At 35.9% G+C, this 72,089-nt stretch overlaps 3 protein-coding genes across 3 annotated transcripts; 1 reads left to right on the top strand and 2 right to left on the bottom strand.

Annotated features, from left to right (window-relative positions):
• Positions 1 to 33,054: 33,054 nt before the first annotated feature.
• LOC115696984 (polygalacturonase QRT3) lies at positions 33,055 to 46,386 on the bottom strand. Its single transcript, XM_030623880.2, has 4 exons — positions 45,797 to 46,386; positions 45,417 to 45,644; positions 40,080 to 41,288; positions 33,055 to 33,088 (listed from the first exon to the last, which is right to left on the bottom strand). Exons 1-3 carry the CDS (start codon positions 45,983 to 45,985, stop codon positions 40,257 to 40,259), a joined length of 1,449 nt encoding a protein of 482 aa, XP_030479740.1. The 5' UTR covers positions 45,986 to 46,386; the 3' UTR covers positions 33,055 to 33,088; positions 40,080 to 40,256.
• Positions 35,913 to 36,833, top strand: LOC115696515 (uncharacterized). Its single transcript, XM_030623415.1, has one exon. The coding sequence runs from the start codon at positions 35,913 to 35,915 to the stop codon at positions 36,831 to 36,833; it is 921 nt and encodes a 306-aa protein (XP_030479275.1).
• A 4,023-nt stretch (positions 46,387 to 50,409) lies between the features above and the next one.
• Positions 50,410 to 51,393, bottom strand: LOC133039846 (uncharacterized). The gene is made up of 2 exons (XM_061118849.1): positions 51,121 to 51,393; positions 50,410 to 51,034 (listed from the first exon to the last, which is right to left on the bottom strand). Exons 1-2 carry the CDS (start codon positions 51,319 to 51,321, stop codon positions 50,807 to 50,809), a joined length of 429 nt encoding a protein of 142 aa, XP_060974832.1. The 5' UTR covers positions 51,322 to 51,393; the 3' UTR covers positions 50,410 to 50,806.
• Between the last annotated feature and the right edge of the window lie 20,696 nt (positions 51,394 to 72,089).

Raw genomic sequence — 72,089 nt, 5'->3', positions numbered from 1 at the left:
ACGTATATTTCGAGAACATGATAGTATAATTGAGTGGGAGTGCCGAACATAAATATGGAATCTATAGCTTCTACTGGTGTATAGAAGTCAAGTGATGATTCCCTTCGAGCTTAGCAAATAGAAGTAAATGGATGAGCTCTTGTTTAACTGACTAATTATTAGATCACTAAACACCATTTACAGGTAGCTAAGTGTTTTAAGGGGCAAAATACATTGAGGGGTGAGAACGGTAAAGAAATCCCATCTCGATGTAGATCATCTATATAGAGGATCTTTAAATCACAATAAGATTATAACAATGGTTAAATGAGATAGTATATTGATATCGTGAAACATACAATATGCTCTATATAAGTCTGAGAGTGCAATTCTAAGTTCTAAGAGTGGATTCAACGAAGAATTAATAAGTAGGAATTTACTTGGTAAATTTGGTTCACTTATTGGAAGCTCAACATATAGATCCATGGTCCCCATTCTAGTTGAGAACATTCTGCTTGTAAGACTCGTTAATTGATTCGTGATTGATCAATTATAATTCTAAAGTTAGACTATGTCTAATTTTATGAATTTTCACTAAGCAGGGGTGAAATTGTAAGGAAAAGAGTTTTCTAGGTTTATTTATTTATTAATGGACTTTATATGTCTAATTAATAATTAAATTAAATGACAATATTATTTAATAATCTATTTTATTATTAAATAATTAGTTTTGGCATTTAAAAGGTTAGAATTGGAAAATTGACGTTTTTGAGAAAATAGAGATAAAATTTGATAAAATTGGAAAATTAAGTGAGGCCCATTACAACACCTAGGCCGGCCACTTAATGTTGATTTTTCAAATTAATATTTTCATTATTTTAATGCCAAATAATTCTAAACCTAGACCTAGTAGTTGCCTATAAATAGAAAGTGATGGCTCAGTCAAATCACAAGTTTTCAGATCATCTTTCTGACAGAAATTTCTCTCTTCAGAAAACTGAGCCTTCCCCACTTTCTATACCTTGGCCGAAATACCTCTCTCTCTTTTCCCTTCATCTTTTTCGTGACCCTAGTGAAAGAGTAAGTGCCCACACACAGCAAGCAGTAACTCAATCATAGATTGGAAGACTGTGAAGGATCAAACTTGAAGAAGAAGGACATTCGGGCTCAGATCTTGATTATACTCTGCTACAGAAAGGAATCAAGGGTTAGAGATCTGAGTGGAAGGAGACATTAATTTCGCTGCATCAATGTAAGGTTTTCTTAACTTTATATGTGTGTAATTTATCGTTTTAGAAAGTTCATATTTAGGATGTTTAAACAACATACTTGTGAGTAGATCTAAGATCCTAGTAAAATAATTTCCAACAATTCACTACACCTGGGAACCACAAAAATGTATCAGTATTTGAAACCCTACTTCTGGTGGTATGGGATAAAAAGAAATGTGGTGGACTACGTGTCTAAATGTTTAACCTGCCAGCAAATCAAAGCTGAACATCAAAGGTCAGCAGGGTTATTGCAACCTTTAGTCCTTCCTGAATGGAAGTGGGAGGACATTGCAATGGACTTTGTAACTGGATTGCCTAGAACCACTGGAATGTATGATTCGGTATGGGTCATAGTGGATAGATTCACAAAATCAGCTCACTTTCTGCCAGTGAAAGTTACATATTCAGTGGATCAGTACGCTGAACTATATGTAAAGGAGGTAGTTCATCTCCATGGAGCCCCTAAATCTATTGTGTCAGACAAGGATCCAAAGTTTACATCGAAGTTTTGGATGACTCTTCAGAAGGCTATGGGTACCAAGTTAAAGTTTAGCACAGCCTTTCACGCTAAGACTGATGGTCAGTCAGAAAGAACAATTCAGATACTGGAAGATTTACTGCGAGCCAGTGTCATGGACTTTGAGGGTTCATGGAGTAAGTACTTGCCTTTGATTGAGTTCTCCTACAACAGTAGCTACCAGAGTACCATAGGGATGGCTCCCTATGAGATGTTATATGGTAGGAAATGTCGCTCCCCTATCCATTGGGACAAAACTGGAGAAAGGAAGTACCTGGGTCCAGAGTTAGTTCAGAGGACCAATGAAGCTATTGACAAGATTAAGTCTCGGATGATTACTTCTCAAAGCAGGCAGAAAGTTATGCTTATCCAAAGCGCAGAGATGTCACACATCAAGTAGGGGGACATGTTTTCCTGCGGGTTTCACCAATGAAAATTATTAGGCACTTCGGGAAGAAGGGTAAGTTGAGCCCTAGGTTCATTGGGCCATTTCAGATACTTGAGAAGGTCGTGCAGGTAGCGTATCAGCTAGCCTTACCACCAGCGTTGTCGGTTGTTCATGACGTATTTCATATCTCTATGTTGAGGAAATACGTGTCAGACCCGGCTCATATCTTGAGTTATGAAGCCCTTGAACTGCAATCTGACTTATCCTATGAAGAGCAACTTGTACAGATTCTTGATAGAAAAGAAAACATTCTTCGGAACAAGACTATTGCTCTAGTTAAGGTGCTCTGGAGGAACAGTAAGGTGGAAGAAGCCACCTGGGAGTTGGAGTCTGATATGAGGACTCAACATCCAGAGTTATTTGTTGGAATTTATTTTACCAGGATCTTAGATCTACTCACAAGTATGTTTATTAACATCCTAAATATGAACTTTCTAAAACGATGAAATAAACACATATAAAGTTTAGGAAACCTTACATTGGGTGCAGCGGAATAATATGACTCCTTCCGTTAAGATATCTAGCCCTTGATTCCTTTCTGTAGCAGAGCATTATCAATATCTGAACCTGGATCTCTTTCTCTGAATCTTTGATGCTGAAACTCCTTTGCTGATGATCTTTCTTCACGATCTTCCTCACTATGATTGAGTTATTGCTTGATGTGTGTGGGCACTACTCTCACACTAAGATTTTCGAAATTGAAGAGGGAAGAGAAAGAAGAAGTGGCAGCTAAAGATAGGGAGAGAGAAAGGCTCAGGTTTTTCTCTGAAGGAAAAATAGAAAATTTAAGTGTAAATTTCCTGAAGCCTTCACTATCTATTTATAGCATTCCACTAGGGTTAGGTTTGAATTATTTGGCATTAAAATAATGAAAAAATCAGTTTAAATTTCCTACAAAAGTGGCTGGCCCTATACAAGTGGATTTGGGCCTCACTTTTTGCAATTTTGCAGTTTTACCTTTTCTGCATCTGATTTTCTCAAAAATGCCAATTTTATAATTCAACCATTTAAATGTTAATTCTAACTATTTAATAACTATGAATAATTATTAAATAATATTGTCATTTATCATATTTATTAATTGAACCATACAAAGTATCATAATTAACAAATATGCCCCTAAAACTCTTTCTTTACAATTTCGCCCTTACTTAGTGAAAAATTCACAAATAGACATAGTCTAATTTGAGAATTATAATTGATTAATCAAAACCAATTACATGAGTCTTACAAGCAATATTATCTCAACTAGTGGGGGGACCATGGGTCTATATAACCGAGCTTCCAATAAGTAGATCAAGAATTTAGCACTAAAATTCACTAACTTATTAATTCTTTGTTGAATCCACGCATAGAACTTAGAATTGCACTCTCAGTATATAGAATGCTCTATATGTTCCACCATATAGACACATCATTAGTTATCCATTGTTATAATCCTAATGTGATCAATGATCCTCTATATGAATGATCTACACTGTAAAAGGGATTAAATTACCGTTACACCCTACAATGTATTTATTCCTTAAAACACTTGACCCCGTATAAATGATATTTCAGCTTATGTGAAATGAGTACTCCACCATTTATGTTCGTTTGGTCAAGCTCGAAGGAGATCATCCTTTGCTTACTATTCGCCAGATAGAAGCTATAGATTCCATGTTTATGTTAGCGCTCCCACTCAATTGCACTACCGTGTTCCCAAAATGTACGTATCACCCTGACCTAAAAGTAGGCTTCACTAACAATTCAAGGAACACGAATAGCCTTTCAAGATTGAGCCTAATCATAACAGGATTAAGATCATTTGATCTAGGATCAACTTGGCGATATTGACTTGAATAGATTTTACGGTAAGTTTAATTAAATCTAAGTCAAAGTTCAATATCGGTCCCTTCCGATGCATATTCCATGCATCCAACCTGAGCTTTACTTTAACCAATGCTCTGGAAAGAACATATCACTTCTCCAAATGCAAGTAAACTCTGTTGTAGATTATCATATCAGTAAAACCCTATGTCTGATAAATCTAGGAAACTTTATTCACATAGTCATGTTTACTTTCCAATGTGTTGACGGCACAATAAACAGGATCAAGTATGTGAAAAGGGTTTCAGATGAATCTATACATTATGTACATATAATCATGAAATAAATCATGTGAACCATGCAACATTAAATGTTATTTCTGATCTATATTAATAAGTAAATCTGATTATATTGAAATGAGTTTTATTTAGGGCATAAAACCCAACATTATTCAGGTTAGATTTCGAGGACGAAATCCTTTTAACGGGGGGATAATTGTAATGACCGTTTTTGTAATTTGGATTAGTAAAGACAATTAGCACTAATTTCTGTTATTTTTATGATTATTTATGAAATTAATTATTTGTGGACCCCAATATTTAGAAATGAGTATTAGAGTTATAATTTCTCAATTTCGGAGATTTTATTAAGCTCTAGGGGTATTATTTGACTTATATGTGAAATATATTATTTTTGTAATTTTTGCTTGGCGACAACGGAAAATGCGATGGATGGCCAGTTTGATCATATGGGTAAGTTTAGAACCTTATTTCTTAGTGGGAAATATTTTAGAGAAAATAAAATATCGGGATTAAGCGGGGTATGGAATTTGACCATTTTACCCCTAGCTTTTGAAATACCCTAGTTTTGGGTTAAAGGGCAATTTGGTCTTTTGGTTAGATGGTGTATTGGGTGGTTGCCTATTAGAGTGACACCTAGCACTAATTTACTCTGCCAAAGGTTAAGTGAATTAACCCTTAATCATTTAGAAAGAAAGAGGAAAAATTAAAGAAAATACCAAAAAAATCAAGAGGAAGCTCTCTTTCCTTTCTCTCTCTCTTTGAAACTAGCAAGAACAAGGAGAATTACTGCTGATTTGTGGTGATTTCAGCAAGGAAATCTTGGGAGAATCAAGCTAAGGTAACCCCAAGAAGAACCCTTCTATAGTTTTTGAGTTTTGCTTGGTTTGAGTTTATGATTTTGAGAATTAGTGGCTGTTAGGGTTTGGGATCTTTAGCATTCAAATTTTAGGGTTCACTTATGTTGATTTTAACTTCTACTAGATGATTTAGTGGTGTTTTCTTGGATTTATGCAAGTTGGAGCTTTGAACTTAAAGCTTTGGTCTTTAATGGCAAGTTTAGTTTCGTTTGATTTTTCTGTGAAATATTGACTATAACATATTGTATATACCCTAATTAGGTACTCTGGAAGGTTTGTTGACGTTTGGTGGAGTTTTGAGCAAGAAATGAAATTTCTTGGGTGGACTGATGCAAACAAGGTAACCGGTTTTACACGTACGTGTAAAACCGGCTAGCCCGTTTTTGTTGTGTTCCCCGGGCCTTTCATTTCCTCAATTCTCATTCTTTCCGTGTCGTGGTTGGGTGTTTCCGTATTTCCAGAGTTAGATTAACCCCTAGAAAGTATAACAGAACCTAGGGTTACGGGTTCGGGTTTCCTGGGATTAGGGTTTTAAGCATGTAACTTACCCGGTTTCATTATGTGATTAAGGCATCCATCTAGCACGAGACTTTTCGTTCAGGTCGGCCAGCACACTTGAATTCGAAAAGAAGGTAAGGACTGAATATAATGTGTGATATGACACTATTGGCTGCAAATCACGCCCACCAGACCCTGCGGGCGCCGAGAAATCTTAGCCAAGGCACCCTGCATCCGACACTACGCGTGTGCATCCCAGGCTGCTGGCAGTTGGGTGATTTGCACCAAAAGTCTATGTTTTTGGTGATTTTTCACTAAATTTCAAATTTTTTGAATTTCAAACCCTAAATATATAAATAAAATATTATTTTTTTTAATATCTAAAACTAAATATCAAATTTTCAAATTAATAATATTTAATTTTAATAGATTATTATTAATTTTTTATATTTCGAAGTTTAAATTTAAAACTTAGTTATTTTATATTTCAGGTTAGATTTTAAAAATTTGTTAATTTGTTTAACTTTACAGATTATTTAATTATAGGGTTAGATATTTTAATATTTGGTATATTCTAAATTAAAAAATAGTATTATTCTTTTAATTTAAAATATTATATTAAAATTATCTTATATGACAAATTAAATAATAATAAATTTGAAATTAACCTACATATTTTTATCATAACCATAATATGTTCAAAGTCATAAAGTGGTTATTTTGTGAAATATTTAATTGTTTACAAATTATAAGTTAGAAAAATGATATTTATGGCTATTTCATATTATCTTACTTATGAGAGATTTATAAATAGTATTTTAAATATTCAAATAACCTAGATATTTTTGTAGAAATTTAAAAAGGCTTAATTTAAGATATTTTGACATATAATTTAGATGATTATATTTTTATCATTTTATTCTTAAAATAATAAATGCCTAACCATATCTATTTTAAAATTTATTTATTTTATTATTTTAATTTTATTAAAATATAAGATTAGAAAATGATATTGAAAATATCTAATTGGTTATTTTCAAATCATTTATCTTATTAGAAATTTAATTTAATTTGATAAAATAATTCAAATAAACTTAGATATTTTAAAATTAGTTTGAATTTTGAATTTTGAAAAGATATTTTAGGTTGTTTCAACAACCCTAAATTTTCGAAATTAGTTGGTTATTCAAATGATAAGTTAATTATGTAACTAATAAATATCTCAATTTCACAAAGTGTTACATGGGTATTGTTTATTTTATTAAATTGTTTATTCAAAAATTTTTTAGCAAACCTATTATTATTTTATCTAAATTGCTATTATTAACTTATTCACCGAGCCAATGATCTAATTTTAGGCATAGTCTAATTGTCAATAGATCATATAAATAATTTGTAAAAGATAAATTTTGTAATTTCTTTCATCTATGATAAACCTAGAAACATGATAGGGCCCATCCAAATCAGTTTGACCTGTATGAACCTATATGTTTGCTTTTGAGCTTAGATGCATATAAGAAACCCATTTATTTTTAGATATTTAAATAGACTAGGTTGCTAAAATAAAATATCACCTATGATAGTTTTATTTTATGCTTATTCAATTAATAAAAATTATTTAATGAAAAACCAAATTCCTCTTTTTTGGGCCTTATGTGAGAGTTAGGGGGCCAATAGTAGTGGGTACGACATACTGAACTCAGTCCTCCCTCATATGAACTACCTCAATTGTTAAGTCCCATTTCCTTTATTTAAATAATTGTATTAGGCTAACTATACTAGTTTAACTTAATTAAAATTAAATTAGCAACGTAATTAATTTTGAAATAAATGAAATTATTTTTCATTGGATTATTTTTAAATTAATTTAGAAAAATACACTTAGTTTAAAGAAAAGATTCTGGATAGTGATTTTTAGTAACTAGTTTATGTTTTTTAATGTTTAATTAAGTAGAAAAATATATTTAAGTTTAAAATTAATTACTTTTAGACCAACTTAATTTAGAATATTTTTCTTCGAACATAAAAATAGAATTAATAACTAAGTTGATTTTACTCAAGATACTTAATTATTGATTTCTATTTCAAGAAATTTAATTAATTAGAAAATATATTTAAATTGAAAATTTTCTTTTAATTAATTTTAGATCAATTTAAATTAGAATATTTTTCTTAGATATTGAATGAGAATTAATAATTAAGCTAATTTTTTTCAAGATACTTAATTTTTTGTTTTTATTTTAATCAATTTAATTAAATAAAAAATTATATTCAAGTTAGAATTTTTAATTTCAGATGAACTTAAATTAGAATAATTTTTAGAGTACATTTTATTTTATTTTGATAATCTTTTTTTTCATATAAATTTCAAAATACATTTATTTTAAATGTAGATATTTTGAAATTTTCAACTTTGAAAATTAGATTAAGTTGAAAATTAATTTATTAATTAATTTTAGACCAACTTAAATTTAGTTATAATTTTCGTTAATGATTTAATTAAAATAAATAGACTAAAATATATTATATTTTAATTAGAAAATAAGTAATTAGTTTATGAAATATCTAGATATTTATTTTCTAAGTAGACTCTATAGTATTTTTCTAGATATATTTAATTAAATAGAAAATTAATATTTAAGTTGATTTAATTCAAGACACTTAAATATTTGAGATTTTTCTTAAGAGTTTTAATTAAATAGGAAAATTTTATTTATGTTGAAAATTAATTTATTTATTAATTTTAGATCAACAGAAATTAGAATAATTATTGAAGTTTATTTTATTTTATTTTAATAATTTCAAAAATGTACTATTTTAAATACATTGGATTTCGAATTTAGTTGTTTATATTAATAGAAAATTAAATTTGACTCGAAAATTAATTTTAATTAATTTTGGACCAACTTAAATAAAGTAATTTTCATAATATTTGTTGGAAAATTAATACTAAGGATGGAAAATAAATTTTTATTTTTCAAATCTTCCTAGGGTGTAATTTTATAAATATTAAATTAAAATTTATATTTAGAGCTATCTAAATTAATAATGTTAATTGAATAAATATATCATTATTAAAAAAAAAATAGATTAAAATGTATATCAAATGGAAATACAACCATTAAAAATAATGAGTTTTAGTTATAAGGATATTCGATCTCTATTGTTGGTCTTACATGATAACTATTTCAATGGGACCTCGAGACGCTAGACTTCGTCCCCCATATAGATGCTCTTACATTGAACATTAAACACCGTAAAGATCTAGAAAGATAAGTATTTTGTAAGTTTTCGTCTCTATTAGACTCTCCGCTACATTGACTACCTAGAGATAAATTTACAAAGTATGAAATAATAGTGGAAGCTCATAAGATAGAATAGCCTTGACTCACGCCTAAACCGGACAACAACTGGATTTTTATCTTGATCGAACAAAAGGTTGCTAGAATAGTATCCATTTTAGATGATCTGACTACTCTATTTAATGAATGATATCTTTGACTCTCGTCTAAACTGGACACTATATTAGTTTGTTGGAAATCTTGGAAATTATTTAAGATGTGTTTGTTTTGTATTTTTACATGTCTTTATTACGTGCTAAATGTTTAATAATTTCTGAATGTGTATGAATTTATATTGAATCATGTTGTTTTCTGTTATTAATTGTTGTAGTTATAAATTTTGAGTCTTCATTGTTGGTCAAACTTAATTTGTTGTTTTTAATGGGACACATTCCAAAAGATTGTCATCCACTAGACAAATATAATAGTGTTAGATCTCGAAAGATAAGTATTTGTAAATGCAATATTTGGTTGTACATCCAAAGATGACAACTTAAACTAGTGTTTACAATATGAAACAATGAAAAAATTTATAAAATGAGAATAACTTTGACTCTCACCTAAATGGAACATCATTGGGTTTTTATTTTAATTGAAATTATCCTTTATTTTTCCTTTTAGCTTTTTCATTTAGAAATTGCTTAGATAGTATATCATTAGATAAGAAGAATTATAGATCATATGCTTATGATGTCTATTTTTTCTTATTAAACTGAATGGCGGAGATGACTATATTCCAAACATTCTATCTCAAAATGATATAAATCCTCGATCTAATAGAATCTCCTACTTGTATATGCTTACTATAGGCAACCTTTGACTTAGAGTTAGATTAGTAGTGGTGGTCTAAGCTAGAATAAAACTCAAGAAATATTTGGTATAAATTTAAGTCTTTGACTTTAAATTTTAGATTCGAAATAGAAATTTTAAATTTTAGTTTCCAGATACTTTGAATATTATAGTACAACTTTCACAAGTTTAATATCCATTTTCTTTAATGGATCCAAACTGTATGTTAATGTATGGATTATGAGTTTTGTATTCTGTGAGCATAACCAACTTGGACTATTCTAAGAGCTCTTTGTTGCAAGTAGACCTAAGTCATCAAAAGACCACAACCACCGTTTAATATATCTATGGCACTTGCATCTTGTTCATAATAGTTTTGATAAGATCATTCTCTGCAAAGAGTCAATATTCCAATATTCACTTGAAAGTAGGATCAATTGTATTTGATCTTATGGATGTACACTCAGGGGTGGATATCAGTTATCGTTAAATTCTTAAGATAATCACTCTAGATTTTGCCTTATGCAAAGAAATTTGAAATGTTTGAGAAATTTCATGAATTTCTAGAAATGTTGATAAATATTAAGGTAAGTGGTTAAAGATCATACGAATTGATAGGGATGGAGAAATATTTGGTTATGCAGTTCAAAGATCATTAAGTTGAACTTTTAATTATATCCAAACTTACCTCCCAGAAATACAATTCGCATATTGATGAAAGTATAAGGTCTATGCTTAGTTACTAGCAATTGCCTAAGTCGTTCTAGGGAAACACCCTAGTGATAGAAAAATTTTAAAATGATGGAATGATTATGTACTTAGTGTATACCATTACTAGATTCGTGAATGTCCTGATCATGAACTTAAGAAAGGCTAGAACTGTTAACCTTAGTTTGCATGTTTGATAGCTATTCTAAAGGGATAAGGGGTGGACCATCCTATGGTCATTGAGATAAGAAAGTGTTTGTTTCAAAAAATACTACTTTTCTAAGAATATGACTAAATCTGAAAATAAAGAAGTAAAGTAGATGAGATATTTTCAATTCCAAAATGTTCTATCATCTTACTCTATATTAGATGGTCCCACTGCCTCTATTATATTGACACAAGCGATGAGGACAATACCACTTTTGTTCTTAGAAAGAGAGTCACGGTACCTCGTCGTAGTGGGAGAGTTTTAAGGAACCCACCCTGCTATGACTTGGAAGACACTTGTGATTAAATTCCATTATTAATTTAAATAAGTAATGGATAGTAAGAATAAGCAACTAAGAAGCAAAGCCAAGAGAGCTATGGTTAAAACCATTCATATAGAGTAACCAAAAGTTTTCTATTACAAGGTTAAGAAGAGAAATTTTGAAGATAAGTCTATTCAATGGACTTATCAAAACTTCCTTATCCTAATATTATAGGTTTGAGATTGTCTAAACCTAGGGCTTGTGGTATGCCTAGAAATTTACTTACTCAAATGCAAGCAACTTACTTTAGTAAGATGCTAGAGCATCTTTCTAATGGCTAACTCTATGGAAAGTCTTTTGATTCCTAGACATAGATTTTAATTATCAAAGGAATAAATTCAACTATTCCAGAGAAGATAAAAGTCATGAAAACAATTCCTTAAGGATCAACAATGAGAGGTCTCAGGTATTCTTTGCAATGCATTAGGCCAGACACCTACTGTTGAGTGGGAGTTTTGAGTAAGTATCAATTTAATCTAGGAAAGGAACATTGGAAAACAAACAAATGAATCTTAAGATCAAAAAGAGGAACTATATGTTAGTCGACTAAAATCAGTTTTGTAGACTACACCAAATAAGTTTTCTAACTTGCGTTAATGCTAGAAAGTCTACTGATGAGATGGTGATTACTCTAGGGGTGAGGCTGTGATTTTGGAGAAGTGTAAAAAACTATCTGAATTCTCTAACTCTACCAGTGAGACTAAATGTTAAAGTTGCAGGAAAGATACTTATTCAACCTATAAAAAGGTCTATACAGTTTTTAGTGTTGTACCAATAATGAATTAACTACTAGTGTTACTTCCTGACTAACACATATGTAGTTGCCAAAAAATAAAGAATCCAGTATCCCTAGATGAGTAGACATATAGAGAGGAATTTTACAATATCAAGGATTCTTTGACTAAGGAGATGCAATGGTGGAGAGAAGTTTGTATTGAATACAACCTGTGAGATCCTATTACAGAGAGAATACTATATACTACACTTGATCTGGTTATCAATGTGTTGAAATTAATTGAAATACTCTTTTAGTTTTATGTTAGTGCAAGTGGGAGATTGTTGGGTTTTGTGCCCTAAATAAAACCCATTTAAATATAATCAGATATTCTAATTAATAAAAGATCAGAAATCATTTTATATTGCATAGTTCACATGATTATATGCTTAATGTATAAATTCTATTAAGTCCAGAACATATATTTATTCATGATTATAATGTTATTAACACAGTGGAATATAATCATGATTATGTTGGGCTTTGTGCCCTAAATAAAACTCTATTTCAGTGTAATCTTTTCTATTCAATTATCAATAAAGAAACAGATTTAATTTCATTACCTGTTTAATGTGTTATTTGGTTCATGTGATCATCTATTTACTTATTTGTTAATAAATTTATCCAAACCCTTATCACACTGATATTCTTATTTATTGTGTTATCAACACAGTGGAAAGTAAACAAGATTGTGTGCATTCCTAGATTTATCAGTACACAGGGTTTAACTGATATGATAATCTATAACATAGTTTACTTGCACCTTGGATAGATGCTATGTCCTTTCCAGGACATTAGTTAAAGTAAGTTTGGGTTGGATGTATGGAGTATACATTGGAAGGGACCGATATTGAACTTGCATTAGATATGATAATCTTACTGTAATATCTATTCAATTCAATATCACCTAGTTGATGCTAGATCAAATGATCGCAATCCTGAGTTGGTTAGGTTCGATCTCGAGAGTGTTATTTGTGTTCTTTGATTTGTTAGTTAAGCCTACCTTTTGGTCTGGGTGATGCGTACATTTTGGGAACACGGTAGTACAATTGAGTGGGAGCGCTAATCATAGATATGGAATCTATAGTTTCTATCTGGACATAGAAGTGAAACGATGATTTCCTTCGAGCTTGGCTAAATAGAGATAAATGATAGAGCGCTCATTTTAGTGATAATATTAGTTCCCTAAAATATTATTTATAGGTGGCTAAGTATTTTAAAGATAAAATACATTGAAAGGATGTAACAGTAATTTTATCCCTATGCAATGTAAATCATCTATAGAGGATCATTGATTATTGGGATTATAACAATGGATAATTAATAGTGTATCTATCTCGTGGAAGACTCAGTTAATTGATTTAAATTAATAAATTTTAATTCTAAAATTAGACTATGTCTAGTTTATGAATTTTCACTATGTTATGGCTTAATTGTGAAGAAATGGTATTTTAGGGTTAATTTATTAATTAAGAGACTTTGTGGAGTCTAATTAATAAATATTATAAATGACAATTTTATTTGATAATTATTTTAATTATTAAATAAATAGTTTTGGCATTTATAGGGTTGAAATTGCAAAAAGTGGTATTTGTGAAAAATAGATAAAATAGTTGAGAAAAATGGCAAAGACCAAATTTGTATGGGGCCCATTAAGTGGTCGGCCATATGTGCTTATTTTGCTCCATTTTTTATCAATTTTTTATTCTAAAAAAATCAACCCTAACCCTATGGAATTTGGTATAAAAGGAAGGCTATGGTCTCATTAACCAACTAATGCCTCCAAAGCTAAAAACCTAGTTTCCTATCTAGGTTTATGAGACCTCTTCCTTCTTCTTCTTCTATTCAAAAATACCATACCCTATTCTTCACAAACCAAAATTCAGCCATTAGTGATTGAGTACATGCCCACACATAACAAGTTGGTCCTCAATCATAGTATGTAAGACTGTGAAGAATCCAAACAACAAGAAGGAGAATCGGGCTCAGATCTTGGTGATACTCTGCTACAGAAAGGATACAAGGGTTAGATGTAATACCCAGAATTAAGGAAAGGATTAGCAAAACCCTAATTAGATAATTGTGAGTTAATTGAGGAATTATATTATTATATAGTTCAATATATGTGAAATTATATGAAATTTAACATGTTAAAGACCCCGTTGGTGAGCCAGGGGCATTTTGGTAATTATGACCCGAGAAGGGTAAATTGTTGAGATTAATTTAATCACGTGCTTAATAGAACTATATTATTATATAGTATGCCTGTGTTGTCTTTTCAGGGGTGTTCTGACAGGTTGGCGCGGTATAGTCACACCCGGGAATTTCGGGCCGAACCGGGTTCGGGCCCGAAATGTAAATTGAATTGATTATTTGGCATTTTATTTGATAATATGATAATCTGAAATTTATTTGGCAATATTTGAGTGTGAAATGGCATTTATGCCCTTAAAAAGGAATATGTATGTTATATAAGCCCTAGGGGCAAAATGGTCATTTGACCATATTTGGATTTACTTTCATTTAATTGATTTTTTGAGAGAAAAGGGAATGAATTTTCTGGTTTTACCTCTCTCTCACCCGAACTCTCTCCCTCTCTAACCCCCTTTGAGTTTTCCAAATCTTTTTGGTGGAAATTGTGTGTTTGAGCTTGGATTTGAAGCTTTGTGGTTGTGGAAACTTAAGCTTGCTTTTGGATTAATATTGAGGTAGTTTTACAGCTTTGATTTACTAGTTTTGTTGCTGAATTTTATGGATTAAAAGCATGGAATAGGTTGATGGTGTTGTGATGTTGCATGTGAGTGTTCTTGTGTGAATTTAAGCATGTGTATACTTGAATCTTGTGATTTATTGTGTGGGTTTGTGTTTGGGTGAGCTTTGGATGGAATCTAGGGTGTTCTTCATGTTTGAATTCCAGTTATTTATGCTATTTGATCGCTGAGAATTGTGGTTGGAGCTAAAATTGTGAACTCTAGCTTTTGAGCTTGAAATGGGAGTTTATGTGATTTTTAGGTAATCTGATTTTTGAAGCCTATTACTAGAATTGATGTATGAAATGTGTTTATTTGATCATCTAATAATTGCTAGCAACCTTACTTGTTGATTTGAAAGTTTGGTTGAGAAATTGGAGTGAAAAGATTGAGTTTTGGGCTGAAAATTCGAGTTGAGCTTGCTGGTTTTCTGGGTTCTGCACCCAGATGCCGCGGCATGGTCTGGAGCATGCCACGGCCCGCCCTCGTGTTTTTGGGCAGTTTGTGTTGAATTTTCAAAAATGCATAACTTTGTGATCCGAACTCCGATTCGGGAGTTCTTTATATCGTTGGAAAGCTCGTTCCGAGCTCTGTATGATTATCTGAGTTATAAATGCCATGTTTGAATTTTCATGAGTTGAAAATCAGGGGTTAACCCTAAGTGTGAATTATCCCAGATTTGTGTGACTAGGATTACCGGCACCTGATCAGGAGCACCCGGGGATTCGGAATCTCCTTTTTATAGCTGGACAACAGGTAAGACAGTAGTTTTCACGTAGAGTATGCGCAGTGGCGCTTATGTGAATATGATATGCATGAATGTTTAGTAACCGGGATTAGGGTTATTACCCTAATAGGATCGGTCTGTTAGCCTAGGGTTATTACTCTAGTTGAATATGTGTATAATGCCATGCCATGTTAAATGAAATGAAATTTAAGGATTATGCGCTCAAGGCATAATCAGGTTGGACTCGGTACTCATAACCGAGATGAACCACTTCTAAGGCCTTAATGTAATTAGACGTGTGAGAGCAACACGTGGATCTACGTCACGTAGATTTAATTAGATGTGTGAGCGCAACACATAGGTCTACGCCACGTAGACATAAATGGGCATGTTGATATAGTGATCAGGTCTGTGCTATACAGACATATATGTGAATAAGCTTAATATATGTGTTATGATTTATACTGTCTTGCTGGGCTTGGCTCACGGGTGCTCTACTGTGCAGGAAAGGGTAAAGCAATAGCTGATCAGCCATGAGTTTCTGGAGCAGACGAAGAATGTACATGTTCACGCCACTTCAGACCAAGCGGGTTATGGGTCTAGCAGTGTTGACTTATGTATTCTGTTTTACCGCTTAGGTCGGCTAGTAAGAAAGCTTGTAATAATTTTGTAAATATTTTTGGGATCCCAACTATGTTTGAAAAGTTTAAATATATTACAAGTTTATTTTCAGTCTGTTTAATATAAAAGTTTAAATTCTGCGCTATTTTTAATTAGTAATCCCGGTTAGGGGATTAGGGTTTCATAATCATTTTGGGTAGCGTGCCTAATTATTTAGGGCGTTACAATTTGGTATCAGAGCGCCAAGGTTTTTAAACTTCCTGTAGTCCGGCCGAACATGTACATTCGTCGTCAGAGATAAGCTCGACTCATGGTGCAGTAAGTATTGAGAGTAAATACTTGACTGTATGTGTGATCATCTGTTTACCGCTTTCCATTTTAGGCAGTATGCAAGCATCTAGAATATGTATGTGTTATGTGATGCCTTGGTATAAATGTTAATTATTATGTGTATATGAATGAGGTAAATAGATGAGTTAGGGTTTAAGGCAATAAGTGCGTAAGTGTGGTATCGGTGCTTAACTCGCTGGGGTTGTTGATTTCAGGGGTACTAGTAATGGACCCTCCGCAATCATCCAGACCACAGGGCGAGCAAGTAGAGCCCGGGGCTACCCGAACCGATCCACCCGCACCGCCTCCACCTCCGCAAAATCCGGGGGATAATGCGGAGGCTGTTAATGCTAATCCTCCTGCTGATTGGCAGCAGATGTTTCATGAAATGCGGAGTGTTATACTCCGTCAAGAAGAAGAGTTGCAGCGTTTGAGGCAACAAGCTGTTCCAGCTAATCAAGGGTTACCACCAGCTCCTGTGCCAGTGGTGGGTAACCAAGGGTTTGTTATGCCGCAACGGGACTCTGTGTTCGAGCGGTTTGTGAAGCTCCAACCTCCAGCTTTTCTGGGAGGTATCGACATTATTAAGGCCGATCAGTGGATGAGCACTGTTACCCGAATCCTCGATAATATGGGGGTGACGGGAACTGAGAGGGTAAATTGTGCGGCCTTTATGTTTCAAGATCATGCCCGCGTCTGGTGGGACATAGTGAATCAAACCCGAGATGTCAGTGTGATGACATGGGATGAGTTTAAGAAACTTTTTGAAGAAAAGTTTTATAATGTGGCTGTACGGACTTCACACCAGGAAGACTTTGTGAAGTTGACTCAAGGGAAGATGTCGGTGGCTGAATATACTCTGGAATTTGATCGATTATCCAAATTTGCTGGTGATTTGTTGCCTACCGATTTTACCAGAAAACAAAAGTATGTTCGAGGACTGAATGCTACAATCAGTCGAGACTTGAAAATTACCACATCCCATGACACCCTGTATAAGAGGGTGGTAGATTTGGCCTTAATTGCTGAAGAGGCTGAGCAGCAAGTGATGAAAGAGCAGGCTGTAAAGGATGCCGCCATGGCATCAAACCCTCCTGCTGGTGGTAATTTCAGTAAGGGGATCGACAGTAGCAACCCTGAGCACAAGCGGAAGGCTGAAGCTTCCGGAGCTTCAGGAGGTAATAGAAAGTTTCGGGGAAACAGAGGTGGCCGTCAAGGCCGCAGGTCCTCATTCCGGTCATACCCTGAATGCCCTAAATGTAAGAAGCATCATCCTGGTGAGTGCCGAGCCAAGGCATGTTTCCAGTGCGGCGTGGTGGGCCACTTTATCAGGGATTGTCCCCAAGCTAAGAAAGAAGAGCCTAAGAAGAATGTTGCTCAGAACCCGGGGCGACTTTTCACTGTAACTCAGGCAGATGCTGATGCTAGTCAGTCAGTTGTGACAGGTCAGTTATCTATTAATGGTTGTGCTTATACTGTGTTATTTGATTCTGGAGCTACTCATTCATATGTATCGAGTAGAGTGATAGAAAGTTTGCATAAGCCATGTGATATTTATGCTTCGGGGTTTGGAACCCTGTTACCCTCGGGAGACCTGATAGTATCCACAAGGTGGATTCGGTCCTTGTCTTTTTGGATTGACGGTTGCGAATTGACCGCCAATCTAATTGAACTGCAATTATCTGATTTTGACATAATCCTGGGAATGGATTTTCTGTCTAAGTATGGAGCAATGATCGACTGTAAACGGAAGATGGTAGTGTTTGAACCCGAGAGTGCTAACCCAGCGGTGTTTGTGGGTAAAGTTCAGGGGGCACGCATACTGAGAATATCGTTGTTGAAAGCTAAAGACCTGATGGGTAGAGGTTGTCTAGGGTTCATAGTCACTGCAGTGGACACTGGCCAACCTGTGACATCAGGACCTGAGGATATGAAATTGGTATGTGAGTTCCTTGATGTCTTTCCAGAAGATTTGTCGGGATTGCCACCTGTTCGGGAAATTGAATTTGTTATTGAACTGGCTCCGGGAGTGGATCCAGTGTCTAAGGCACCGTACCGAATGGCTCCAGCTGAGTTGAAGGAATTGAAGATACAGTTGCAAGAATTATTGAATCTGGGATTCATTAGACCGAGCTACTCACCTTGGGGTGCTCCGGTTTTATTTGTGAAGAAGAAAGACGGAACCCTGCGAATGTGTATTGACTACCGAGAGTTGAACAAGCTTACCATTAAGAACAAATATCCTTTACCTCGAATTGATGATCTGTTTGATCAACTGAAGGGGAAGACGGTCTTTTCTAAGATCGATCTTCGCTCAGGCTATCATCAGCTGAGAATTCGAGAGGAAGATATCCCGAAAACTGCGTTCCGTACTCAGTATGGACATTATGAATTTCTTGTGATGTCTTTTGGACTCACTAATGCCCCGGCGGCATTCATGGATTTGATGAATCGGGTGTTTAAGGATTATCTGGATAGGTTCGTGATTGTGTTTATTGACGACATTTTAGTGTACTGTGAGACGGAAGAAGAGCATGAATTGCATCTCAGAGCGGTTTTACAAAGGTTACGGGATCACAAACTTTATGCTAAATTTAAAAAGTGTGAGTTCTGGTTATCTCGTGTCTCATTCCTGGGGCACATAGTGGATAAAGATGGGATCATGGTGGATCCGGCCAAGATTGAAGCTGTTCGGGATTGGCCAGCACCGAAATCAGCTACAGAGGTTAGAAGTTTTCTGGGTTTGGCTGGTTATTACCGTCGGTTCGTTGAGGGTTTTTCTAAAATTGCTGTACCCTTAACGGAGCTGACTCGAAAGAATCAGAAATTTCTTTGGACTGATCGGTGTGAGAAAAGTTTCCTGGAGTTAAAGCAACGCTTGATTACCGCTCCTGTACTAACTCTTCCTTCAGATAAGGAGAGATTTGTGGTATATTGTGATGCCTCGAGACAGGGTCTCGGCTGTGTGCTTATGCGGGCGGGGAGGGTAATAGCTTATGCTTCTCGGCAGTTAAAGGAGTACGAGCAGAGGTACCCTACTCACGATTTAGAACTCGCAGCAGTGGTATTTGCGCTAAAGATTTGGCGGCATTACCTTTATGGCGAGAAATGTGAGATATACACTGATCACAAAAGTCTGAAGTATTTCTTTACCCAGAAAGACTTGAATATGAGACAGAGGCGTTGGCTAGAACTGGTGAAAGATTATGATTGTGAGATTCTTTATCATCCTGGTAAAGCCAATGTAGTTGCTGATGCCCTGAGTAGAAAAGGTCAGAGTCAGCTGAGTTCTATGAAGCAAATCTCTCAACAACTGGCAAATGAAATGACTCGAGCTCAAATTGAGTTGGTTGTGGGGCAATTGGCTAATATTACCCTGCAATCCACTCTTCTTGAGAGAATTAAAGAAGTGCAAAAGCAGGATTCAGAATTGATAAAAACCCGAGCTAGGGTTTCGGCCGGGAAGGCTAGTGATTTTTCAGTGGATGAAACGGGAATGTTGAGATTTGGGAATCGAATTTGTGTGCCGATGGATGAGAACATCAAGAAAGAGATCATGGATGAGTCTCACACGACTCCTTATTCAGTTCATCCAGGGTCGACAAAGATGTACCAAGACCTAAAAGCCATGTTTTGGTGGCCAAGTATGAAGAATGACATCGCTGAGTATGTTGCAAAGTGCCTTACGTGTCAGCAAGTGAAGGCTGAACACCAGCGACCTGCAGGGTTACTGCAACCGCTGAAAATACCAGAATGGAAATTGGAAGATATAGCTATGGATTTCGTGGTAGGTATGCCTAGAACCACGGGACAGTTTGACTCTGTGTGGGTCATAGTAGACAGATTTACAAAGTCTGCCCACTTTTTACCTGTTCGGACGAACTTCTCCATTGATCAGTATGCTGAGTTATATGTTAGAGAAATTGTTCGTCTGCATGGTGTCCCAAAGTCCATTGTGTCGGATAGAGATCCGAAGTTTACATCAAGATTCTGGGAAAGTCTGCATCGAGCTATGGGAACTCAGTTAAAGTTCAGCACAGCTTTTCATCCTCAGACGGATGGACAATCCGAGAGGACCATTCAGATTCTAGAAGACATGCTACGGGCATGCGTGCTTGACTTTGAAGGATCATGGGTAAAGTACCTTCCCCTGATCGAGTTTTCTTATAATAACAGCTATCAGGCAACAATCGGGATGGCTCCTTATGAACTTTTGTATGGAAGGAAATGTAGATCGCCCATTCACTGGGATGAAGTGGGTGAAAGAAAGTTCTTGGGTCCCGAAGCTGTTCAGAAAACAAGTGAGGCAGTTGACAAAATTAGAGCGCGAATGCTCGCGGCTCAGAGTAGGCAAAAGAGTTATGCCGATCCAAAGCGTCGAGACATTGATTTTCAGGTCGGAGACATGGTATTTCTCAGAATATCTCCAATAAAAGGCATAAAACGCTTTGGGAAGAAAGGAAAACTTAGCCCGAGGTTCATTGGACCTTTTGAAATCCTTGAGAGGATAGGGCAAGTGGCGTACAGATTGGCTATGCCCCCAGCGCTGGCAGTTGTACTTAATGTGTTTCATGTTTCAATGCTTCGAAAGTATGTCTCAGACTCGTCCCATGTTCTGAGTTATGAAGCGTTGGAATTACAACCGGACTTATCATACGAGGAACAACCAGTGCAGATACTTGATAAAAGAGAGAAAGTCTTGAGAAGCAAGACTGTGGCACTGGTGAAAGTACTGTGGAAGAATAGTAAAATAGAAGAGGCGACCTGGGAGCTCGAGACGGATATGCAGCAGAAATATCCGGAGTTGTTCAGGTAAATTTCGGGACGAAATTTCTATAAGGAGGGGGTAATTGTAATACCCAAAATTAAGGAAAGGATTAGCAAAACCCTAATTAGATAATTGTGAGTTAATTGAGGAATTATATTATTATATAGTTCAATATATGTGAAATTATATGAAATTTAACATGTTAAAGACCCCGTTGGTGAGCCAGGGGCATTTTGGTAATTATGACCCGAGAAGGGTAAATTGTTGAGATTAATTTAATCACGTGCTTAATAGAACTATATTATTATATAGTATGCCTGTGTTGTCTTTTCAGGTGTGTTCTGACAGGTTGGCGCGGTATAGTCACACCCGGGAATTTCGGGAGGCAGGGTTCGGGCCCGAAATGTAAATTGAATTGATTATTTGACATTTTATTTGATAATATGATAATCTGAAATTTATTTGGCAATATTTGAGTGTGAAATGGCATTTATGCCCTTAAAAAGGAATATGTATGTTATATAAGCCCTAGGGGCAAAATGGTCATTTGACCATATTTGGATTTACTTTGATTTAATTGATTTTTTGAGAGAAAAGGGAATGAATTTTCTGGTTTTACCTCTCTCTCACCCGAACTCTCTCCCTCTCTAACCCCCTTTGAGTTTTCCAAATCTTTTTGGTGGAAATTGTGTGTTTGAGCTTGGATTTGAAGCTTTGTGGTTGTGGAAACTTAAGCTTGCTTTTGGATTAATATTGAGGTAGTTTTACAGGTTTGAATTATTAGTTTTGTTGCTGAATTTTATGGATTAAAAGCATGGAATAGGTTGATGGTGTTGTGATGTTGCATGTGAGTGTTCTTGTGTGAATTTAAGCATGTGTATACTTGAATCTTGTGATTTATTGTGTGGGTTTGTGTTTGGGTGAGCTTTGGATGGAATCTAGGGTGTTCTTCATGTTTGAATTCCAGTTATTTATGCTATTTGATTGCTGAGAATTGTGGTTGGAGCTAAAATTGTGAACTCTAGCTTTTGAGCTTGAAATGGGAGTTTATGTGATTTTTAGGTAATCTGATTTTTGAAGCCTATTACTAGAATTGATGTATGAAATGTGTTTATTTGATCATTTAATAATTGCTAGCAACCTTACTTGTTGATTTGAAAGTTTGGTTGAGAAATTGGAGTGAAAAGATTGAGTTTTGGGCTGAAAATTCGAGTTGAGCTTGCTGGTTTTCTGGGTTCTGCACCCAGATGCTGCGGCATGCTCTGGAGCATGCCGCGGCCCGCTCCTTTGAGTGAACCTGGGAATTTTTCCCAGGTGTCGCGGCATGGTCTGGAGCATGCCACGGCCCGCCCTCGTGTTTTTGGGCAGTTTGTGTTGAATTTTCAAAAATGCATAACTTTGTGATCCGAACTCCGATTCGGGAGTTCTTTATATCGTTGGAAAGCTCGTTCCGAGCTCTGTATGATTATCTGAGTTATTAATGCCATGTTTGAATTTTCATGAGTTGAAAATCAGGGGTTAACCCTAAGTGTGAATTATCCCGGATTTGTGTGACTAGGATTACCGGCACCTGATCAGGAGCACCCGGGGATTCGGAATCTCCTTTTTATAGCTGGACAACAGGTAAGACAGTAGTTTGCACGTAGAGTATGCGCAGTGGCGCTTATGTGAATATGATATGCATGAATGTTTAGTAACCGGGATTAGGGTTATTACCCTAATAGGATCGGTCTGTTAGCCTAGGGTTATTACTCTAGTGGAATATGTGTATAATGCCATGCCATGTTAAATGAAATGAAATTTAAGGATTATGCGCTCAAGGCATAATCAGGTTGGACTCGGTACTCATAACCGAGATGAACCACTTCTAAGGCCTTAATGTAATTAGACGTGTGAGAGCAACACGTGGATCTACGTCACGTAGATTTAATTAGATGTGTGAGCGCAACACATAGGTCTACGCCACGTAGACATAAATGGGCATGTTGATATAGTGATCAGGTCTGTGCTATACAGACATATATGTGAATAAGCTTAATATATGTGTTATGATTTATACTGTCTTGCTGGGCTTGGCTCACGGGTGCTCTACTGTGCAGGAAAGGGTAAAGCAATAGCTGATCAGCCATGAGTTTCTGGAGCAGATGAAGAATGTACATGTTCACGCCACTTCAGACCAAGCGGGTTATGGGTCTAGCAGTGTTGACTTATGTATTCTGTTTTGCCGCTTAGGTCGGCTAGTAAGAAAGCTTGTAATAATTTTGTAAATATTTTTGGGATCCCAACTATGTTTGAAAAGTTTAAATATATTACAAGTTTATTTTCAGTCTGTTTAATATAAAAGTTTAAATTCTGCGCTATTTTTAATTAGTAATCCCGGTTAGGGGATTAGGGTTTCATAATCATTTTGGGTAGCGTGCCTAATTATTTAGGGCGTTACATTAGAGATCTGAGCGGAAGGAGTCATTTAATTCCGCTGCAACCACTGTAAGGTTTCTCATACCTTTTATGTGTTTATTTTCATCGTTATAGAAATTCATATTAGGATGTTAAAAACATACTTGTTAGTAATTCTAGATCCTGGTAAAATATATTCCAACAGATTATATGTTTAAAAGTTTAAGTCCCATGATTTGTTTATACACTAGATTTAGACTGACATGATAATCAGCAATAAGGTATACTTACACCTTAGATAAGTGTTATGTCCTTTCCAGGTCATTGACAAAGTATTCCAGTATCGGATGTATGGAGTATACATCGGATTGGACCAATATTGAACTTACATAAGATATCATAAACATATTGTTATATCTTTCTAAGTCATATCACTCGTTGATCTTAGGTCTATAGATCTTAATCTTGAAATGGTTAGGTTCAATCTCAATTGTATTATTTATGTTCTTAGAGTTATTCATTCAAGCTCGTATGGTTGAACACATACATCTTGGGAACATGGTAGTTCAATTGAGTGGGAGGGCTAATTATAGATATGGAATCTATAACTTCTATAAGTATTTAGAAGTGAAACGATGATTTCCTTTGAGCTTGGCTTAAAAGAGATAAATGATTGTGGCCTCATTTCAGTAATTATATTAGTTTACTAAAATATTATTTATAGGTAGCTAAGTGTTTTGAGGATAAATACATTGAACAGTAGAATAATAAATTTGTTCCTATTAGATGTAGATCATCTAAGAGGATCTTTTATTATTTAGATTATAACAATGGATAATTTCATAATGTATCTATATCTTGGTACATATCGAGAGTTCTACATAATTAAGAGTGCAATAACAAATCTACAATGACGCAAGGACGAATTAATAAGTTATAGAAGTTACTTGGTAAATTCTAGATCTGTTTCTTGGAAGCTTCATTATATAGGTCCATGGTCCCCACACTAGTTGAGATAATACTGCTTGCAGACTCAGTTAATTGGTTTTAATTAGTCAATTATAATTCTAAAATTAGACTGTGTCTTATTTATGAATTTTCACTAACCAAGGACTTAATTGTGAAGAAAAGAGATTTTAGGGTTTATTTGTTAATTAAGAGACTTTGTTAAGTCCAATTAATAAATAATGTAAATGGCAATTTTATTAAATAGTTTCGATATTTATAGGATTGAAATTAGAAAATACAGTATTCTTGAAAGAAGAATAAGTTGTTGAAATAAAGTGGCAACATTGTAACTAGTGAGGCCCATATAATGGTCGGCCACTAATTTTTGCCCATTATTTTATTCTTTTTTAATCCATATATTAAATCCTAAATATTAGTTGAATTACTATATAAGAAACATGATGCTCTCATCTCATCCAACCTAATTCAACAAAACTAAACCTAGTTTTCATTCCCTGTCAACTAGTAGATGAGAGGCTCTTTCTATAGTGATTTTCAACCTTATTCATTATTCTTCACCAATTCGAGCCATAGTAATAGAGTACCATGCCTAGGGGTGTGCAAAAAGTCATCCGATCCAATCCCAACCGATCCAATAGAATCGGATATCCAATCATAATTGGATCGGATCGGATGTACGTAATAAATTTTAAAAATCCAATGGATCAGATCGGATGTTGGATGAGACATTCGATCCAATGGATAACCGAACCGATCCAATCCAATATCATCCAATGTCCATCCAATCATATTTAATATTTATAATTTTATATATTTAGTTATTTTGTTATAAAAAAAATATATTAATTATTAATATGTTTTACTTTGCACCTGCACACATTGATTTAATATTTTATATAATATTTGCATTTGATGTATTTGACTTGTTTATTAAGACTCTTGCTTATTAAGTTAGATTTGTGTTATACTTTTATTATGGGATCATGAAAATTAGGTTGGATTTGGATTAAACTATGATTTATTATTGGATTATTAAGTTTTAAATTATATTTTTTTCATATATTTTTTCTTTTTAATGAAATTAGCCTAAATAGTGGTTAAAATGGATTGGATTCATCCATTGGATCCATTGGATGGATCCAATCCAATCCAATAAAAAATCAGTTAAAGCATCCAATGGATGAAACCGATCCAATCCAATACATCCATTGGATTGGATCGGATCGGATGACTCAATTCAATTGGATTGGATTGGATGGAAAAATCCAATATCCAATAAATAATTGGATTGGATCGGATGGGTCCAAATCAAATGGATGTGATCCAATGAGCACCCCATGCCCACACATAGCAAGTCAAGTACTCAGTCATAGTGTGGAAGACAGTGGTAACCAAACCTAAAGGAGAGAAAGAGATCCAGGCTCAGATATTATTATTACTCTGTGACAGATTGGATCAAGGGTTAGAGATCTAAGCGGAAGGAGTCATATTATTTCACTACAATCAATGTAAGATTTTCTAATCTCTTATGTGTTTAATTTTATCGTATTTGAGAATTCATATTTAGGGTGTTAATGAAACATACATGTTAGTAAAGCTAGATGTCGGTAAGATAAATCCCAATAGGCCTATCTAAGCAAGATCCAGCTCGCACAATTCAAGGGTTACACCCTCAAGCAAATTCCAAGGGAGGAAAGCACAATTGTTGATGCCTTGGCACGGCTTGCGAGCAGCACAGTGACAGATATGATCAACTTAGTCCCAATCCAATTCTTGGAAGAACCCAATATCAACTGTGCAAAAGTTGATAGATACGGTGCCAAACTAGATGACACCAATAGCAGCTTACCTCAACACTGGAAAACGCCCAAACAATAAAAATGAGGCTCTGAAGATGCTGAGAAAAGTTGCACAATACATCATACTAGAATGATGTGTAATGTATAGAAGAGACTTCTCCATGCCACTGCTAAGCTTCTGTAACAAACAAAGAAGCTGCACATCTCTTGTCCAAAGTACACGAAGGATTTTTGGTAATCAAGCTGCAGGGCAAAGTTTATCAAAAAAAATAGTAAGGCAATCATATTTTTGGCCGACCATTATGGAAGATTCAAAGGCCCATGTAAAGAAGTGTGACAAGTGCCAGAGATTTTCAAAATCCCTTGTGCACCACCTAATGAATTAATTAAGATGCAAAGCCCGTGGCCCTTCGCCATATGGGGAATAGACCTAATCGGACAGTTGCCCAAAGGCAAGGGTGGGGTACAATATGTAGTAGTTGCAGTGGATTACTTCACAAAGTGTTTAGAAATTGAGTCCCTCGCAACCATAACATCTAAGAAAGTACTAGATTTTGTTGTAAAAAATATCATATGTCGGTATGGACTTCTGAACAAGATTGTCTCGGATAACGGCAAACAATTTGATAGCCAGATGTTCACAGATTTCTGTACGGCACATGGAATCATTAAGAGTTTCTTCGCAGTAGCACACCCTCAAACAAATTGGCAAATCGACACAGTCAACAAGATACTCAAAGACACCATTAAAATGTGGCTTGAAGAAGCTAAAGGGAACTAGCCAGAGGAACTACCAGAAGTATTGTGGTCGTACTGAATAATAGAAAGAATAGCAACCGGACAAACACCATTTGCCATGGCTCATGGTTATGAAGCAATGTTGCCCGTTGGGTTAGAGCCTCCATCCCATAGGAGACTAACTTATGCTCAAGAAACTAATGACACCCTTCTGGAAGAATCACTTGACGAAATTGAAGAAAAAAGAGCTTTGACAAACCTAAAGCTAGTGGCTTATCAGCAAAAGGTAGCTCGATAATTCAACAAGAAAGTGAGGCCAAGGAAATTCTACGTAGGAGATATGGTCCTTTGAAGAGTGTTTTTAAACACAAAATAGAGCACAGCTGGAGTGCTTGGACCTAAATGGGAAGGACCATATCAAGTAACAAAAGTCACATATTCTAGAGGATATAAACTTTGTCGATACAATGAAAACATGGAACTGGTTCTGGTACCAAGGTATTGGAACGAGGAACATTTAAAAAAAATACTACCAATAAGTGCATGTACAAGATCTGATGACCCCTACAAAGTACACAATGCTCGAACATCTACTCTTAAGTAGGTGGCCTTCTGAGCGGACTTTGCTCAAAGGTTTGGAAAAAAAACGACTAGCACTCAGGTCGGATGACCATCTTTAATGTATAGTCTGTCTAGAAAAATAACTGTTTTATGTTTTAATAATCTAAATATCAGTTAGATCATGTAATTGCTTTTATTATTCAATAAATGTATGTTACTACGTTAATAACACATCCAGACCAATAAATGAATAAAGATATTTATTATCATTCTAATTGTGTCTATTATTTTCTTTTCTATAGCAAGTTATGTAATTACCATTAAAAATTTGTACAAAGGGTCTGCCCGAACCTGGTAGCCAAACAGAAAAAATTAAACTTGTACGATGCAAGTGAACAAGAGTCCTAAGTCTGCTCGATCACTTGGGGGGTAACTATACTTGTATAAAGGATAGGTTAATAGCAAGCTCGAAAAACAAAACATTTGCATGTATAATTATTTAAACTTAAGAGAAAATATTTATTTTGAAAAATAACAAAGCATCATAACTCTGGAATTACAAGCTGCCCGGCCAGCTAGTTATCTTGAAATAAAATGAAATATTATCCAAGTTCAAAAGCCACTTGGCTGGCCATATTGTACTAAAAAAATGCCCCTAGGCCAAACTGAAATAAAAAATAAAAAAAAACTTAACAGTTGGAGTCCTCACTTCTTTGTACAGGTCAGAAGTATCATCAGCGGCTGGGTTCTCATTGCTTTGGTTGGCCAGAGCATCGATGTTGGCTTGCCTTGGATTCTTCTTTTTTTTTTTTTGAGTCTTAAAAATTATTCACTTATTTATGAAAAATTTTATGCATTTAAAAGTTCATATACTGTAGTGATTATGCATTTTTTTTGTTATCAATATTGTATGAGAATTCTGAAATACTATGATGATTTATGAAATATATATTTAAGTAATTTTGTTATCTTAAATTAGATTTTTGACATTTCAAATACAAAAAAAATAAGTTTACTAAACTTTAGAGTCCCATGTAGACCAATTGTATTGTGCCATGTAGGCCGATCAGAATGGGTCACGTGGACAAACCGGTGTATACCACATGGACTCATTCTTAGATGTCATGTTTCATTTGCCAATGACATGTGGACAAATCTTCAAATGCTAAGTGGCTCTATTATTGTATGTCATGTGTGCCACTATGGTAGTCATGTCAGCTATAATATGATAGAACATGTCATGCCACCTAAGATGACATGTCATCATCCACATCACATGAAGACTTGTCATCTGTTTCACAATTTAGTGGGGTCCACAACTTATTTTACCTACAAATATTAATGTGTAGATGGTGACTCTTTCCCCATAAATATTTACCTACCAAGATTTACCAATTAGTTATTCGTAAGTAAACATCATTTCCTACCAATAATGATTGTTTACCTACAAATCTTATTGGTAGGTGAATACCCTTTTTTTCTTGAAGTAAAGCCCTTCTACTGAACTATAAAGGATAGAAAGGCAGTCTGAAAAAAATGAGGTAAGCAGAAGGAATTAAAGAATAAGGGATACAAAAAATTTTAAAAAGTTGATAATAACCAGCTGTAGGAGATCAACACTTCTTATCATAAGGCTTTAGAAATTGCCCTTGTTGATCAGATCTCACTCTTCTTGCTGAAAGGTTTTGAAATAGCACCAATTTTGTGTAGCGTACTGCGAGCAGGGCTGCGAGCCTTCAACACCTGTGAAAGGTGGCAGGGGGCAAGAAGGCTCTAGGAAGACCATCTCAGGTTGAGACCCTGAGAATTTGACTTAATGGATAGACCCCCAAGGCATATCCACTGGAACTCACAGCTACTAGCACTGAAGAATTGGCAGTAATTTTTTCTGGCTCGATCGAATGCTTGGTTAAAGCAAGTTTTTTACCAGTAGTCTTTTTAATCCTCTTTGAAACTAAGGTTTGACCTAAAAGTAGCTTCCACTGAGGTGGTCGTCTTCTTACAACTCTTGGTAGGACCAGTCGGACTGCAAGGAAGCACTTTAAAGTCCTAGTTTGCGAGACAAAAAAGACCACATCAAAACTTCTATAAATAAAAATATAAAGGTGGCGAGGCTAAATTACCCACTTAAAATATCACCATAATCATCGGATGAGGAGGAACTGCTATAATAATTACTAAATTCCCTAGATCCAGTAATCATGTAAATATCAAAAGGATTAAGGGGAGACATATCCCAATTTGATTAGCTGGCCCTATCAAAGTTAGTTCCATACTGCCTAGCGATCCCAAAGTAAGAATTATTACAACTTAATTGGACGTGATGTTCAGGGTACCCACTATCGAATCTATGGGCGATTAGGTTAATGCAGTTCTAAATGAAGAATTTATATTGACTATCCTTAAACTGAACTAAGTTTGTTCGATTAACCCTGAGAATAGTAGGAGACCATCCACATTGACTGAAATTATTACCTCAGGAGGCCTCGTCTTTAGGTTCCCGAGTGGTTACATTCCTAAGGTAATGAATGTGAGCCACATAGTCCTCATCTTCTTCTTCTTCAGGCATAAGAACTTGCTGCTAATTTGAAAACTTGAGGGTTTTGCAATCATTAGTGCACTGATCTCTGTTGAGAAGGGCACATGCTTTTAAATTATTGTCGTGCAACAAGAAGTTTGCCGCTCGTAGGCCATAGGGAAGATTAAGAAGAATCTCATGTCTTTCCTTCATTTTTGGGGTGGGGATAGGCCTCTTGGTGATCATTGGAAAAATGGCAAAAAGAAAGAATTAGTTTAAGTACAAAAAATAATAACTCAAAACAATGAATTTGAGAGAAATTAATACTTACATACAATTTTGAATCTGGTGGTGTTGATTGGATATAAACCAGTGGTCCAAAACAATTCATCCTTGAACTCATTTTTTTTGGGCAGCCTCACAATGATCTTGCAATCACTAGTATGGATCCCAAGATAATAGGAGCCCCCTGCTCCATTCTTTCTTGCAAAACAGGCTTTGACAGAATAGAAATAGAGAATTTCTAAGGGTATTGGACACTCCCATTTTCAAATATGAGAGGGATTTTAAACAGGCTAAAATCCTATATGAATTTGGGGCAAGTTGAAATGGTGCGATTCCAAGGTAGTTGCAGAACTCTTTAAAGTAATCCCTGAGGGGAAGAACTTCTCCAACCCTTATATGCTCTACACTCCAAGCACCTATTTTGGAAGACTCGCTAGCGCTTCAACCTTCGTCTAATATAGGTGTTGAGGTGGGTAACAACTAAATTCCCCCTAAGGAATTGAGTGGATGTGACATTCTTTCTCATTCCTTATACAACATGATCTTAAAATGTCTCCAACATAAAGGCCAATGCATCTAACCCTGGATTCGATCAATTGTGCCTCAAAAGTAACAGAATGATTCCGTGGAGTCTTTGATTTGCGAGCCTTGTGAGCCATAAGTTCAAATTCTAGTCATCTGGTGGGAAAGTAACAATGATTGGTAGGAAAAATATTGGCCTCGCTAAAGGGATAATAAGTAAACTAGGCCATTCTAGCCAAGTAGCCTTTTTCAAACAACAGCATTTACCCTTAATGATTTCTTGCGAAAATCGTCTATAGTGGTTAGAAGCTTCTTCCTAATTAGACCTAATGAGGTGGTTCCTAATTTTCACATTGTTAATTTCAAGTATGGTTTGAGGCTGAAAAACTTATGGTAAGAAATTAAGGACAATCTCATTCTAAGGGTCTGGGATTGTAAATTCTGGGTTAAATTGGGACATGATTACAGAGAATAATACCCCTATTCCTAGAAAAACAAATCACAAAGAAAACCCAAAACCTGGGAATCACATAATCTTAAATTTCTAGCCCTAAATTACTCAAACATTCATATATAGTTCACCCAAACCACAAAACAATACAAATCAAAAAATACATACTAAGAAATTAAGATCAAAAGCACAAAAGAAAGTCAACAAAAGGGAATGTCACTACAGGTTTGATGGGAGATTTTGGGTATTGAAAAATTTCGTGATGGAAACTCCGATTCCAAAGAAACTAGGTCTTGACGATTCTGAAGTCGAGGGATGCAATCGGGTGAAACTTGAAGAAAAAAGGTCAAAGACAAAGAGGACATTCAAGTTCAGGGAAGATGTTGGTTGAGAAATTTTTGAAGCTTGAAGGTTTAGTAGGCAGATATGGCAAAAATGGGGGAAATTTGAAATTTATACCCAAACATTGGTAAAGTTAGATTAAGAGAAGGATAAATCTAAAAGATGGGAACTAACCAAGAAAGGAACAGTCACAACATTAAATGCTGAAATGATTTGCCTCGAAGTCTTGAACTGCCGAAATAAAACCATCCAAAATTTAAATAGAAAATACGATTGTACAATTGAAGGCATTTAAAAAAAAATCATTTTCTTTTAAAACGTACCCTTTAAAGGGCAATTATGATACCTAAATTTTGGCTAGCAATAAGAAGCGAACATGTGTATCAGAGCTGGAATATGAACCATCCCAAGCCATGCATTATTAAATGCACATTAAATGATTCACCTCAGAAGGTACATTAAATAGAAATATTCAAAACTCGCTGCCACATAGGCAATAACGAGATGTTAACTATAAAATGATTAGACCAGTGAGACAAATAAGTCCATCTCAGGATAAACAGAAAACACAATGAAGGTTATTCAGAATGAGTAAATAATGAACTTGCAGTTCATTGATCCACATAATCGTATGTAAGAGCTTGTAACTCATTGATCCACATACTCGTGGGTAAGAGCTTACAGCTCATTGATCCACATACTTGTGAGTAAGAGCTTGTAGCTAATTGACCCACATACTCTTAAGTATGCTTAAGAAAGGAAAATAACTTCAATATTTATTCACCTCACTTTTGACATATGGAAGTAGCCACCTTGCTAATATTTTTCAAAAGGCAAGGGAGAATCGCAAGATCACAACAATTAGAATTGAATTTTTCTACTAAAGATGATTAAGAAAGATAACATGTAATCGACGAGAACTATCCTATACAATTAGCATAACCGTCAATGGATAAAAGAAAGTAGTTAAATTGTTATTTAATATTATCCCATGTACATAAAGAATGAAACGTGAGGAATGTCCACGTTTTATGAACGACTATGAATGAGTAGATCCCAAAGAAATAACTGTCACCTCGTACATTTATAAATAGGGACTGAACCCAGGGTAAAGGGAACGACCAATTTTAGATAAAAAAAAGAGATATTATTGCTAAATTGTATCATTGTATTATGTATTCAAACATATTTATCCTTAAAAAGATATAGACTTGTGGACTATGAAAATTTAACTTCAAAACTACGTTAAAATTTTTATGTTATTTATTATTTATTTAGTACTTAATTTGTATATAAAAAATTCTATATTTTTTTATAAAAAAATTAATATTTTAGTTAATAAAAATCTGTGTTAACGTTAACTTTCAAATTGTTACTTTGCTTATATTTTTGATTACATAAAACAATGAGTACACAAAAAAATCAAAATTTATAAAAATTACAAAAATTGAGTAATATCACGCGAAGCACACTTTAATTGCCTAGTCTATAACCTCAATAAAAATGAGAATAATTTTGGGCTTTCTACTAAGTAAATTACACAATTAACCTTTATTAGATATTAAATTACAAGAAAAAAAATTCATTATTTTGATAACCACAAAATAAATAAATAAATAAATTTGCTAATAACAACTAAATATACGATGTAAACAGAAGACTTTCTTCCAGACTCTTCTTCTTCTCTCGACATGCAAAGTCTGAACAGGCCTCCTCCTTCCTCTACAATGAGTTCACACCTATCCCCTACGCGTTCCCACTCAGTGGAACGTTTGCCAAGCCCCAGATCCCTCGATCTAGGTGGCTCCAATCCATCTTCCCTCGACACTCAGAGCAGCTCGACTCGTCCAAGCCGCCTCAGCTGCATCAAAACGATCCGTTCCAACCACTCCAGTCGCATCCGCCATAACTCCGGCCAGTTTCCCAGACGATCGAACCGTACACGCATTAATCACTCTCTTACAGGTATTAACTCTTTTGATCATCTTTTCCTATTCACTGTCAAATCTCATCAGAGAAATGGGTTTTTCTTAGGGTATTTTAGACACAAATTTGGACTTCCCATTAAATTACCTCAGGACAACCGATATCAGAAAGGGATTTTGGGTAAAGAAAACGATTTTATATTAATTTCCAGAAAAGGTTTAATTCCTTTTGCCCAAATTTTTCAAAATATAGCATTAATGTTAATCTGCAATTGTGATCTGCCTGGTACAATTAGAAATCCTCTTGTGCAGCAACTCTGTTCGAAAGTAAATGCTACAGATGTGATAGTTACCAAATCTGTTCATAGCTATTTCAAAATGTTTTCCCTATATAAGGGCAGAACATCCCGTTGGTTTCGCATCTACATTCCTATCATATCTAAGCTTTATTCTCTGCAAAAGCTTTCCAATATTAACTACTTCTGTTTATATATATATATACTTTATTCACTGTAATAGCCAATTAGTTCCCCCCAGGTCTCTCTTTCACTGCACACAACCGAGACTAGTTCTGCATATTGTCTCCAGTATTTCTCTCTCTGATCTCTCAAGTTTTCTGTTATGGTATTGTACTGGTCTTAAGTTCACTCAGTCGTTGCAATATTCGGGTCAATATTTTTCCACAGTTCGTTGGTTATTAGCTCATAGTCCCCCTGTTTTTAATTTTTCGAATATTATTGTTCAAATACACTCTTGTTCGCCCCTGTCTTTGGCTCACCATATTCTACTCAGGGTCATTTTTCAGACTTTCTATAGTCGTCATTTTACCTTATTCACACGGTCTTATTACATTCATATTATTTCATTCGAACTCAGTCACTATTGATTCACTTGCATCATGGATGAGCTAACCAAATCACTATCTGTTGCTCTCAACCTCACTCAGACTGAATGCACCATTCAAACCCTCCATGAGCCTGCCCCCACCAACACTCCTGACTCTGAGATCCAACCCATCCCTTTATTCCTTGTTGTCAAAGTTCACATGGTTAAATCTTTTAACCGCAAGAACTTCATAGAAAAAATGACCAAAGATTGGAATAATATCTCTTGGAACCCCGTGACCATCACTGACCGATCCAATGGTCTCTTCCTTGTTGAGTTTGGCTGCGACGGGGATAGGCGTCGGGTTTTGCTGCAACAACCTTGGACTTATCTCAACCAAGCAATCCTTATGGACATCCCGAATTCTTTGGATGTTCTCAATGGGGATAGCTTACTGAAAATTCCTCTCTGGGTTCAAGTTTTCAATACACCTTTCCTTAAACGCTCCGAAGAATTGGCAGTTCTTGTCTCATCCTCTCTTGGCCACCTCTTGGAAATTTACCGGCCTTCACTTCGAGAAACTTCGGGACCCTACTTTCAGCTTAGGGTCATGTTTGATGTGGCCCATCCTTTACCACGTGGATTACCTATCCACTTCTCCGGCATAAACAAAGTTGTCTGGCTTGAACTGAAATACGAAAATCTCCCGGACATATGCTTCTTCTGTGGCCAAATGGGTCATAGCTACAACAAAGGGTGCATGGATTACATGAAAGCTTGTGATGAAGCCCCGTTTCCTCCGGAACTAAGGTATGATATCAAAACTATCATGGGTAAAGTTAAGGTTACAACTAACGCTTTGTTATGCAATGAACAACTTAACTTTACAAACCCCCCCGTGGCATCATTCATGACCTCAAACCCGGCTAGTGCAGTTTGTGTAGCTCCCCCGGAGAACTCCCCTCCATTTCCCACCTACGGCTCTCTTGAGCAAGGCCCCTCCCACGGTCAATCCCAACAAGTGGGCCTATACAAATTCGGCCCCACACCCTACATTCAAGACCCTCCTCCCATGGTCCAACATGATGTCTATGCAAACACAAACACCGTTATCCAAACCGTCACCACCCAACCCGAGACCATTAACCCCTCGTACACTGCTCTCCTCAATGCCACAATGAGTAACTCCAGTGTCCAAAAAGCCTCTCCTATCTCCAACCCGAGTCACACTATCACACCCCAAAACTCTAGCAGCTCCAACTCCACCAGTTCCAAATACTGTCATGTTCCTCTGCCAGACAACCTCCCCCTCTTGGATACTAGCAAAAAACTCAAAGCCATGAATCTCACCTACCAACCAGGAGTGGCCACCCCCTCGGGCTCGAAAGCTTCAAGGAAAAGGAACAAGCCCGACTCCAAAGACAAGTTCAAAAGACAGACCGAGATGGTCAACGGTGAGCTTAGGCATTAAATCAAGCGCTCCCGCTCCGACAACCCACAAGCCAACGAAGTCTCTACTAGTATGGCAGGCTGTGCCCCTGAGCAGGCCTGCCCGCCCCCATGAAGATTGTGAGCTGGAATGCACGTGGAATTGGGAGTGATCGTGCATTCCGGAATCTCTCCCGTTTAGTGTCTACTAGTAGTCCTACTATTTTGTTTATTATGGAATCTCGGCTTGTAAAGAATGCTATTAATTTTGTGAAAACCAAGCTCCATTTTGATTCGGGCTTAGAAATGCTTAGGGTTGGTAGAAGCGGGGGCTTACTTTTGTTATGGACTAATGATGTAAAAGTCACTCTATGTTCTCAATCTATAAGTCATTTTGATTGTTATGTGTTGTGTGCCATTACTAATGTCTCGTTTCACCTCACTTGCTTTTACGGCTCTCCCGTCGACTCTCTTAAACCTCACACTTGGCCAATTCTGAAAAGGATCGGCCGGGATAATCCCCGTGACCCTTGGCTTCTCATTGGTGATTTTAATGCTTTCCTCTTCTCCCATGACAAAAAAGGGGGTAATCCTGACAGGGGCCCTTCTTCGAATTTTAGACAGTTATTGGACTCCTTTAATCTTTCCCCGATTGACCCCGTGGGACCCTCTCTCACCTGGAACAACAATGTGGCCCACCCAAAAAATATCCAAGAGCGGTTGGACTGGGGGATCATCAACAGTCCTTGGGTAAATCTTTTTCCTAATGCCGCTCTTAACCACTTGGGTTTCTATGGGTCTGACCACAGAGCCTTGAAATTAGTCACATCTACCATTCCGGGAACTGGGTCAAGGAATCATAGTAAGCGATTTCATTTTGAGAATGTGTGGCTCCAGGACCCGGACTGGGATAGAATTTTCGATCAGTCTTGGACTAAACCCTCAACCGCGGAGGAAGCTATCCCTAATCTCATCGCTACCCAATCCTTGTGCGCTCAAAAGCTCAACAATTGGAATCACAAAAAATTTCAATTTCAAAAAGCAAATCAGTAAGCTGGAGAAAGAGCTAGAATTAGTCTGGTCCACCCCTATTTGGGACAACCGTACTATAGCAACTATAAAAGATCTCCAATCCCGGCTCGATGCTTTACTCTACAAGGAAGAAGCTTACTGGAAACAGCGTGCTCGTACCCAATGGTTGGCTCAAGGGGATAAGAACACGAAGTTCTTCCACCGCTTTGCCTCCTAAAGGAAAAAAACAAACAAAATTCATCAACTCCATACGGCAAATGGTGGCATGGTCTCTGACGAGGAAGGAATTATTCGAGAAATTGAGTCTCATTTCAATCAGCTCTTCACCTCCTCAAACCCCACCGATTCTGACGTAAATATAGCTTTGGAAAGCATCAATTGCTCTCTCTCAGACTCCGAAAAATCCCTCTTAAGTGAGGATTTTTCCCAGGACGAAATTGAGAAAGCTTTCTTTCAGCTTCCTCTGGACAAAGCCCCTGGCCCGGATGGTTTCAACTCTCACTTCTACAAATTCAACTGGCATGCCGTTAGGAAAGACGTGCTTGAAGCCGCCTCCAGTTTCCTCAATGGAAATGCGAGTGTGGCCCCTCTGAATAACACCCTTATCACGCTTATTCCCAAAGTCCATCAGCCTAAGTACATCTCTGAGTTTCGGCCTATCAGTCTCTGTAATATCATATATAAAATCATTTCTAAGACTATCGCCAATAGGCTGAAACTTGTTCTGAATACTCTAATCTCACCACACCAAAGCGCTTTCCTCCCGGGCCGACTCATTTCTGACAATATCATTATAGCCCAGGAAGTTGCGCACTCCATCAAGCTTAAGACGCGGGGGAAAAAGGGATGGATGGCGATCAAGCTCGACATGGCTAAAGCCTTCGACCGTGTGGAATGGCCTTTCATAGTAGCTATTCTCAGGAAATTCCAATTCCCCCCCCAGGTTTGTCCATCTGATTTATGCATGTATCTCCACCGCCTCCTTCCAATTCAACCTAAATGGCAAAGTCTTAGGCAGTGTCAATCCTTCCAGGGCAATTCGCCAGGGCGATCCCCTTTCTCCTTATCTCTTTCTGCTGTGTGCGGAGGGCTTTTCTTCCCTCTTGCACCAACAAGAAAGAAGGAGAGCTCTTTTAGGCTTTAAAGTTGCTAGGAGAGCCCCTGCTATCTCTCACCTCCTATTTGCGGATGACAGTTTTCTTTTTTGTCAAGCCACTATTAGTTCCTGCAATATCGTCAAAGAGGTGCTCGAGGCCTATGGGAGGGCCACGGGACAGCAGGTTAATTTCCAAAAATCCTCTTTGTATTTCTCCCCAAATGTTGAGCTCAGGGATCAAACTTTGATACCCGATTTTATGGGTATCCCGGTGCGGTCTTCCTTCGAAAAATACCTGGGCCTTCCTCAGCACATTGGGCGAAAGAAAAAGCAACTGTTCCATTATCTGCATGACAAGTTCTGGGGTCACCTCAATAATTGGAAGAATAAAGTCTTTTCAAAAGGGGGCAAGAACCTTTGCTTAAATCTGCCATCCAGGCCATTCCCACTTACTCGATGGCGTGCTTTCGTCTCCCGGTGGCCACTTGTCATTCTCTCGAATCTGTTATTGCCAATTTCTGGTGGGGCGTCAATGATAATAATCGTCCCAAAACTCACTGGCAAAGCTGGAAAAAACTCTGTCGATCCAAAAAGGACGGTGGTTTAGGCTTTCGTTCCCTGGTCCACTTCAACCAAGCCTTACTCGCTAAGCAAGCCTGGCGCATCCTCGAACAGCCAAACTCAACGGTGTCAAAAATTTTGTCAGCTAGGTATTTTCCTCACTCATCCTTTCTTGATAGCTCGATAGGACACTCACCCTCATTCGTCTAGCGTAGCATTTGCTGGGGAAAAGAGTTGTTGCACAAAGGAATAATTTCAAAAATAGGTAATGGGCAGAACACTTTCACGACCCGCGATCATTGGATCCCGGGTCTCCGTGAGGTTCCTACCCTCTCCCCTGTTCCTGATAAAGTTGCCTCGTTCATTTCGCCTTCCTTATCTTGGGACTTAATTAGCTTGCAAAGATGCTTTCCGCCACATGTGGTTGAGCAGATCCTCTCCATTCCCCTCCCCCTCAGCCCCTGCCCCGATGATCACATTTGGGAACACTCTCAATCAGGCATCTATTCTGCTAAATCGGGTTACCATCTCAGCCTCTCTTCCACACCCCTCCCGGATATCCCCTCCTCCTCTTCTCCCTCGCCTTGGTGGAAAAATCTGTGGCACCTTTCCCTTCCTGCCAAGGTAAAACACTTTGCTTTCCGAGCCACAAATTCAACCCTCCCCACTGCTAAAAACCTAGCTCATAGGAAAATCATTCATTCGTCGGGGTGTGACCGTTGTGGAGGATCGGAAGAGTCGGTCTCTCATGCATTATTTTACTGCCAGAGTATTAGAAGAGTCTGGAAAGGTACGCAATTTTATCCTTACATTTTTACTAACTCTTCAGAGATTTTGTTTCATGACGTTGCTGATATGATTTACACTTTTCTAACCAAAAAAGATGTAGAGATTTTTCTTTGTACTGCTTGGCTAGCTTGTATGGTTTAACAGGAACAAAGCTCTAAAAGGTCAAGCTTTCGACCGAGATCATGCAATTCTCAACTTGGCTCAAAGCTTAATGGAAGATTACCAATCCTCCCAGCTGATTCTCACATCCTCCCCCCGCCCCAGTCAGATAATGGCTCCTCCTTCTTGGTCCCCCCCAGCTGCGGGTCTTCTCAAGCTAAATGTGGATGCAGCAGTCTCAAAAGTCAACGGGAAAGCAGGCTTCGGTGGTATCATTTAAAACAGCGACGGCCTGGTAGTCGCTGCCCTGGCCCAGCCTCACTTCGGAGGAGGATCGGTCCCCACCCTGGAAGCAAAATCTCTCCTCACTTTGCTTCAATGGTGCATCAATGAACACTTTTTAGTCCATGAGGTGGAAACGGATTGCAAAACCATTACTGATGCTCTGTCTTGCCATAAAGAAGACATTTCGGTTTTTGGTGACCTTATCAGCCAAATCAAGAGTACTTTATCTCAGTTCCCTGCTGCTCGACTCTCCCATGTCTATCGCGAGGCTAACACCCTGGCTGATAAGCTAGCGCACCGGGCTCTAGGGTTAGATGAAGTAGCCATTTGGATTGGAGATGACCCCTGTAATCTTTTTGAGTTTCTTTCTCTCTAGCGGGCTCCCTTTCTTTCAAAAAAAAAAAAAAACAACTAAATATACACTCATACAAATATACACTCATATAAAGTCAAAATCATTACAAAAAGAAATTCTCTTACAAATAAAGCTATGTGTACACTCATTATGAACAAAGAATAGGCCACTATTAAACAAATATAATATATTTTAATATATTCGTTACAAATATTATATGGAAAATTAGTGACAGCAAAATTAAATATAGAATTTGATTTTATTGTTGAACGGTCATAAAAACCTTCCCACTTACAATTTTGTCCGTCTCAACAAGCACTACATTATTAGAGACATTGGTGATAGCATGGGAAGTAAACTTGGGAAGCCCATCAACGAAAAGCGAGTACTGAATGTGTCTAATTCGATCAGGGAACAATAAAATTGGTGAAAAATCAGCGACCCACATAGTTCCATTTCCTTTGATAACAGCTGTCCCAACTGTAGATTTCAAGTCCATCCCAACAGCATTGTTTCGTTCAATCACTACTTGTTCAATGCTCCAAAAACTCCCATCCACTCTCACAATAGGAGTGTGATATTGAGGGTTCCCATTGAACATGTTGTTCACAATGTTCACCCCATGAATATGTCCCTTAACAGCTTTCAGAACAATATTTCCATCACCTAGAAAAAACCCATTTGTGACATGGACTTGAACTGGGTCTTCAATCACAATAGATGTATAATCCATGTAACAATTATCAATCCTAGTCTGCGAAATCCAAGCCACCTTGACCAATATTCCTATCCCACCAAAACCAGTAGCCTTGTTATAGCAATGGACACCAGTCACCATATTGGCTTGGCCCCTTAAAATGATACCAACCTCAGCTGAAAAAATTGCCACATCAGTTATGGCATTGTCATTACTTTCTATATCAATGCCAACTCCTGTGAAGTACTTTTCTCCCTTGTCACCACCAATGGTTGAGTACTGTCCCAAAAAGCAATTTGATATAAAGGTTTCGTGACCCTTTTGGACTAGAATTCCTTTTGTTGAGAAATGAAGAAAGAAACAGTTGTTTATACGGATTCTAACAGAGTCGATTATGAAGATTCCTCCTCCTCTATAGCTTGAATCGAAGAGTATGTCACGAAAAGTTATATCCTCGTAGAAAATTCCAACACTATCACCACTAAAGTCATGGGGTGAGTCTGTATCGATAGGGACTGAAGATGGAGACCATAGCTCTATCAGGTAACGATTTCCTGGAAATGTGTGTGATGCTCGAAGAGTTCCTCCTTTCACCTAATTAAATTCAAGTGCCAAACAAACATTAATTAGTATATATGAGATATCTGTCAATTGGGAAAAGAGTGACAACATGAAGAAAAATAAAACTGTGCAAAATAGAGATAAAATACCAACGGTTTTAATGCTTTCCTTTTTTTCCGTAATGAATTGATGAGAGTTTAATCCAATGGATCAATTTTCAATTCTAAAGTAAAGGCAATTTTTCTTCACTTATTTACCAAATTACTGTAGTATTTCTTTTTTCTACATGCCTTTTATTATGTAATTTTTCTTTTTCAGTTTGAAACTTTTTCATCCCTTGTCTACGTCTTTAAGTATGAAATTAAATTGACAAATGATTGGAACACACTCGAATTATACAAACTTTTTACAAATATATAATGATGTGTAGTCAATCTCCATCATATAATCAAAAGTGATATATTTCTACCTAAAAAGTTAAATGACTAATATTTATTATATATTACTGTGTGTGCAATTTTATAGTGTATCTATTACTCTACATATATGTGTAGTTATTACTAATTAATACACTCAAAATTATAAATGGTCGTAGTCTTATGCATGTCTATTAGTGTAGTGCAACTTAAGATATATTATAGATTAGACATGCTCTAATTATATTATTATTAATTGTTTGGTGATTTTATTTAATGCAAATCAATGGAAATTTCCTTTAACCACTGTGCCATGATGAGGGTAAAGCATACAGAAAAGAAGTTATAAAAAGCAGCCCCCATGGGCTCATAGACTACCCACTACTTCCAAAAGATGTAAATAGGTCATAAATTGGAAAAATAATCATAAATTGGAAACCATATATAGCAGATCGAATTCAAAATAAATTTCCAACCTGGACTTCTTTGACTATAACATAAGCGATCGAGTTAGTTCTGGTGAGTTATGATACTAAGAAACAATAATGTAAGAGGCAATTTTTATTGTTATTACGTTATAGTATACCCGTCCAGCACTTATATATACATGACTGTCTTAAATAAGTGTGACATAGGATCATAGGAATTTAAAATATTCACTAATGTCAAAATTTTTAAAAGTTTATTAGGTAAGTCTACAAAGTTATGTAATAATTCCAATATATTGACTCTGTGGAAAAGTTAAAGTAATTATACCGTATACACCCTCCTATAGTGTAGCTAACTATACATATAGCACCCTCCAACATTTTATATTGCAATTAGAATAAATATATATTATATTAACTTTTATACAATATGGCTGACTTTGACCCAACATTAAATATATTATACTAAATATAATATTATATTTTAATTTTCACTATTAATTATTTTTAAATTATAGTGAGCCAACTATATTATGAGTATTATTATTGAGTAACACTTTACCAATATGTATGAGTATTTTTATATTGGTAACACTTTACCATTGGTCAATGACAATACTTTATTATAACAATAACGGCATAACAGCAATAAAAATTTATTAAGCACCAATAGTGCAAGCAATTCTGTTACATACAATATTACTAGGGAAAGAGAAAGAATTTTTATTTTTTCACTCACCATGTTTGCTTTCGGCATGTAGATAATTTGTAACTTTTATTTTTGTTTTTTTTTTTTTAAAAAAATAAAAATATATATATATATATAATAGTATAGTAGTTATGGAGGAAGCCAGCATATCAAGGAACTAGAATGCAAAAAAAAAATATATATATATATATATCTTTATATATTAAAAGTGCTTATCTAACGGGGATTCTTGGTTTAACGATTCTTTATTTATTTAGTCTTACACGATTAACTTAACAGACTGTTAACGTTAAACATTAACAAATAAATAAATAAACCCAATAATTAAACCCAAAAAATTAAACAATCTTTTTTTAAATTAAAAAAAATATCTTACCCACATATCTCTCTAACAAATTCTACTATTTTTGAAATTTTTTTACACGGCTAAATTCAAATTTCAAAAAATAAACCCAATAATTAAACCAAAAAATTAAATAATATTTACGATTAACTTACATATCTCTCTAACAAACTACAATTTTTTGAAATTTTTTTACACTGCTTCATTCAAATTTCAAAAAATAAACTCAATAATTAAACCAAAAAATTAAACAATCTTTACGATTAACCCATTCATCACCCATACAGGCAAACACAACAAAAGCCTCTCTCTCTCAATTTCACCTACTGAAACAGAATGCAATCATCAGTTGTTAATTTACATTGCTTTTGGTAAAATTTACACCTTTAATACTTCTTTGTTATTTTTTGTTGTGCTATTTTGAGTGAAGGTAGCTTTATAATGAGCAGATGAAATTTTAATACTTCTTTGTTACTTTATAATCGAGACTTTGAGAATTGAGGGTTCCTTCTTTGTCTAATTTACACACGCTTTGCTTATTCTTAATTTTGTAATATTTGTTTTTCCAAGTTAAATATGTTCTTGCTGCTATTATTTTAAGAACTGGAACGAATGCAATATATATTATAACCTTATTATTATTGTTTCCAATATGTTTTTACTGGACATAAAACTTTAATTTAAATTTATTATTCAAATTTCTCTAAATTAAATATTATTTATTTTTTATTCATTTATTGCCTTACAAACTCATAATATAATACTTAATATAAAACATAGCATACGTGCATCGCACGTAAGAATATACTAGTATATATATTAGGCGGCTAAAAATAGATTTGTTAAAAAAAAAAGGATGAAAATAGAAAAGATATATCTATTATTTTTTCAAAAAAAAAGGAGAAGAAATTAGGCCAAAGTGTAGTCTCATATATTATATAAATAGGATAGTTACATAAAATAGTATTTTCTTTTTTTTACAGAAATTATATTTTTACCTTTTAATTTTTTTTTTTTTTACATTTATACAATTTTTTATGAAAACAACACAATAATAACAAGAATACTATATAAAAATAACAAGAAAATAATATCTAAACAACATCAAAACAACAACAAAAAATAACATACAGATAACAAAAAATCAACAACAAATTAGCAAGAGTACAACATAAAAATACCGTATTTTCTATAAATAAAAAAAAAACGTAAAATATTTAAAATTCCGTACAACTGTATTTTTGTTATTTTTTTTGTTGTTTTTGTGTATTTGTGGAATAATAGCTATTTAAAAGAGATCTTACAAAAGTATCCATTTCTTTTTGTCACTTTTACATTTTTACTGTCACACTTTTTTTAATATATGTTTCCACTGTACCAAATTTTCAAAAGTACTATGTTAATGTTTCAAAATTAGAAAAATACTGTTTTTCAGTAAAATAAAAACGATAACCTAAAAACAAATATAGAACAACACTAAAATAAATTTATAAACAACATGATAACAGGCAAGAAGATAATTACAAAGCAGAAAAAAAATGACAAAGTAATAGCCTAATTGTAATATGCAAAACAACATCCTCAATATGTTTTTGTATTACTATTTTTTTTACTTAGTTTTGACAAATTGACTGATCTTTTTTGTATTACTACATTATTTTTTTAATGAAATTTATTGTTACAACTTTATACTTTTAACTTTGTTTTTTATCTTTTTTCTTCTTGCTTTAGTGGTAGTTAAAATAATAATTTATTTTTTAAAGTTAAATAAATAATTATATTAATAATAGAGTAATTTTAAAATTGAAAATATAATATAATCATTAATATATAATTAATATGTCAATATCTACTATTTTTAATAAGAGTATTTTAAATCTAATGTGTGAAAAAAAAAAAATAAACTAAATATATAAATTAAAGTATAAATAAATACACATGCAACCAAAAAAAATATCAGAAAAAAATTAAAAATATATACCATTTTCTTACCTTTACTTTCTACACCTTTTTTTTCCCATACTGCCATACATTTTACTTACCGTTTTCTTTCTCTGGGAATAATTATTGCAGAAGAATGGTGACAAGTTCCAATTTCGAGGACAAAAATGTAAGGGGGAAACTATAATTGTTGGCTGACGATGAATATTATTAATTCAACATAATTTTTTGTAAATTAAAAGCTTAATTAATTACGTTTAAATTGAGAATCGTATGACATTTTAAAGCACAAAGTTTTAGAAGAATATAAAAGAGAACACTTACCACAACATTGCCTCCACCTGAAGGTAACCTTATGGGTTGGCTTATCTTGTAGTTTCCACCTTGAAAATCAATAACCACACCTCCCAAGTCATTGATTCCAGGCAACAATTCAAGGCCATTATTATGAACATGAAATGCATCCTCCACTGCCTTCATTATCGCCTCGGTACTATCTTCAACCCCAGTTGGATCTGCTCCATACCCAATTGGGTAAAACACTCGCCCAATCTAATCAATTACATAACATCACTCAATTATTATTACATTATTACATGATAATTAATGATCAAATATGATGACCATTTTTCACAAAAAAAGTTTTGGAATATTCTAAATGTGACAATATATATATTCGATCGTGAGAGTGGAAACCTACGTACTCTTGTGATGTTTGAAGCTGCACCGATTGACAACAAATTTCGATGGAAGTTGAAAGGTGGGTTTTGTTGTTGGATTGATTGGTAGTTCCATAGCTTATCTTCGTACTTTGAGGAAGAGGTAGCTTCCAGTACCAGTACGAGTAAATTAAACAGTGAAATCAAGAATAATGCTGAAATATTGAATTTCATTTGGTACCTGCCAATGCTAGGAGAGAGAGATAGAGAGAGATCTAGAGAGAGAAGGAGAGCCTTTGGTAGCACAAAAGAGTTTGTTTTACCTCTTTTAAAGCAAAATGGGATAGACCTTGTCTTTCGGATCTTGGTATTGATGTCTTCGATGATTTTTCTCTCTTTTTAAGGTATGTTTTGCAATTGGGAGTCTTATAGGCATAACTAACTAAACTAGGAGTTCTTTAACTTACTTTTATTATTATATATTGACTTCAGTATTTTGTTGTATATGTATAAAAAGAAAAGAGCAAAGGTAGAGAACCGACAAAAAAAATGTAATAAATATATATTTTTTTCCTAAAAAGCGACCAAAGTCAATTGTTGAAGTCTTCCCACCTAAAAATTACCAAAAAAAAAAAGAAGAGACTTTTTTAATATCTAAATAAAGGTGCATGCAACGGTGGTTTCGACCTCACCATAAGGACACCTTTACACAATATCATTTTGGTAAATAATCCAGGTTGCATGGTATGAAATGTATTTTTTAATATCTACCTGGTTAGAACGTAAAAAAAAAATAATTACCATTTAATGAAGGAGCGAAAGATTCATTACTACAAATAGCATTTATTTTCGGTTTTTTCTTTTAAACATTAAAAAGCTTAAAATAAAAATTTTGACAGGTTTATCTCATTGCTTTTTTTTTCCTGACAAAATCTCATTGCTTTTAGCTTCGGGCCTAATAAATATTAACTTACGTGACCTGTAGCACACATTACAGGAGATTTGGACTATTTGAGCCAGTTGGAAGCTGATGATATAGCTTCATACAATTAATTAATAGTCAATGGGGTATCATAAGAAAATATTTCAAACGTAATTAAATAATGAAATAAATTTATATATTCATAAATTTGAGTGCTTTCACAGTTGAGAAAAAAAAAAATGAAACTAGCTAATTTATGATTATTAGGCCACCTAAGGCAATTCATAAAAAGCATTAAACGTTTTTTGTGATAACCAAAAGCATTAAAAGTTAATGAAAGCAACTGGTGAACATCTTTTCCATTCTTATTTGGGACACTTAAAGCTTCTATCTATTCTTTTTATGATCGTGGGACTGAAATTGAATGGTCCCTCAGTGTATTCAAGAAAAATTGTTTGATTGACAGGTGATAATCTATTTTCTTTGTTTAGAATCATTCTCTTCGATTCGGAGAACTATCAGGGTGATTTTCCACAAACAACTTATTAGGACCACCTTAATTATTATATAAAGGAGACTTTCATTTAAAAGCTATACAATATTTAGATTTTTTAAAAAATATAATAAAAAATGTAATATAACTTAGGGCTGGATACCGTATAGTTATAATCTATTTTGTTATTATCAGGGGCGGAGCCATCATGAAAAGTTAAGGGAGCCAAACTATATTATAAATTTAAGTATAAAAAATCTCAATATTTTTATTAAATTCATAATTAAAATTAATTGCAGAATGTCTTTCTTGCATATCACGAAAATCATCGATAAGTGAATCTATACTAAATTTTTTGGCAATTTCTCTGTCAATATACACGAGCAAACAATCACTTAAAAATTCATCTTCCATCTTGTTGCGAAGTGTCACTACTCCAAAAACCCCCTTTAGAGGCGGTTTTTAAGCCCTTTCAGCGTCGGTTTTTCGCGAAATTCACTACCGACGCTGATCAGGGCGACGCTAAAGGGTTTATATGAACCGACGACATATGTACCCCTATGGCGTCGATTATTAGCTCATAACCGATGCCATAGGGCTACCTATGGCGTCGGTTATTCGCTCATAACCGACGCCATAGGGGGCGTACCAACCGACGCCAAAAGCAAGCGATTTTCAGTTTTTTCAAATTTTTTTTTAATTTAATTATATAATTTTAATTACATTTTAATTATATATTTATTAATTTATATATTATTTTATTTAATTTAAATTACATATTTATTTTTTAAAATGTAAATTAAATATTATGTAAATTTGGGTAAAATACATAATTTAATTTCATAAAAGTAATTAAATATTACACAAACACTAATGTAAAATTAGTTAAAAATATTAATAAGTTAATAAATCTAACTACAAGTTAATTTATAAAAATTACATAATGAAGAAAAATTCTTGGACCTTTCAACCTCAATCGTCACCGTGAATCACCGCCATCAATTGTTCGATCCACTTTCGCTGTAGTGGTAACAATTCTATTTTTGGATCGTATTGCTTCTTACCCCCAAACTGTTAAAAAAATTAAAAATTTATATTAGTTTATATATATGTATATTATATATTTATTATTATAGAATTTATATAGTATAATCAATAATTAAAACTTAGAGCTTTTTGATCTTGTATGTAACGGCTGGGGTTGGCACGTGCGACGATGTCAGTGATATATTTCAAAACATAAAAAACGCATTCTTGGCTTTTAGGTTGTCTTGGACAGTTTGCTTGGTTAATTCCTAGCCACGGGCCAAGATACTCATGTGCGTTCCCTATATACATGAATGCCCTGTTTTGGAAAATTACATTAGCATTTCAATTCGTTAGTTAATTTAAATTCGTTACATAAGAAGTCATTAAATTATTACCTTCCGATCATTTGTTCTATTACTTCGGGAATTGGGCGACAACTTAAAGTATTTAAATGGATAATTTTCCTTGGCGTAACCACCACTAGCGTCCAATGCATCCTAGAAAATTATATTGGAATATAAGTAAGATAGTATAAAAATAATTTGAAGACGTAATATAGAAATGAACAATGAGCACTAAAGAATTTAATAAAGTTTACCCGATATTCTAAGGAATAAAGAACATTTGGTGGTTGTTATTCATTAATGATAACCAATTAGCCAATCGTCTTGCCGCATCGTCAAAAGGCTGACTCTTTTCTTCATCGGTGATCCCATGCACTATGAGAAGCTCTGGGTCGTAAAACTTGAAAAATTTTCCTCAGACCGTTGATGCTCTCCCATATGTGCCTGCCAAAAAAAGTGTTAGTGTCTTATAATAATTTAACTATAATTTGATATAAGGTTAATTAGATTAAAGAAGAGTATACATCATTCCAAACAGCATTCCCTGGTTGCCGATGTAGTCACACGTAGCAACCTGCTGCAAATCCTCTCCAGATAACGTGATCTGGGTACGCGGTGCAATGAATCCTCGGGGGATAGGAATTGTGATTATATCACGTTTATCTTTGAGCCTCAGGAATTCATGAATCATCCATTTTAGCGAATTAGGGATCAACGCCATCTTCTCTTCCGTGAACAAGTCATCTTCCCGTGCACCACGGCCTTGTGGAGAAAGCATCAGAGCTTTCCCCTTTGACGCATCGCGTCTTGAGGGCGGTTGAGCGAGTGGACCCTAAACAAAACAGAACATAATATATATATATATATATCAAATTTTATCCAAATTCTACCGAAATTTCGGCAGCATAACGGTTGTAATTGAATGACCCCAAAAATTTTAAACATGCCTGTATAACGACAAATAACACATATATAATAGTAGTTTGTTCATCCATCCCACCGCAGCACATATATTCGCAGAACCTACTTCACTACGGATGAATATTGAAGATATTCAAACTCCACTAATCATTAATAATTAATTTATAAGAGAAGTTACCTCGGTTGTTAGAATTAAGTGTTTAGGCCAAGGAAGGAACATTTGGTATACGTCCCTAACATATCTGCACTCTTCAATTGGGACTGGGATTTCAGCGTCCTCTTGCAGGATTTCCGAAACCATAATTCGGGCATGTGAATCATCGTAGTTCTGGCAGTGAACTTGGATTATACCAACATGCTCGTACAAATACCCTCGGGCCACAATGTTGTCGATGTTGTCAGAGCAGAGATGTACTTGCTGATTAAGGGTCGCATGGTCATCGAAATTGTACAGGATACCTTGGTCGTTGAGGGAAATAAACTCCTCAGCATAAGTTTGTGGTTGTACCTCATCCTGAGGAGCGTATGGTTGTGGAACATACGCCTCACCAGCCACCTCTCCTTCTTCCTCTTGTTTGGCAGCGTTTCTCTGCTGCTTAAGGGATTGGACTTCAGCTTTTAATTTTTCAATCTCCTTCGCTTGCCGAGCCACAACATCAGACAACTTCCCTTTTCTTCCTGCCGAACAGTTGAGATGCCCTGGTCAAGAACCTACAAATCATAAAATGCAAATTAGCTACGATTTTATTTGTGTAACTAAATAAATAACATTTCAAGTAATAGCATACCCAGCAGCCCTGACACGTCCAGAATGCTCTGGTGTCCCGAGCGCCTGCGTCAGGATATCGTTTTGGCCCTGGACCTAAATTTGTCCCTGACTAAGCTTATCCTCTAATTGAGCCTAATGCACGCATATATTCAAGCAATTAGTATATGAATTGTATACACTAACTCATGAGTAGAACTCAATTAAGGATTAATATATACTTACTATCTTCTCTGCAATTTTCTTGTCGTAATCAGTGACAAGTTTTCGACTCTTGGTGGGAGATTTAATCCAAACACGGTGGCGGGGGGATCTGCAACTTCGAGATCCTTTTTCTACATAACGTTTTAACAATGAAATGAGTACCAATTAAATTTTATAGCACATTATAGCACATTAAATTTTAAGCATTACTTACCACAGCTTCCCGTACGTTCACCATTCCACTCCCACCACTTCGATGTCTAGATTGAATTTTTGAGGAACGTTCACGTTGCACCTTACTCAATTCCTACAATGCCAAAAAAATACATTAGATACATGTACTTGTATTTAAGAGTTTATCTTAGTGTTAATATAATTAGCGTACCAGAAATTCAGGAGTTAGTCGACTTTCAACAAATTTGCACCAATTAGCAGCGTCGATCTCGGGGTGCTTTTCAGGGACTTGTGCCAGTCGTCCCAGATCCTTCTCTTTCAAAGCGGGCATTATGATGTCTTTTGTCATCCTATTCTTGAAGTCTTTCATTAACTTCCCAGCTAGGATGAGACAATCATGTTTGAAGGAGTCCGGCACAATGAACCCCGTCTATTTTGAAGGAAAACAAACACGGTTAGAGTCAACATTTGAAGTAATAGAAAAACAAATCAAAATTCTAACAAATAACAGCTTACCTGTATGTCTTTCCAAACTTTATTTTTCAGAGTCGGGTTGACTTCTTTCCAGTTTTTATAGGCCAACCCTATCGTCTGCCGGCATCTGACTCCTAGAGTGGATAAGAGCTTCACATAGCTTTTCCCGCAGTATTGTCCTTTGTCATTAACCTCGAGGGCCACTCTTTTGCCCTGATCCATTAGTTTGGATATTTCATTCATCTGCGTCGGCTCTCGTGTAGGTATTGCGGTTGGACACTCATTTTCTGCGCCTGAATCAGATCCGGATTCCGAGTTGGCCATGTCTACACCATTAACAAACAAACTTTAAAGTTAACTATATATATAACAAGTAGTGTATATGAAATATTAAAAGCATAAATAAATTTTTTTCCCCTTTTAATTAACTTTTGCTCTTTATTTTCTTTCAAAAATAAAAATCCACATTGAACCTCTCAAATGAAAGAAAAAAAAAATAAAAAAAGAAGGATTTTATATGTTTATTTTGTTAATGTATTTAGTAACTAATTATAGCTAGTTACTAATTACACAATGTAACAAACTAAGTTTCTCACAATTTATTCATATTAATTTATGAATTACTCAAATTCTCGTTTTAGATTAGTTCATGTTATTAGGTTGTTTAGTTGATTAGAATGTTGGTAAAATTAAAAAGTTTACATAAATGTGAATATTATTATTTTTTATGTGACCTAACTTCTTATCACTATGTTATAAGTAACTAGTTATTTGTGTTATGTAAATATTATGAATGGTTTTAGTAAGATTTATCCTAATTCTACCGAAATTTCAGCAGGATAACGGCTGTAATTGGACGTTCCCAAAATTTTTACAAGTGCCTAAAATAACAAACAAAACAGATAAATAATACAAAATTTATCCACCCATCCGACCGCAGTACATGTATTCGCAGATTCTACTTCACTACGGATGAATATTTAAGATATTCAAACTCAACTAACATGCATTGATAATTAATTATATAATATGAAAAAGTTAGTTAAAGTATATACCTATAATTGCAAGCTCAAATAAGCTACACACAAAATTATGCCGAACCTACAATATAAAGAAATACAACGAAATTACAAAATTAATTATTTCATTACTTATAACTAGTTATAAAAAATTGTAACAAGTTTCTTAGTTACTAAATTATACATACATATATATAATCAATTATATCTTACACTATTATCTCAAAAAAATAAAATTATATCACACACTAATTCAATTTTAAAATTTTTATTTTTAAACTAATGAAATCCCTCCAATGTCATTCTATTCACAATAAATATATATTACAAAAAATATATAAAATACAATTACAAAATTTATTTCCATAAAAAAATATACACACACTATATACACACAATATATACACACATTATATACAAATATTCAATAAAATATACAAATACATATATATACTATACATTGAGGTATAAATTATTACCTAATAACCGCAATCCGACGACCACCGTAAAAAATCCCGGCACTATACACATAAAACACAATAATATTACTAATAAAATAAAAAAACTCAAATAATAATTTACGAAAACCAAAAATAAAACATGTACATAATAAAAATGAATAGAAACAATATTTATACCTTAAACGAGGTTAAGATTCAAGGATTTCTCAAGAAAAATGGGTGGCCGGATTTCAAACCCAAACTTTACTATTTAGGTTCGGATGATGCTCAAAGGGGGTAAAAAATTAAAACTTTTTAGGTGTATGTTATTAAGTATCGAAAATAGAGGATTTTAAAAAAAAAATGGGCTCAAATGGTTGAGAAATGGGGGAGATATGGTTGGTCAAAGTGGGTTCGGCGAGGGTTTTATCTAGGTTTTCGTCTCTCAGGTTTTGCTGGGTTTTGTGTGAAGTGAAGGAGGAAGACGAAGCTGGTGATATATACATAGGACGACCCTATGGCGTCGGTTCCTTCATAGGAACCGACGGCATAGGGTACACGTGTCATCAAACCGTGTACCCTATGCCGTCGGTTCCTATGAAGGAACCGATGCCATAAGGTCGTCCAGAAAAAAAAATATGTTTAATTTCTAACTGCCTCTAAATAGTATAATGCAATTTTATACCTACGGTTTTTATCAAAAAACCGCCTCTAAATGTCAGTTTCGAACATACCGAGTATTTTCACACCCTTTAGCTTCCCTTTTTATAAATGGGGTTGAAAAAACTGCCTCTAAAGGCTAACGTTGTAGTAGTGTGTAGTCTTCACTATATTCATAACTGAAAAATATCGTTATGTGGTAGCTGTAGCAAAGTATAAGAATAAGAGTTATCACTTTATACACAATTGGAAAAATATCTGGTTTTCTAGTTTTTACCAACCACTAACATAAATCAGAAATGGTTGCCAAAATATTAAATATAGATGTTATTTTCCATCTTAATGATAAATAATATATATATAGAAATAATTAAAATAAAATATAATTCAATCCATTTATTTATAAAAATGGTAGCTTATGTATGTATGTATGAAATGGGAAAATGGTAATACCTAATTATCTAAGAGAGAAGAAGAAGAGAATAATAATACTTAATTATTTATTTTGAAGGTCTTTTAAATTTTTTAATTTTCACTTTTTTTTTAATTATAAAAAAAATTAAAAGAAATATGTGTCTTAGAAAATAATTGCCTTTAAAAAAGAAACAAATGTGTTTTTTTTTTTTGAGAATACATATATATAATTATCCAATATATATAATATAAAGTAAGTGGTGTTGGGCTTATTTATAATTTTATAGTAACCATTTTTTTTATTATTATTTTTTCTAAAAAAAAAATTGTTTGACTTTAAGTGGGAGCCACCATATAGTATGTAATAATAAAAATAAATTAAATAAATGAAAAAATATAGGATATAGAAACTTTGGGGGGGGGGGGGGCATGGCCTCTATAGAGGTCCATATACATCCGCCCCTGGTTATTATGTAGTGTTAGTTAAAGTTAATCATGTCTGGTTAGTTTTCAATATGAACCAGTTAGTTTGTTTAAGCTTCAATCTCGACAGTTAAGTTAGTTGGGGACATTACTATCTCTCCAACACTCTTAGACGTTACCTTATAAATATCAACCTTTACTACAGTCAAAAAAATTAGTTTAAGATCTTTCTCCTCCTCTTCTAAATTCTCTCTTTACAAAAATAAAGCTATAGAACTCAATTTTTTGTGAGTTTATAGTTGTTGGCGATTATCACCATTGTAACACTAAGTGTGAATCAATAAAAATTGAAGCCAAAGACTCTTCAATCCGGGGAGTAGACAGTTGCCACTGCTAAGCAACTAATCGAACCTCGTTATATTGGTGTGATTTGATTTTTGTCTTATATTTATATTTTTAATTCTCTTAACATGTTGATTCATGTTAATACACTAAATGATTTAGTCTGTTCTTGATTGTTTTTGAGCTGATCTATACACCACAAGGGGTACGTATCAGAGCATCGGATTTCAATTATCAAGATTGTGTGTGTGATTATCAAGAATCGATCAAGATGAGTCCAACTAAGTTTGACATTTATAAGTTCACTGGTGAGAATGATTTTAGTCTGTGGAAGCTCAAAATATGTGTTCTGTTGGTGCACCAGGGCATATAAAAAGCCATTGAACCAGAATGTCTTGAAGACATCAAGGAAGATGTCTTGAAGACATCAAGGAAGACAAGAAGAAAGTTAAGGAAATTCAGAAGAAGGCTCACAGTACCATCCTCTTGAGTCTTGGAGAGGAAGTTCTCTGAGAGGTTTCTAGTGAGACCACTGCAATTGGATTGTGGAACAAATTTTCCTCAATCTATTTGAAAGGACTTTGGCTAACAAGTTGTATCTCAAGAAAAGGTCGTACACCTTAAGAATGGATGAATCTAGAGAACTCTGGAAACATCTTGATGAGTTCGACAAGGTCATCCTTGAACTCAATAATATTGGTGTCAAGATTGAAGAAAAGGATCAAGGAATTGTCTTATTGAGTTCACTGCCAAGGTCTAATGAACATTTTATTGACACCATGCTGCATATGGAAAGGAAACTTTGACATTGTTCAAGGTCAAAGCTGTACTAAATTCCAAAGAAACTCAAAAGAAGTCTGATGACAAGAAAGGATCAAATGGTGAAGGTCTAATGGCTCGGGGTAACTCAGGTAAAACCACAGGGCATAAAGGCAATGGTTCAGGTGGAAATTAACAAAAGAATCACAACAACAAGAGAAATGGTTGTAGTCATTCAAAACCCAAATTCAAGGCTGGAAAGTTTTGTAATTACTGCAAGAAAGAAGGTCATCTCAAGGATGAATGTTATACTCTGAGGAACAAGAATAATAGAGACAATAGTAAAGACAAGAATGATAAAGGCAAAAAGAGTGAGGTTGTTCTGAGTATTGATAGTTATAATTCTACAGATGTTCTTGTTGCTACAAAAATAGAGTCAAGAAAAGATTGGACCTTGGACTCTAGATGTACCATATATTCATATGTGTCCAGACAAAACTTTATTCAATTCTCTTGAAGAAAAGATTTATGGAAATATACTTCTTGGAGACAACAAAGCTTGTTTGGTAAAGGGTGTTAGTACTGTCATCATCAAAATGCATGAAAATGTTCAACGAAGATTAACTAAAGTGTACAGCTAATGTACACTAGAGTATTGGTAAATTAGAGCCTAGAGCACTAAAATGTGTATTGTTGGGATACCCATTAGGAACAAAAAGATACAGACTTTGGGTAAGAGAAAAAGGTTTTAAACTATCAATAGCACGGATGTAATATTTAATGAGAATATTTTTCCATTTATTGTTACTAACCCAAATTTTTATGCTCTAGCCCAAGTACTAACCATGCAGGTAACTCTATCAACTTTGATCTAAGGCCTACTGCTCCAAGTGATGAAGAGAATATATAATAGCTAGAATCTATTGAACTAGACCAGGGTAGAGGTCAGGTGGAACAAGGAGAGAATACTGTTCAGATATATCAACAAGAAGAGAATAATTTTCAGATTGAATAAGGAGAGAACACTATTAAGGTAGAATAAGGAGAGAAAACTATTCAGTTGGAACAACAAGGAAACCTGAGGGAAAATCAGACAGAGTTTTCGGAGGACTATCAATTGGCTAGAGACAAAGTTAAAAGAGCACCTAGACAGAATTCCAAGTACAGCTTCAACATTTGGAATGAGGACATTGCCTATGCACTGTTAAGCACTCTAAAAGGATAGAAGATAGAACCAGAAACTTATGAAGAAGCTATAAAGTGCAATGATGCAAAGAAGTGTAATAATGCAATGGATGAGGAGACATACTGTAAAGCCCGCTTAGTTAATTTGGAAATTAGCAGTTATTTATGTTAATCATGAAATTATTTATAGCTATTTAAATAATTTATTATTGATATTTATGGAATTCAGATATGCATGATTATGTCATCAGCAGTTTTTATATTTCGCATTTCCGGTGTCCGGTATTTTGGAACTCGGCGTTTGGCTCAGTAGAAATCACAACTTAGTATGTTAGTATTTTGGGGACGGGTTTTAGACATTGGGAATGTCGGGAATGGCCGGGAATTTAGAATGTCCCAAAAATACCCCTTTAGTATGACTTTTGTGATTTTATGGTGGAGGGGCAAAATGGTCTTTTTGCCCCATTAGTGTTTTGTCTTTTATGACTTTATGAAATGGAAAATAAATAATTACTTAAGTGTTTATTTGGCTGAATATAATGATATGTATAGCTTTTATTCATTTTTTTTCCAAACTTAGAAAATAAAATCATTTTTCTCAAAAAAAATCAAACACTCAAAGCTCTCTCTTTCTCCCTCTTTTCGGCTGAGACTTGGGCTGCTAGGGCTGGGAATTTTCTGCCTAAAGCTTGTGATTTTCTTCTCCTCTAAGTGTAATTCAAGTCAAGGTTTGATCCCTTATAATTTCCTTTGTGTTTTCTTGAAATTTAAGTGAAAATAGTTGAGTAAATGCATGTGATTTTGAGAGATGTTACTGCTGTGTTTTTGTTGTTGATTTATGAGGATTAAAGCATGATTATTGTTGTTAATTGAGCTGTGTTGAAAGCATGTTAGATTGATTGTTTAAAGTTTGAGTTTTATATGCAAAAATGTGGTTTTTGGAGTAAAATAGTGTGATTATGTTTCTGTGAATTGATGGGTGTTCTTGTATGTTTTCAGAGATGATTATATGCTTACTTGAGTAGAATTAAATAGGTTAGGATGCATGTTAGGTGGTTTTGCTCAAGCTTGAGTTTGGAACTCAAAGCTTGAGCTCCAATGGTGAATTTTGCATATGTGATTTCTGGGTAGGTTTGATGCTCTAGAATTGTTATTTGGGGCATATAGAACAGGTCTGGAAAGTTTGGGACCAATTGGGTTTGAATTGGTCAAGTTATGAGATTTTTAGTTGGCTGCCTGCGAGGAACCGGAATTCCGGTTGAGCATCCGGAATTCCGGATGGGGGTTCAGAATTTCCCAGAACCGGAATTCCGGTTGGGCAACCGGCTCACGGTTGGGGGATTTTTCAGAACCCTAGTTTTCCTCGTTTTTGGGTTTTTAGGGGTATTGCCATGCTTTTTATCGATCGGGAAACTTTTAGTTTCAAGTTTTAGTCCGGGAAGTGATTTAGCGTGTCACTTATAGCGTTGTGATTTTTATGGTTTAGGAGCCGAATCCGCTCGTTCGGCCTTCGGGCCCGCCAAGTTGACCAAGACACCCGAAATCGGAATCCGTGTAAGATTAGTATAACGGTATGCATATGTAGATTACATGTTTAGCGTGCATGTAGGAAGCCCGCTAGATTACATTAGATATGTATTTAGGCTTCGAACCATCCAACCCCGTCACGTCGGTACAGTGCCGGAGTATGACCAAGAATGAGTATGACCGGTTCGACCGATCAGCCGACACTTGGTTGGTGGTTCGGTGCTATTGACCTATCCCGTCGGTACAGCCGGAGTATGACCAACGGCGGAGTATGACCGGTTCGACCGATCGGGGAGGATACTTGTCAATAGTACCGTCCCCCGAACGTTCAAAACTCGGTACCATGTTGGACATGGCGGTAGTGCTCGCACCATGTTGGACATGGCAATGGCGGGACTCGGTATCGTGTTGGACACGGCGGTCGGTTTTATGTATGATATTATTATGCTTTTCTTACTGAGTCTGTCGACTCACAGTTTATATTCATGTGTAGGTAAAGGCAAGGCGATTCTTGATGGACCGTGAGCGAGCTTATGAGATTGTACATGTCGGGGCGGTTAGGCTGGAGCGTACGATCCTCGGGACGACGAGGGTGAGATTTTTGTAACTGTCGTTAGACAACTTTCATTTTGATGTAAAAGTTAAACAGTTAAAACGTTTGTAAATATTTTTATAAATCGGGATCCCGAGACTTTTGTAAAATGGTTTATAAGTTTAATGAAAAAGCAAAATTTTAATTAATCACGTTTTTTCATAAACCTCGTTGATTAGCAACGAGCTGCACAGTACGTTTAAAAATCACGTAATACGCCTAAGATAGTTAGGGTGTTACAATTTGGTATCAGAGCCGCTGGTTGTCTTCCGAAGATCGTCACGACATGTACAATCATCATCGCCAGCTAGCTCGGTTCACGGTTCGCAAGCCTTTATTGCTTTAGTAGTTTATTTTATTCAGTTATGAAAAAGAAAAGCCTGTTAGGAAGCATGTTAGTAGCCTGATAGTAGAATAGGCGCATGTTTCATTTCTAATTTCCAAATTAAGCGGCATTAGTAAGCTCGCCTTGAATACGACCTGATATGCCAACTCTTGGTTTCGCAGGCGGTTCTGATTAGATGGACGCCAGGCGGACTACCAGGAGTCGGGGCAACTCCGTGGGGTCGAATCAGGGAGAGGGAGCTCGGTTTCCCCCACCTGCTAGGGGCCGAGGTAGAGGTCCCCGAGGCAGGGCTCGTGGTCGGGGTGTTGAGAACCCGCCACAGGCTGCCCAGGCTCCCGGCCGATCGGGGAGCCCCGTGGGAGTTGCGGTTTGCGGAGATGCAAGCCCGGATCGAAGAACAAGACCTCGAGATTCGAGAGGTTGAGACGGCGGGGTGCTCCCGCGGTTCCCGTGCCCGTAGTTCCGGTGGCACCGCCCTCGCCGCCTGTGCCGAGATAGTGGTGGCGGCCCATAGATTGGAACCATTGTATGAGCGGTTCGGAAGCAAGCACCTCCGTATTCTGGGGGTCCGGATGTATCGAAAGCCGAGTGGGCCGACGGTGATCACCAGAATCTTGAACTTCATGGGTGTCACCGGTAACGACAGAGTGGTGTGCGCCACATTTCAGTTCCAGGAGGATGCCCTGGTATGGTGGGACATGGTGTCTCAGATTCACGATGTCACCACCATGACCTGGGAAAGGTTCCAGGAACTCTTCAACGCGAAATACTACAATGAGGCGGTTAGAAGCGCCAAGAGGAAAGAGTTCGTTCACCTGACCCAGCGGGAGAACATGAGTGTCACTGAGTATACTACTCAGTTTGACCGGTTGGCGAGGTTAGCCTCGGGAATTGTGCCGACCGACTTCGGCGGGGAAGGAGAAGTATCTGGACGGGTTGAATCCCAAGATCAGGCATGACCTGATGATTACCACAGACGACAGTACCACCTATGCTCAGATGGTGGAGAAGGCACTGCGAGCTGAGGGCGCAGTGGGGTGTATGTCAGAATCAGCCAGTACTCCGGTTAGTGGCGGAGCTCCTACCCCTCCTGCATCAGGCTTTAGCAGGGGGAGTAGTGGTTCGGCCATTGATCAGAGGAAGAGGGCACCCACTGCTTCCGGCGGCTCGAGTCAGAACAAGAGGTTCCGGGGGAACCAGAACAGAGGGAGTCGTCCTGGTGGTAGTGAGACCCGATTCTCCTATCCCGAGTGCCCTAGCTGCAAGAGGCACCATCGGGGCGAGTGCAAGGGGCAGGGATGCTTTCATTGTGGCATGCCCGGGCACTTCAAGAGGGAATGTCCCCAGCTCCGGCCAGAGGCACCGAGAGCTCCAGCGATACCCACTCCAGCCAGGGTATTCGCCATCACGCAGGCTGATGCAGATGCCAGCCCATCAGTTGTTACAGGTCAGCTTTTTATTAACAACTCGCTTTATTCAGTGCTGTTTGATTCTGGGGCTACACGTTCTTATGTGGCGGCCAGAGTCTTTAGTAAGTTGGGTAGACCCTTTGATAGATATGAATCAGGGTTTGGAACCCTGTTACCTGGCGGAGAATTGGTTATCTCCAATAGGTGGATTAGGTCTATGCCGATCAGGATAGATGGTAGAGAGTTAAGCGCTGATCTAATAGAGATGAGCTTAGTCGAATTTGATATTATTTTAGGAATGGATTTCCTATCTAAATATTCGGCGAGCATTGATTGTAAGAGGAAGATGGTGGTCTTCCAACCGGAAAGTGAAGAACCATTCGTATTTGTGGGTTCGGTTCAGGGGTCTCGGATCCCGGTGATCTCGGCTATGTCAGCGAGAGAATTATTTTACGGTGGGTGCTTAGGGTTTCTGGCCGTGGTGGTGGACACCACTCGGCCAGACACCATTCGGCCAGAGGATATCAGAGTGGTTCGGGAATTTTTGGACGTTTTTCCCGAAGAACTTCCAGGGTTACCACCTCATCGGGAGATTGACTTCGTGATTGACTTGGCACCAGGGGTGGATCCGGTTTCTAAAGCCCCGTATAGGATGGCTCCAGCTGAACTTAAGGAATTGAAGATTCAGCTCCAGGGGTTGCTTGACATAGGGTTCATTCGGCCCAGTGTGTCACCCTGGGGAGCCCCGGTTTTGTTCGTCAAGAAGAAGGATGGATCTATGAGGATGTGCATCGACTACAGAGAGTTGAACAAGCTGACGGTGAAGAATAAATATCCATTACCTAGGATCGATGACTTGTTCGATCAGCTTCAGGGGAAGACGGTCTTTTCTAAGATTGATCTCCGTTCGGGTTATCATCAGTTGAGGATCCGAGAGGAGGACATTCCAAAGACGGCTTTCCGCACTAGGTATGGACACTACGAGTTCCTGGTTATGTCATTCGGACTAACCAATGCTCCTGCAGCATTCATGGACCTGATGAATAGAGTATTCAAGGATTTCCTCGATATCTGTGTGATTGTGTTTATCGACGACATCCTCGTGTACTCTCAGTCAGAAGAGGAGCATGAGTTACATCTTCAGATGGTACTGCAACGACTTCGAGAACATAGACTCTACGCCAAGTTCAAGAAATGTGAGTTCTGGTTGTCTCAGGTGTCCTTCCTAGGGCACATTGTGGGTGAAGACGGGATCAAGGTGGATCCCGGGAAGATCGAATCCGTCAGGGATTGGCCGAGACCGAAGACAGTGACAGAGATTAGAAGCTTCTTGGGATTAGTTGGGTACTACCGTAGGTTCGTGGAGGGGTTCTCCAAAATTTCTATGCCCCTAACCGAGCTTACAAAGAAGAATCAGCGATTTATCTGGTCAGATAAATGCGAAGCTAGTTTTCAGGAGCTGAAACAGAGGTTGATTACTGCTCCGGTGCTAGCTTTGCCTTCGGACGAGGAGAAGTTCGTGGTCTATTGTGACGCATCCAAACAGGGTTTGGGGTGCGTATTGATGCAAGCCGATCGGGTTATCGCTTATGCCTCCCGTCAGTTAAAGGATTATGAACAGCGATACCCGACTCATGATTTAGAATTGGCCGCAGTGGTTTTTGCACTGAAGATTTGGCGGCATTACCTATATGGGGAGAAGTGCGAGATCTATACCGACCATAAAAGTCTCAAGTATTTCTTCACTCAGAAAGATTTGAACATGAGACAAAGGCGTTGGTTGGAATTAGTGAAGGATTATGATTGTGAGATCCTTTACCATCCCGGGAAAGCCAATGTAGTGGCCGATGCCCTGAGCAGAAAGGGTCCCGGGCAAGTAGCTAGCATGGTTCAGATCTCACCCCAGCTAGCTGAGGATATGGTTAGATCCAGCATTGAGTTTGTGGTTGGTCAGCTTCACAACTTAACGCTGCAATCTGATCTGTTAGAAAGAATAAAGGTTGCTCAGATGTCAGATCCGGAGTTAGTGAAGATCCGAGATGAGGTATTGGCTGGTCAAGCCAAGGACTTTTCAGTGTCAGATAGTGGGGTGCTTTTGTATAAAGCCAGGGTTTGTGTCCCGAACAGTGTGGACTTGAGAAACGAGATCTTTGAGGAGGCTCATTCTACTCCATATTCTCTACATCCCGGCACCACCAAGATGTACCAAGATTTGAAACCGTACTTCTGGTGGAGCGGTATGAAGAAGAATTTGGTAGAATTCGTATCGAGATGCCTCACGTGTCAGCAGATCAAGGCTGAACATCAGAGACCAGCAGGGTTGTTGCAGCCTCTAACCCTACCAGAACGGAAATGGGAGGATATTACGATGGAGTTTGTGGTCGGGTTACCTAGGACCACGGGTATGTATGACTCCATCCGGGTAGTGGTGGATCGATTTACGAAATGGCTCATTTTGCGGTTAGAACAACGTTTACGGTGGATCGGTTGGCGAGTTATATGTCGGGGAGATAGTGAGACTTCACGGGTACCGAAGTCTATAGTTTCGGACAGGGATCCGAAATTCACCTCCAAATTTTGGCAAAGTTTGCAACGGGCAATGGGTACGAAGCTAAAATTCAGTACAGCATTCCATCCTCAGACAGATGGTCAGTCCGAAAGGACAATTCAGATATTGGAGGATATGTTGAGAGCCTGTGTTATGGACTTTGAGGGTTCATGGAGCAAATACCTACCGTTAATAGAATTCTCGTACAACAACAGTTATCAGAGTACGATAGGGATGGCACCCTATGAACTGTTGTACGGTAGGAAATGTAGATCCCCTATCCACTGGGATGAGACAGGGGAGAGGAAATACCTAGGTCCAGAGTCAGTTCAGCGGACCAATGAGGCAATAGAGAAGATTAAAGCTAGAATGCTTGCCTCTCCGAGCGGACGAAGAGTTACGCATCCGAAACGTAGGGATGTTGAGTTCCGAGTAGGGGACCATGTGTTTTTGCGAGTATCTCCGATGAAGGGGATTAAACGTTTCGGGAAAAGAGGCAAGTTATGCCCTAGATTTACAGGACCTTTCGAGATTCTCGAGAAGATAGGTCAAGTGGCATATCGGTTAGCATTGCCTCCAGCTTTATCAGCAGTGCACAACGTATTTCATGTCTCAATGTTGAGAAAATACGTTTCAGACCCCTCTCATATACTCAGTTATGAGAGCCTTCAGCTTCAGTCAGATATGTCTTATGAGGAACAGCCAGTTCAGATCCTGGATAGAAAGGATAAAGTCCTTCGGAATAAGACCATAGCGTTGGTCAAGGTTCTCTGGAGAAATAGTAAGGTGGAAGAAGCCACCTGGGAGCTAGAATCAGATATGCGAGCTCAATTTCCAGAGTTATTCAGGTTAGATTTCGGGGACGAAATCCTTTTAAGGGGGGGATAGTTGTAAAGCCCGCTTAGTTAATTTGGAAATTAGCAGTTATTTATGTTAATCATGAAATTATTTATAGCTATTTAAATAATTTATTATTGATATTTATGGAATTCAGATATGCATGATTATGTCATCAGCAGTTTTTATATTTCGCATTTCGGTGTACGGTATTTTGGAACTCGGCGTTTGGCTCAGTAGAAATCACAACTTAGTATGTTAGTATTTTGGGGACGGGTTTTAGACATTGGGAATGTCGGGAATGGCCGGGAATTTAGAATGTCCCAAAAATACCCCTTTAGTATGACTTTTGTGATTTTATGGTGGAGGGGCAAAATGGTCTTTTTGCCCCATTAGTGTTTTGTCTTTTATGACTTTATGAAATGGAAAATAAATAATTACTTAAGTGTTTATTTGGCTGAATATAATGATATGTATAGCTTTTATTCATTTTTTTTCCAAACTTAGAAAATAAAATCATTTTTCTCAAAAAAAATCAAACACTCAAAGCTCTCTCTTTCTCCCTCTTTTCGGCTGAGACTTGGGCTGCTAGGGCTGGGAATTTTCTGCCTAAAGCTTGTGATTTTCTTCTCCTCTAAGTGTAATTCAAGTCAAGGTTTGATCCCTTATAATTTCCTTTGTGTTTTCTTGAAATTTAAGTGAAAATAGTTGAGTAAATGCATGTGATTTTGAGAGATGTTACTGCTGTGTTTTTGTTGTTGATTTATGAGGATTAAAGCATGATTATTGTTGTTAATTGAGCTGTGTTGAAAGCATGTTAGATTGATTGTTTAAAGTTTGAGTTTTATATGCAAAAATGTGGTTTTTGGAGTAAAATAGTGTGATTATGTTTCTGTGAATTGATGGGTGTTCTTGTATGTTTTCAGAGATGATTATATGCTTACTTGAGTAGAATTAAATAGGTTAGGATGCACGTTAGGTGGTTTTGCTCAAGCTTGAGTTTGGAACTCAAAGCTTGAGCTCCAATGGTGAATTTTGCATATGTGATTTCTGGGTAGGTTTGATGCTCTAGAATTGTTATTTGGGGCATATAGAACAGGTCTGGAAAGTTTGGGACCAATTGGGTTTGAATTGGTCAAGTTATGAGATTTTTAGTTGGCTGCCTGCGAGGAACCGGAATTCCGGTTGAGCATCCGGAATTCCGGATGGGGGTTCGAAATTTCCCGAACCGGAATTCGGTTGGGCAACGTCTGCCGGTTGGGGGATTTTTCGAACCCTAGTTTTCCTCGTTTTTGGGTTTTTAGGGGTATTGCCATGCTTTTTATCGATAGGGAAACTTTTAGTTTCAAGTTTTAGTCCCCGGGAAGTGATTTAGCGTGTCACTTATAGCGTTGTGATTTTTATGGTTTAGGAGCCAGTAATCCGCCGTTCAGCTTCAGTTCCGGTCGGGTTGACGGCACACTCGAAATCGGAATCCAGGTAAGATTAGTATAACAGTATGCATATGTAGATTACATGTTTAGCGTGCATGTAGGAAGCCTGGTAGATTACATTAGATATGTATTTAGGCTTCGAACCATCCAACCCTGTCACGTCGGTACAGGCTGGAGTATGACCACGGCGGAGTATGACCGGTTCGACCGATCAGGCTGACACTTGGTTGGTGGTTCAGTGCTATTGACCTATCCCGTCGGTACAGGCTGGAGTATGACCAGCAGCCGGAGTATGACCGGTTCGACCGATCAGGAGGATACTTGTCAATAGTACCGTCCCCTGAACGTTCAAAACTCAGTACCATGTTGGACATGGCAGTAGTGCTCAGTACCATGTTGGACATGGCAGTAGCGGGACTCAGTATCGTGTTGGACACGGCAGTCAGTTTTATGTATGATATTATTATGCTTTTCTTACTGAGTCTGTCGACTCACAGTTTATATTCATGTGTAGGTAAAGGCAAGGCAGTTGCTGATGGACCGTGAGCGAGCTTATGAGATTGTACATGTCGGGGCGGTTAGGCCTGGAGCGTACGATCCTCGGGACAGCAGGGCTGAGATTTTTGTAACTGTCGTTAGACGACTTTCATTTTGATGTAAAAGTTAAACAGTTAAAACGTTTGTAAATATTTTTATAAATCGGGATCCCGAGACTTTTGTAAAATGGTTTATAAGTTTAATGAAAAAGCAAAATTTTAATTAATCACGTTTTTCCATAAACCTCGTTGATTAGCAACGAGCTGCACAGTACGTTTAAAAATCACGTAATACGCCTAAGATAGTTAGGGTGTTACACATACTCTTTGAAGAAGAATAAGACTTGGGTCTGTGCTCCAAGACCCAAGGGAAAGAGTATTGTAAAATGTATGTGGCCTTTTAAACAGAAAGAAAAATGCCTTAGGACAAAGAAGGAGAAAGAGGAGATGAGCTAGATCCCCCCACTCTAATAAGGTTTGTTTGATGATGTATCTTATGATGAGTACTGCATATACTGTAAGTGTTTTTAGCAAGTATATGGTTATGACTGGCAAGATACATTGGTTGGATATCAAATTAATTTTTAGGTACTTAAAGGGGACAACAAATGTTGGACTTCTATTTAGACAGTCACAAAACCAAATTTTGGTGGAAGGGTTTTGTGACTCAGACTATGTAGGGGATAGAGACAAGGTGACACAGGGAGATGTCACAGTGGAAAAGGTTCCCACTGAACATAACCCTACAGATATGGGGACCAAGGTGGTAACCCTAGCTACGTTTAAACATTGTATGAACTTGCTAGGGATAGAAAATGGAAGCTGACCCTAGTGATCATTCAAGCTAAAACCTCAGAGTATCATCAACTATCATTGGGTACATAAGGGAATCTAGTTGGAATTTATTAATACAGTTTCCCTTATATAACTTAAGTATCAAATTACTAATCATTGGGAATAAAATGACATTTTTACCCACAATAGATTACAACTTACAACCAGATTTAAATACAAGAAATGTAATACAAAAATACAGTTTCAACAACAAAAACATTCTCCAGCAAGATCAAACAGTTACAGCCCTAGATCAGTTCACAGATCCTACATCTATTTAAGGATACATTTTTCCATCATTTTGTAACACTTAAAGCTAGTGAGAGAGCAATTGAGAGAGCTTTTTTGTAGAGAGCCTTCTCAAAGGAGAGAGCACATTGTTTATCCCCAGTGTGTATTTGCAAAAGAGAGAAAAAGAGAGAGTTAGTAACTTTGTAAAAGGAGACAAAAACAGTGAGAACATAAAGAGAGACAAAGTTGTAACCTTTACGTGATATGTTGATGAATGAAGATCAGGACTACTCTGAGGAGAGCTTGACGAAGAAGTAGCCATTGTTGGATGAAGTCCGAGAATATTTTTGGGTATTGTCTTTGCACTGTTTGTTGTCTCATAACACTAACATTTTGATTTCTTTGATATTGTGATTGAATATTATTGTTCTTGGTTTTCAATTTTTGAGTTTTTTGGCCGAGTCTGTTTGAGAATTTTTTCTAGGTTCGGGTCTTGGTGTTTGTAGTTGTGGGTTAGTAATTTCTTGGTTTTTCGGGTTTGAGTATCAAGCTGAAAATTTGTTCTTTTCTAGGTTATCCTTGTTTTGGGTAGAACAAGAGAGAAGAAAAGATTTTTTGAAAAAATATTGCAAAGTTGTCAGTTTATAAAAATACTATTTTCTATTGTAGACGCATAATAGAAAGTGTAAAATTAAAAAAATACCATTTTTATACTATTGTATTAATTTCGTATTTTTGAAGTTGTATTTGAATAAAAAAGTTTCTAAACACATCGCACACTAACTTTCTAGTATTTTGTGGCTTGATTCTTGAGATGATGGCGCTTAGGGGTGTGAGTTTGTGTTGCTATTCTTAGTCGGAGACATTGAACTTGGTCAGATACATTTAACGGATGTACAACCTTCCAGGAAAAGATAATTTTGAGATGATGGCTGAATTCAAAGTTTACCAAGCTGATGTTCACGCATCCTGTAATGATATCGTATTATTTTTTTGATATATCAGTATCAGTATCAATTTTAATTTTTTATTTATTGTTGATTATATTGGTATTAATGGTGATTATGTTGAGTTTTGTGCTCTAAATAAAACTCATTTCAATATAATCAGATTTATTAATTAATATAAGATCAGAAATTACTTTTATATTGCATGGTTCACATGATTTATTTCATGATTATGTTTAATGTATAAATTCTATTAATTCTAATACATATATATTTGTTCATGATTATAGTATCGTTAGCACAGTAGAATATAATCATGATTATATGTTCAAAAGTTTAATTCCCATGATTTGTCAGTTCATTAAATTTAGACTAACATGATAATCGACTATAAGTCATACTTACACCTTGGATAAGTGTTATGTCCTTTCCAGGGCATTGGTAAAGTTTACCAGTATCAGATGTATGGAGTGTACATTGGAAGGGACCGATATTGATCTTGGATAAGATATCATAAACTTACCGTTATATCTTTCTAAGTCAATATCAATGGTTGATCTTAGGTCTATGGATCTTAATTCTGATATGGTTAGGTTCAACCTAGTTGTATTATTTATGTCCTTCAAGTTGTTCGTGGATGCTAACTAATGGTTTTGGCATATATTTACATCTTAGGAACATGGTAGTTCAATTGAGTGGGACCGTTGATCATACAAATGGAATCTATAGCTTCTATAAGTATTTAGAAGTGAAACGATGATTTCCTTTAAGCTTGGCTGAATAGAGATAAAGGATTGAGATCTCATTTCAGTAATTAGATTAGTTTACTGAAATATCATTTATAGGTAGCTAAGTGTTTTGATAAAATGCATTGAAGGATAGAACAGTAAATTTGTCCATATTCGACGTAGATCATCTATAGAGGATCTTTGACTATTAGAATTGTAACAATGGATAATCATAAAGTGTCTATATCGTGGTACATATAGAGCGTTCTATATAATTGAGAGTGTATTCAATTCTAAATATATAGTGGCGCAAGGCGGAATTAATAAGATAGAAAATTTACTTGGTAAATTTTAAATCTACTTATTGAAAGCTCGGTTATATAGGCTCATGGTCCTCTCAATAGTTGAGATAATACTGCTTGCAGACTCAGTTTATTGATTTTAATTAATCAATTATAATTCTAAAATTAGACTGTATCTTATTTATAAATTTTCACTAAGCAAGGGTTTAATTGTGAAGAAAATAGGTTTTGGGATCAATTTATTATTATTAGTATTTATTTATATTGAGATCTTTATTAATTCTTGTTTTTAGCTGTTTTGACCTTTTAGTTTTTAGTGTTGAATTTTATTATTTATTTTAATTTTATAATATTTAAATTTTTGATTTCAACTATTAAAATAATTTATTATTTCTTTTCTAAAGAAATTCTTTTCATGTTTAAAAGCTACTCTATAATCGTTTGATCTATTTAGTTTATATTGTTTTAAAGAATTTTTTTTATTATTTAATTTTATTTTATTTCGATCCCTTTTGAAGATTATCTTGTACCAGGATTTTAGTGATTTTTGTTTAAGTTATGACTTATTTTGTACCTTGTTTGGTAGTAGATATATGTGCCCAGTGTAGCTTGTATGGTACCATTTTTGGGTGTTCATTTTGGATTTATCCTAAGGTTGATGTGAAGTATCAGTGTCACTTTATTCGCTCCATATATGTCAAAGATAAGTTTTTTCTTTATAAAATACTATTTGTTGCTTTTTGATATCTTTGGTAGAAATGTTGTGTCATCTTGACATATCTCATTCGCAAGGCTTTTATGAAGGGAAATTTATATGGTATACTAACTTTTGCCATTTTCTTACAAAAATACTGTCTGGCGGCAATTTTTTCATTTTTACTGTATTTTTTTAAAAGTTTTATACTGCTACTGCCTTTTATTAATTTTTTTTTGTCATGTTTTGGAAAAGACAAAAGATTTGATATAGATATAAAAACATTTTTAAAAGCTTTTTAAATAAAATTTTTGAGTTGATATATATATATGAGAAAATTACACTTATTATGGGATTTTAAAAGTTCTTATGATATATATGGCACATTTAAGTTTGACCAATTTATATGGTATATTTCTGTTTTTAGGTCTTTTATGGTATTTGTTATGCCATATATATGTAATTAGGTTTTCAAATCTCATATTTAATATTTTTATTTGTTTATGAAGTTTTATTTGTCACTGATGCCAAAAAAGTCACCGTAGTTTGTTGTCGGTGCTGGAAAAGTTGTCGGAGTAGCGATCGGTGCCAGAAAAGTCGTCGGAGTTGCTGCTGTCGCCGAAAATTTGTCGGAATTGGCATTGTCGCTGAAAAAATCACTAAAAAAATATCAAGAAACTGGTTTCATGATGAGGAAACCACTTTCTTGGTGATTTTTCCGTTGACAATGCCAATTCTGACGACTTTTCTGACGCTAGCAGCTACTCTGGTGACTTTTATGGCACCGACAGCAAACTTTAGAAAAGTTATCAGAATTGGCATAGTCGCTGGAAAAATTACCAAGAAACTAGTTTCTTGATGAAGAAACCAGTTACTTGATGAAGAAACCAGTTTCTTAGTGATTGTTCCTGTGATTTTTCGACGATAATGGAAATTCTGACGACTTTTTTCTGGCGTTGGTAGCAACTCTGACGACTAATACATCGACAGCTACTCCGGTGACATTTTCAGTACTGACAGTAAACTCTAAGAAATTCGTCAGAATTCACATTGTTGCCGGAAAAATTACCGGAAAAATCACCAAGAAACTAGTTTCTTTTCTTCATCAAGAAGCCAATTTCTTGATGAATAAACCAGTTTCTTGGTAATTTTTTTGTGATTTTGTTTTCACACTTATATTTTGGTTTCGATTATTGTTGTGCATTATGCGTTGTTTGTTAGGTTTTGTGCCTGAAATAAAACTCATTTCAATATAATCAAATTTACTTATTAATAAAGATTAGAAATAACATTTTATGTTGCATGGTTCACATGATTTATTTCATGATTATATGTATATAATGTATGAATTCTTTTTAAGTCCAGAACATATGAGTTGGTTAAAGATTATAGTGTTGTCAGCACAGTGGAATATAATCTTAATTATATGTTCAAAAGTTTATTCCCTGATTTGTCAGAACACTGGATTTAGACTGACATGGTATAATCAGCGATAGGTATTCTTACACCTTGGAAAAGTGTTATGTCCTTTCCAGGACATTGACAAAGTTTACCGGTATCGGATGTATGGAGTATACATCGGAATGGACCGATATTGAACTTTGATTAGATATATTAAAACTTACCGTAACATCTATTCAATTCAATATCACCTGTTGATGCTATATCAAATGATCTTAATCCTGATATGGTTAGGTTAAGCCTACTTTTGGGTAAGGGTGATACGTACATTTTGGGAACACGGTAGTGCAATTCAGTGGGAGCGCTAACATAAATATAGAATCTATAGCTTCTATCTGGCGAATAAAAAGTAAAGGATGATTTCCTTCGAGCTTAACCAAACAAAAATAAATGGTAGAGATCTCATTTCACTTAGCTGAAATATCATTTATACAAGGTTAAGTGTTTTAAGGATAAAATACATTATAGGGTGTTACAGTAATTTAATCCCTTTAAAGTGTAAATCATCTATATAGAGGATCATTGATCACATTAGGGTTATAACAATGGATAACTAATGACGTGTCTATATCATGGAACATATAGAGCGTTCTGTATGACTGAGAGTGCAATTCCAAGTTCTAAGTGCGGAGTCAATGAGGAATTAATAAGTTAGGGAATTTACTTGGTAAATTCGGTTCGACTTATTGGAAGCTCGGTTATATAGACCCATGGTCCCCATACTAGTTGAGACCATACTGCTTGTAAGACTCTATAATTGATTTATGATTAATCAATTATAATTCTAAAAGTTAGACTATGTCTAATTTGTGAATTCTCACAGTTGAAGGATGAAAGTGTAAATAAAAGGGTTTCTAGGTTTAATTATTAATTAAGAGATTTTGTATGTCTAATTAATAATTATTTTAAATGACAATATTATTTAATAATCTATTTTAGTTATTAAATGATTAGAATTGGAAAAATGGCATTTTTGGAGAAATAGAAATAAAATTGAGGAAACTACAAAATCCAAGTGAGGCCCATTTCACCCTATGGCCGGCCACCTCTTTGTGTGTTTCCCAATTATTATTTTCAATTTTAATTGCCATGTAATTGCTAATCAAAGCCTAGCAATAATAGGAAAGTGGTGGATCACACTAAATAAGGCAGTTAATCAATTACACAGTAAAAGAGGAAACTGCTTATTTGGAAAGTTGTGCTCTCCCTTTCCCTATATATAGCAGCCCTTGTTCTCTTCTCTTCAAGCTTCACAACACATAAATTCAAGAGAGAAAAGAGAGAGAAAATTTCGAAATCCTTGTGAGATGAGTAGTGCCCACACACATCAAGTGGTACCTCAAT

The sequence above is a fragment of the Cannabis sativa genome, chromosome 7, assembly GCF_029168945.1.
Source record: "Cannabis sativa cultivar Pink pepper isolate KNU-18-1 chromosome 7, ASM2916894v1, whole genome shotgun sequence".
NCBI classification, from domain to species: Eukaryota; Viridiplantae; Streptophyta; class Magnoliopsida; order Rosales; family Cannabaceae; genus Cannabis; species Cannabis sativa.
Note: the sequence above shows the minus strand (reverse complement) of the source record. Positions and strands in the feature narration are given on the sequence as shown.

Coding starts and splice junctions, on each gene's coding strand:
- LOC115696515 (XM_030623415.1), top strand. CDS start 35,913: ATGAAGATTGTGAGCTGGAATGCACGTGGAATTGGGAGTGATCGTGCA.
- LOC115696984 (XM_030623880.2), bottom strand. CDS start 45,985: ATGAAATTCAATATTTCAGCATTATTCTTGATTTCACTGTTTAATTTA. Junction 45,645..45,796: donor CAGCTTCAAACATCACAAGA/GTACGTAGGTTT, acceptor GTAATTGATTAG/ATTGGGCGAGTGTTTTACCC. Junction 41,289..45,416: donor CAGGTGGAGGCAATGTTGTG/GTAAGTGTTCTC, acceptor GAATTTAATTAG/GTGAAAGGAGGAACTCTTCG.
- LOC133039846 (XM_061118849.1), bottom strand. CDS start 51,321: ATGAATGAAATATCCAAACTAATGGATCAGGGCAAAAGAGTGGCCCTC. Junction 51,035..51,120: donor AAGTTTGGAAAGACATACAG/GTAAGCTGTTAT, acceptor CCTTCAAAATAG/ACGGGGTTCATTGTGCCGGA.